Source organism: Pavona decussata, unplaced genomic scaffold (assembly GCF_977016875.1).
Source record: "Pavona decussata unplaced genomic scaffold, jaPavDecu1.1 SCAFFOLD_14, whole genome shotgun sequence".
NCBI classification, from domain to species: Eukaryota; Metazoa; Cnidaria; class Anthozoa; order Scleractinia; family Agariciidae; genus Pavona; species Pavona decussata.
Genome location: NW_028145437.1, coordinates 1587315 through 1659403, shown reverse-complemented (window position 1 = coordinate 1659403; position 72089 = coordinate 1587315). Strand labels below are relative to the sequence as shown.

Below are 72089 nucleotides of genomic sequence, written 5' to 3'. Positions count from 1 at the left end.
TTAAGCCGCACAGAATTCTTTGCGCACCTAGTTTTGACTTGTGTGTGATCGTTCCATGCACGCACACAGTCGACGGTCAGGCAAGAAAGGAGTCGTTTTCAGTTCGAAACTTTCTTACAAAGAGTTTTGGCTGTGAGAAAAAGAGTTGTTGTACTATTATTTTAGTTTTTTTAAAAACCATTCCTTAAACTATGGAGTTGTACTCCGGCGCTAGATTCTTTCCTAAAGAAGACTGTTGAATTTTGATTCAATTGATGAGTACATTCTGATGATTGAGTCCGCTTTGTTTGTCGATGGAAGTGTTCCTACGAGACTGAGACAAGCCATCTGCCCTGCTCTCCCTAAGGCTGGATCTTTTAACGCCAGATATCTTTCTTCTGGTTTGTATTCTTCTTGTAATTGAGCGCCCGGGTAAACATCCACCAGTCCTCCTTCGATTGCCTTCTTCAGCTGTGGGATGTTCATCAACTGCTCTTTAAGATCAGCTGGCTTTCTTCCATGCACCAGTTCAAGTTTGACTGTGTATGGCGGTGTTTCATCTGCTTGGAAGCTCTGCTCCGTCCATTTGCTATTCATCATCGCCCAGAATGCTATTGTCTTTGGCGACATGTACTTGCAGTGCCCAGTTTATCAACGGGCGGCATAATAATTTGCATATGTGGAACTACTCGGCTGTAATTGGTCAACAGGTCAAGTTTTGGGAATACGTAAGTCCCTTTGCACATTTCAGCTGCTGTCAATCAAACGGTTGGACGCGCTAAGTAAATCCCAAGGTGGGATGAAGTTAACAATAGCGCTCTAATTAAAAGTGCGCCGCACTCTTTAAAAAGAATTTTATCAAAAAGTTCGCGGGCAACGAAATTTTTATTTAACTCGATGGAATCTGATGGTCAAGCATCTGACTTCTCAAACCATAAGAACGCGTGGTTTTACAAACGGCGCTTTAATAAATCGACCTGCGGTCAGAGGAAATTTTCCGCGTCGTTTTTCGTCTCACTTTTCGTTGGTTTTCGCGCGAACCTCGTCGAGAGAATGAAAAGCAAAAAAAAAAAATTGACCTGATCGTAGTTTCATAACTAGTGTGACGTGCAAACCAGTTGTTTGAGTTGTTTAATCGGTGGAGGTCGGGCTAATGCTGGAAAATGTTAGTTTCTAAATTCGCCGCGGCAGTTATATTCACGCTTCCCCGCTGGCGCATCGCAGCATTTTCAGTAAAAATGTAAACACTTCAGTTTTCACTTTTGCCACCCAGATGTGCAACCAAAGTGGACTAAATAGACCCAATATTCTGAAGTAGTTTTATTCAGAGGAGGTAGTTTTAAAAGCCGGCAAAAAACGCCCGCCTCGAACATGCTTCCGCCTGAGGGAACATGACAATTATTCAAATTTGGATCCGTCTTGACTTGATCGGGGATTCAATGAGCTGTAAAAAGAGCTCCCGATCAACCTTCTGCATATCTTGTACGGACGACATCTTGACTTACGGTTTCTGATAGCGAACTGACTACCTCCTCGGCCGCATTCGAAATGTGAATAAAAGCACTATTGAAACAGTTTGCGTGTAGGTTGTCAATGGTTACACAATACCGCCTTTTTCGGTACACTTGTGAGTAAAAAATCTTTTTTTTTTTTAAACAGCCCGCAATTATCATTTAAGGTTATTTTAAATAATAAACGCAAAGCGCTGATTCTTTTTTTATCTTAACGTTAAGAGTGTAGAAACTGCCGGGGCCTAGGAATCGAAACTGTTGCTTCTTTAATCATTTTTATGTTAGCCTTTAAACTGCTGTTTTCTTGTTCAGTCTCAACGCTTAATAGTCCCAAAGGGGTTCTATTGTTTGCGGAGGCGGAGCTTCGACTACATTTAAATTCTAGCGGGATATTCAAAATAGGTTCGTTCTATTCCCCTGAGAGTTTCTAAAGAGAGAGAAAGCAAGAACTTTGGTGGAAAAAAATCTAAAGTTGGAGTTTGCGACCACTTTGAACTATCAGTTTCATTTGAAACTTGGCGTAAAGCCGTCTCAAGCAATATACGGTCAAAGCCATATGCAAACTTTCTGATCAAGTACTCGAGCGAAGAAAAATTTAGCTTCGCAGTTTACTCTCGTACCAAAAATTCCTTGAAATAGACCAGATTCAAATAAAATTTGCGACTAGTTCTAATTGCGATAAAATCTCAGAAAAGGTCTCGTATCTTCTACTGATGTGTCATCTTCAAAAGCCATATGCAAACTTTTACGAAACTTGGCTAATAAGCTTGTAATCGCGCAAAACACACATACTGTTTGCAGACGTCGGCCATTTTTTCTTATTGTCTGGACAGCTGGGATCATTATTCAGTTTGAATTTACGCGCGGACGCCACATAAAAGCCCCGGATGTGTCGCGGCATTGTGGGTGATGTCTCCGCAGTGGTGGAATTCTACTTGGAAGCGTGTACTCTTCTCTCCATCGTTGGAATCGACTTCACATCCATCACTATCAAGTCTTTGCTGATTCCTAAACCGTCAACATCTGTGAATCCAATCAGCAGTCTCCTACTCTCATCAGCTTCAACTTGTGTGAAAGCAGTTGCTTGCAGGATTTGGCAAGACTTTATAATAATAATAATAATAATAATAATAAAGAAGTTTAATTCCATCATCATCGCAGTTAATCTGAATTACAATGTGGTTACAATTGTACAACTATAAGAATTACATACTGTTAATCAATCAATGAGGGACTGGGTTACAATAAGTTTCATATCAAAATTACAAATAAATTCATACTTATGCAAGTTAAAAATTGGGTATAAAGTCTAAAAATCTAAAGATCATTGAAAGCTAAAATAGTGCTTGGGAAAAAACTATGGCGCAATCTTTCTGTCCTGCATTTAATTAATGTATATTTATTAGCGCTTCTCGTTTGATAGTGATGCATGTGCTCTCTCGTTACTGGAAGATGTTTAACAAGAGGTCCTCCTCTTGAGATCTTTTCAAGAGTTTTAACACAAAGTTCACTACGTCGTTCGTCTAATGTTCTTAAATTTAGGAAATGAAGAGCTTCTGAGTAGGAAAGCGCAGGAACTATGATTTTGAATGCACGTTTCTGTATGCGTTCTAACTCTTGTGAGAGGTAGGAGGGAAGAGCGTGGTGCCATACTACACAGCAATATTCTAGTAAGGATCGTATCAGGGCGGAATAGATAGAAATTAGATCATTAATCTCAATGCCCCCTCGACGGAGTACTCGGAGTATATGAAGGCGTTTAGAAGCCTTGGTGACAATAGATTCAATGTGATTGTTCCATTTTAAATTATTCTGAATGACCAGACCAAGTACTTTATGCGAGGTTACAAGCTCTAATTGTTGATCATCGATCTTCAAATGAGGGAGTTCTATGGGATCCTTTAGGAAGCAAATCCGCATTTCTTTGCATTTTTTAGCGTTAAGTTTCATCCAGTTACTGGAGCTCCAAAGAGGCGATGGTATCGAGACTAGCTTGGATAGTTGAGTTGCTATTTCTTACAAGCCCTTCAGACAACGATACGTCATCGACATACTTCCAAGTGCAAGATTCGGGATCTGGGATATTCAAATTGTTGATCATTACCAGAAACAATATTGGGCCGAGTTTTGTTCCTTGGGGAACGCCGGCAGTTATTGGGAGCCAGTCAGAGATCGAGCCAGCCAGCTTAACGCGTTGTCGGCGGTTAGTCAGAAAACTTATAATCCACGGTATTAAAGATGTGCGAACGCCTAAGACCAGAAGCTTTTCTATTAGTACATTGTGCCCAATGCGATCGAAAGCTTTAGAGAAGTCAAGAAAGCAAAGGCGGAGATGTCCGGGTGAGTCAAGATACGTAAGCCAGTTGTGAATCATGTCAAGTAGGCAAAACATTGTTGAAGTTCCTTTCAGACATCCAAACTGATTTGGGTCGATTTTGTCCTTGACATCGTCGATTAACCATTTGACCACGTAATCTTCAAGAACTTTGGCCAAACAAGGAGTCAACGAGATAGGTCTGAAGTCGCCCTCGTCCATAGGTGATTGTATTTTTGGGATGGGTATTACATTAGATTCTTTCCAGACTGCAGGTACAATGCCGGATCGGAGTGATGTATTGAAGATAGTGGTGATGGGTTCAGCCAGTTCATATGCGAACTCTTTAACTATGCGACACGTTACGTTATCTGGACCGTGGGCCTTTGAAGGTTTGATGGCGAGCAGCTTCTTGCAGACTTCGTGGGGCTGCACAGTTAAACTTCCTGCCACAGCAGGAAGAAAAGCAGGTAGTATGTTGCCGTCAAGTCGTGGGAGGTCCGCGTTAACTGAAACGTAGAACTGATTTAAACTATTAACAAGTTCTTGTTGGCACATAGTTTTTCCATCGTGTTCCAGTGAGAAACAAGAGGGCTTTGCAGATCTGCCAGACATTTGATTAATGATGTTCCACCACTTGCGGCAATCATCTTTCTTTAGGTGTTGTACTTTGTTCTTGTAGAACGACTTTGCACCTCAAAATCTCTTTGCTAACACGAGGATCTGACCACCCCGTTGCTTTTTCATGTAAATAACTAGAGACCAATAATATTGTATTTTCATCAAACTTTTACGGTTTGGTGTTTTCAATTGAGCCAGATATTAAACTGTTGTTTAGCGTTTTTTGGCTCTTTTCCCACTGCAGGGTGTTGTTATGAAGATGTCCTTTGGTACAAACTTATCTACAGGCACATTGACCCACCCTCGATGGTTACTAGGTGTGATGGATGGTGGTGGAGCATTGGGTTGTGATAATTGTGTGACAGACGTAGAAGAAGAAGAAAGGGTGGATGAGCTGCACTCTTTTGGGTTTTTTCCTCCTTTGGTGGGGTTTTGGCCATGGCCTTGGTGCTGGACACAATTAGCCTCTCAGATTTCCATACGAATTCCGTTCCCACCTGCAAACAAATATACATGTTACCCTTAGAATAACTATGTTACCCCTAATTTTCCCTCCTGGTTCTGATTAGAAAACTGCCGGTGTAATGTCAGCATAAAAGCCCTTTTCCCAGCTAATATTAAAGTACAATTTTATTCCCATGTGATTACAAAAGAATAATCAATCCTGCATAATGACTGTACACTCCAAATAGATCACTGCGTCAGGACAAAACATTGACTAGCTAGGCATCCATTGAAACCTCTTTGGACCAGGTCCAAATTGGAGCACTTATATGGACCTGGTCCATGGACCCATGCCATTGAATAAACTAAAATGAAATCAATTGAAATGGACAGATGTTATTCAAGTAACTAGACAAATTGCAGGATTTTGGGACAGCAGTACCCCTAGCACCAAAGATAAAGTTGTGGTCATATATAAAGGGGACTATTTATGTTTAAATGATAATTTGATCCACAACTTAATTGTTTCCCTTTGATTTGCTTCATTGAAGCAAAGTACAAACCCTTGAAAAAGATCAGGTAAGACCACAAGATCAAAATCTAAAACAAGCAACATTTAAGCTGAAACAAGAAATTTTTTTGAAAAAGGATCCATTAGCTTCCTAATATTACCAGATTTATGTCTTTCTATTTTTCTATGAGAGACAAAATGGGGTCCATGGCACAGGTCTAGGTCTAGGTCCATATCAGTGAAAAGTCCCCTTACCCTTTGGATTGGGTCCATGTTTTTTCCTACCCTGAATCAGCAGTCTTGCTATTAAAAACCTCCACCCAAGTCAGAAGGCTGACTTGTATAAGGAGTTGTTCCAGTAAAGTAAACTTCAGCTGATTGAGTGGGAGCATGAGATTGCTCCCACTAGTTACAACTCATTTATACTAGCATGCATTCAAAAATCAAACACTATTATTGACTAGACACTGACCTTCAGTTCATCAAATTTTGTTTTCCCATCTGTAGTAGTTTGGGGGAGACTGACCTCTCCAAGGCCGGTGTTCAAATATTTTGATTTTAGCAAAACTCTAGAAAACATTTCTAAAACCAAAAAATGAGAACAACTCTTGATTTACTTGTAAACCTGAGCTGGTTCTCTATGAACAGGAGCATTTGGTTACCTGAGTTTAACAGTTTGACGAATTATATGGATCAGTCAGATGAATTGCTCTGGATTTTCTCACCGATATACTATCTACAGAAATTCAGCGTAGACAGGAAAAGTGTTATTACTTACAATAGTGTTGTGGAAGATTGCTAGTCTATGCCTGTAAATTTGATTAAGGAACTCAAAGACTTAACACTGTTATTCCATAGGCACTTGCTCAACATGAGGTGATAAGTGAGTAATTGGTTAGATATTAAATTACTTCGCACAGTAAATCTAACAAAAATAAGTCACTGGAATTATTTTATTAATTCTCAACCTTGGGAAATGTGCTTCAAGACAAAACTTCTGAAAACCTTTGAAATCAATGTAGCAGGATTTGACACGGCATCCAATTTATTGATTAATTATGCTGATAACCTGACTACAGGGTGCATGAACCAGTGAGAAGGCTAGAAATTCAATGGACAAGATTGAGAATTTTAAAATAGTTGTCTATGGAATAAATAATAATAAATATTGATGTCTTTGGCGTCTATTTGAGGGAAGTGAAACAGGCACTCAAGGAGCTAGTTGGTGATAGGAGCAACTCAGTAGCATTCAAGATGCAAAAGTCTGTCTTAAGCAGCTCCCTCCGTATCGCAAAATCCATCAAGATCTTGAACTAGACAGCTATGTTAAAAAGCAAACAGCCACATATCATAGATTTTATTGCATGAATCCATTTGACGCCTTATTGTGTAGGATCATTTCAAGAAAACATTACAAGTTTGGATTTTCTGTAAGACGTTTCCAAAGCATTTTAGTCCAAAGGTAATTTTGGGGTTTTATAATTTGATTCATTTTAAGAGCTGAAGTGTATCTGATTTTTCTAAGTGAACATTAGGATTTAGGGATTAGATTAGAAGTTAGTGATTAGTTGTTACAGTATAGTCTTCCCGAGGTTGGCTACGGTGTGCCGCTCAACCATTGTTTACTAAGGTTCTGGGTATCCAGAAGTTTACACTGCCTATAATAATAATAATGATAATAATAATAATAATAATAATAATAATAATAATAATAATAATAATAATAATAATAATAATAGTAACAATGAAACGATGGAAAAATCAACGATCAACGATTTCAATTTCTTTTCTGACAAACATCTGACCTGTTTTAAAACAGCAAGGCCTGTAGATATCTTTATTGCATATGGTCTACGCGTATATGATATGGTTCAGTTTTATCCTTGGTTTAAGTTTTAGCTTACTTCTTTTTGAAAAAAATTTAAACAAGAATAAAATCGAACCACAACATGCATGCCCATAGATTTACGATTTTACCCTCTTTATTGGATCATCACTCAATTTGATTTGGAGGGGTATCATCTAATGGGCTGCTTAATGATACTTGGTTTAAACTACGTTTAACATTGATCTATTTGTGATAAGCCACTGTCCAGTGCTCTCTAATCGATAATTGACCATGCTATCTAGATCAATAAAGTAATATGCCACAATAGTTAAGTATGTATTGCCAGCAAACATCCTTGCTTTTGAGTAACTTAGAGAACAAGGTAGATCGGTAATATGGATAATAAATAAAAGTTAAAGGCCTATTGTTTAACTTTTATAATAATGACCATGTGCAATAACACCGTCTTGTCCTCTCCACTGTCTCCGCCTAAATTCCTCCAAATATACTTGCAGATCATCTACAGAAATTCCTCTACGTTGTCTGATGGGTCCCTTTAAATTTGCCCAAGCCTCTTGCTCTGCTTCCTGGGTGTGGACCCCTGTTACTGGATCTGTGAAGTTATTGCCATGAACAACAACTTGATGTCAATCAATAAATCAATCAAAAACTTTATTTCAACACGATAAGAGAAATCAGCAAAGCTGGTGGGGTCGTTCATAAAACAAATGAGAATTACTAAAAACGTATAAACAAAGTTAAAGTTTTAGTTCCATGCTATTGCACCTCGAAGTCATATGGAGTTTCTAATAAAGTTCGTTTATGGCCTTAGAAGAATGATGTCTCCATTTCATGTCTCCGACACAATAGCTTTCTTAATATATATGTACCTGGAGTTTTAAAAACTGAAAAACATGTGCCTGAGTGTTGCGAATTTTTAGAAGTTAGCTGACTGAGCTGAGGACGACCTTGTCACTGGACTGGCAAATACGAAAAACAAGCCATGACCTGCAGATAAAACTAAATGTATTTGCTGGCAAAACCCAGCCATTTTTCTGGGCATTTCAAAAGAGTTGTTGTTCCACAGGTCAGCCTGTGGAACAAAAGGTCAGGTATTTGTATTGTTATGCCCCACGCCAGGTGAGTTAATTAAAGAGGAGGACAACGTTTTACTTTATAATAAGCTTCCTTCTTTATCCAGTTTTATTTCATGAATGTTTGACGGCTTTTGAGCGACAGGCAAAATTAACAACAATTGACAGTAATGCAGTAGACATACATATATTTTTATGAACACAAATGTTCTTTGCAACACAACAATATACCAGTACATAATGAACCAATCAACTTATAACAATACAGCATACTATACAGGAGGCACAAACTATCAAAAACGTTTATTTTATCACTATCAAATTTAGCAAGAGAACGTTTAAATTCAGTTAAAGTTTTAGCCGGTGATTCCTTTCCCATTATACTGTTCCATGCTATTGCACCTCAAAATCGTAAGGAGTATCTATTAAAATTGGAAGAATGATGTCTCTATGTCGTGTCATTGAGACATTGGGTAAATGGCACTCTAATTGTTTTACATGCCCCAGTCATCGGTATGTACCTCACTTCCCGGGAGCAGACACTTGAGCAGAATAAAAGGAAGGTGGCATGATCCCTTCTTCTTACAACTTCGAAGTATCCTTTGGCTGGGCGGGTATTTAGTAAATAAACCCCTTCAGGCAGCTGGTATGTCTGCTGATAATGTCCGTGGTTGAGAGATTGTCCGAAAAATGAATATTTAACCGAGAAGCGAAGCTTCGAGGGCAAATGTGAAATGTTGAGGACAATCTCTCAGCCAAGGACATTATCAGCCGATATACCAGAAAGGGGTTTATTTATTTTATAACCCTCCCATTAATTTTCATATTGCGTAAAAACTGCTCACAAAAGAAGCTAGTGCTGGTGTGATGACGAATGCGCGCGATTGACGTAAACAAGTACATTTGATTGGTTTACAGTAACTTTATATTTTCACTGTGATTGGACCAAAACTTGACAAGCTGTCATGTGAAATAAACTCTCCCAACACCCCTTAGAACAAAACTTGAAAATTCGGCGCTGTTTACCTTTACTATTTCGTATTTTTCGGACGTACTGTTCAGAACTTGGCTAGAAAAAAGTATGTCGGTCTCAGGGAAAAATCAAATTATTTTAATTGTCACTGCGAGTGCTGAAATAGAAAGTGCAACCATGAAACACAGAATGTGCAAAGTCTGGAGCACCAGGAAGATTCACGTTGAAGGTTGACTGTTAGTGAACCTGCTGGCTTCGTTGTTGTAAATCCTAGTAGATTTCAATCATGTAGATTACAATGGTTTAGTTAAAGTACTGGGAATGGATTTTGTCCAAAAGAATAATAAGCAGTTGTTCAGTTCACTGTATGCGGTCGGTCAACAGAGTCACGGAAATGATATACACTTCTACTGATGAGGAAAGTGTCTTTAAACATATGGGGAAAATAATTCAAGAAACACACGGCAATGACACCTTGATCAAGATGTTCAACATGATGTCAGGAAAGAGTGACATCAAAGGGGTCACAGGGTATCTACAGGATAAAATGGCAGAGAAATGTGTTCATAGCAATGTTTCAAATGTCGGCTGGAAGAAACTGAAACACTTGGCAAATTGGTGGACATCTACTAGACATCTGCAAATGTTTAGGAAAGCCTTTACCATTCAAGAACTGGAAAGTTGGGGACGGCTTATCTAAAACTACAAACACAGTGGAATCAATCAATAGGCAGTCCTGCAAATCGAAGAACAATCTACGTGTCATATTGGAAAATATGTACATGGAGGACCATCTAAATGCCGTTAAGATGCTTGCATGTTCACATCACATAAATATAGATTACTGCAAGGCAAACACCAGAAGAAAAAAAAAAACGAAAAAGGGAATGATCCAGCCTGTTAGGCAACAATTCAGGTGAAACCAGTCCCCCAGACAAGTTATGCCACATCAAAGAAGGAAAAGGTATACGGGGGGGAAAAAGGCCGGGCAGTGATGGATTCTGCGATAAAGTTGAGTACCAGGAAATAGAAGGAGGAAAAACACTTTATTTTGGTTGGTTGCAAGGTACAATAAAAAGTTACAATTTTAGGAATGAATATATATATGGCATGGTGTTTAAAATTGCATATTGCCACCTTCGGTGCTCATGTACACCTCCCCATAAAATTCATGAATGTTGAATTTTTTTTTTTCCAGGGTACTATCTATTTACTTCGCAGTCTAACATTAGTGTACCAGAAAACGATTAATATGTGCACATCTGGCATCACACGAGGTATGAGCTTTCCGTTCGCTTCTGTTTGTCATATGAAAGGGATTTTGCTGAGGCAGAGTACTTTGCAAAAAGACATTGTTAGAGATCCTGACTTTAAGTTTCAAGAGGGAAGAATGATGGACTCTCTGAAGAAAATAGCTGGACTTAAAAAAAATTTCCTAGGGGCGATGCACCTAAACTGAACACTTTGTTCAATGTCACGGTTGGAGATGTTGAGGACATTCTCATCGCTTCATCGATAAATGTCACTTTAGTAAATGGGGTAATCATGGCTTTGTTAAATGCGCATTGCAATGTTTCCATGGTGCACAAGTCCTTGGATAGGTAAGAAGAAGCTCGTCTTTCCACTGTTCGCAGCTTCTACAGGACAGGGTACTTTGTCCTTGTGCCTCTTTGCATTGTAGTTCAAAAGTCTCAGGAAGTCTTTACAAAACGTTGCCACTTCACTTGCAGACAAGCTGTTCTCCAAGATTTCACGAAAATACTTTGGGTCAGCTTCTTTTTGCGGGATCATATGCACGGAAGTACCTAGGCAACAGCTTCCCTATTTTCTGCACTTTGATGGGGTTTTCGACGAATACACAATTTTTTACAGACCAGAAAACCATCGTATTTAATTTCATTAATTATAATTTTTTATTTTTTAATTTCCAGAGGCTGAAAGAATTCACAGTTTGTATCGGCAAGCTGGTCGATAACTTTCCTCATATCTAGTATCTGTCTAGACTTGAACCGCTCATTGGTGGCGAGACAGTTTATAAACGCTCTTGCCTCACATTTTTACGAATAGATATACCTTGATCTTGGATCCTTTTTATAAACTTTGCCTCAATAGCTTCCATATTCAAGCTTTTTCATGGCGATGGTTATGTCATTCACGAGGATCGTCAGCTTGGCAGACAGACGTTTCTCATCAGATGCAAAAGGTGACACACCTGCGTTGGCCACATTGAAACCAAATTTTTTATATGTAATTTTGCCTGAATCATCCTGCTGGTTAGAGCATTCTCCAAGGATGGTTGGAAATTTGGGTTTATTAATATTACGTACACTTTTTGGTTCAGCATTCTTCCAGCTCTTGTGAGTCTTGCATATATGGGTTTTTGTGGTCTTTAAAGAGGTTGTAAAGTTCCTTACTGGCAGTGCACTCTTGTCCATCTTGAAACTGAACCTGTAATAAAAATTATAAACCTGAATATCATATGTGCAAAAACACATTTGTAGTACGTAGTGTGTACTAAGAGACAAACGTTTCTTTGTCATGCAACTGCTTGAGTTTATGCTTTTTTTACTAAGCCTTTGATGTACTTTTTCTTGGGAGAAATGGGTTTTCAAACCACAGTTAAAATAGTGATCCTAAACTAGAAAACCTGATATGAATAAATTTGATGCCACGTGAAATGTTTGCAAAACCTCGTCCAGAATTGCGAGCGCCACTGTTTCCATGTTGACATCCATGTTTCACGACTTTGCCCGGGGTGACCAAACTCTCATCCATGTAACTGTACTTCTATTTGTGTTTTTATTTCCGGCCTGTTTGAGGGTTTCTTGAATTAGCTCGTTTGAACAGTAGGTTGTTCGTTTCCATAGTTATTTCTGTGAGGAGAGCTTGCTTGCTTGCTCGATTTATCATAATTTTTTTATATATTAAAATTCAACAACTAAATCGTTTTCTTTCATTTTAAAGCTTTCTAAGGCAATAGTATTAAAAAGGTTGTAAAAACCTGAAGAAAACATATCTGAATAAAAGTCATTGGAGCAGTTAATTTCATCCCGTTTTTTCTTCAAGCTGAACCTGGGCAACCTGCTCAGTAAAAATTTTCCTTAATTTTGATTGGCTAGCATTGGTGAGGTAGTTGAATTGCATTGGTTAGTAGCATTAAATGCTTAATTTTCGTTGGCTGTTTAACTGTCCAATTTGACCAAGGTGCCGATTTGTACAAGATGCTTGTAATGGGACAGGTCAAATCAGACAGTTTGGTGCTACACCAGTCAAATTAAGTGACAAATAAAGGGTGTTGACAACCAGTCAGATGCGAGCATTTTGTTGTTGACACAATTAATGCTCAAATAGGGCCTGGCAATAACCAATCAGATTCGAGAAGTTTGTTATAGTTATGATTAAGCCAAGTGTCCCTGGGTCCCAGAGGGTTTTTTTTATTTTTCTGCATGATCAGTAATCATTTGTCATGTCTCTGTTCGCCTTATCACGCTCCTTGCAAAAGAAAAATAAAACCTTGGACACCCAGGGTAAGCCAGGTAGTGGTACATATAGGCACGGTCGAAAAACCGCTGATTGGCTTAAACATCCATTAACTTAGAGCATGCTCTAACACTTTCCGCTGACGATGTGCGGGTGCACATGAGTTCGAACTGGAAGGATTACTGTGGATTTTTCCCCATCTGGGAACTTCTACTTTTCTGCAAGTCTTATCCTGGTTTTATTTCTTTTTGTGAGCGTCATTCTTTTGTCGGTTGGAGCCGTGGTTCTGCTGTATGTCCCACCATTTCTAAAAAAATTCCAATGTTCGTAATGGTTCCGAGTTACATCTCGTAATGATTTCGAAATTCGGAATGGTTCCGAATTACATCTCGTAATGATTTCGAAATTCATAATGGTTCTGAATTGACGTTTTCAACATTCTGAATATTTCCGAGACCGTTCAGAATGGTTCCAGGACTTTTCAAAATGATTGCGGATGTGATGGGAAAGAGGCAAAGAAGCGTCACCACGAGTTACCAGGAGGCAACTTTCACAGCGTGTGGAGACTGTCTTAGCCTTGTTTTAATATACTGTTTTAGCCTGTTTATCAAAGTTTGATTTGTGTAAAATTATTTGGTGAAAACGATCTACTGTGGAAACCCTCTCATTTTTTGTCGAGGATGAAGTTTTATCAGTTTGGAGTCATTTCCATTCTTGCAATCGTGTGCGTCGTTACAAGGTGAGATTTCTTTTTTAAAAGGCATTCTTACAGGATATACTTACTTTGTGAAGGAAGTAAACCAATACAGCAAAAAGACATTAAATTCGGCTTTATTGACCATCAAATGCAAAATCTTCGATATGCTAGGATGCATGCATTCTGTGCGCTTGTATGATCCACGCTGAAAGAGTTTCGAAATTTCACGCCAAGCGGCCGCCATGCGGCAGTGGACTCTAAATCCTACACGGGAGATAAATTTGGATATCAACAGTTCATTTGAACAGTAGACGTTTTACAAAAGTCAAGTTTACTACCTCTGTCTTTATACGCTGCTTTACGCCAAAGACGACAATTGGTACAGAAAATGAACACTGTGGGGATAGGCCATTGTCCCAAAGAGGGCTAGCCACAGGACACCTAAACAATCCACGGGCGACTGTACCTTGCGAAGCTAATACATACAATGTGGAAACAGCTATATATTTTTTCAAAAACATTGTTTATGCTTGAAGTTTTGTACCTGTTGTCATGTGTGTTAGGGGGGGGGGTGATGGTTGAGTTGCTTGTGTTTTAATTTGAGCTTGGCAACATAGTCGATTTTGCTGCAAAATTCCAACAATCCATAAACAACATGTGAGTTCATGCAGCTGTTTGTGCAATCTGTAGAGTGGGCGGCTGTACATAGGCTATGCAATTTATAAAGAAGTAGTAGAAGTTTTTTTCTTTACCTAACTTTGTAAGACCATATGAAAAGCTATGTCACAAAACTGTATGCTGATTTCAGCAAGTTTTTTGTAGCAGCAAGGCTGGGGTGTCTGCCATTTGTTAAACCTTGATATTAACATGTCGTCCAATTGGTTATTTAGCAGCCAATCTCATATGGTGTAAACAAAAGTGAGCTGTTGTATTCCATTTTCTAATCAGATTATCCAGATTCCATTTCTGTGCCTGATAAAAAATTGATCCAGTAAAGTGTTAGCATAACATACAGCTGTATGGGGAGGCCTTGCCAATAAATTATTGAACATAAGATTAAGCAGTGCATGAAGTTTTGAGGACAACTCAAGACAACATGTAAGCGTCAATCAAGCCAAGGAACAAATCTGTAGTCTTAAAAGTTAATGTTCCTCTTTGTCTTTTAGAATTACTGCTGATGAAGATTTGTCACAGTTTGTTAACTGTGTCTGTTCTCTGTTAAGGGAAGTGGAAGCTGAAATGAAAAATGTGTGAGCAACGTTCAAAGAGCAGAATTTTATGGAAATAGATTACTGTGTGCATTGACACATTTAGGAAACATTGTCATGCACATGCAACGTGCTGGTTGTTACCCTCCAATTGAAGTTCAGGAGATGGAAACCTTGCGTGAAAACATCAGAGCCATTTATATTCTGCTTGTGCAACTTCTGGTCATGTATGGGTATTCTTATCGACCACAAACTGAACAACCATCAGGACCTGGAAGACCAAGATATGTCATTTTGGCCGAGCAATTGTGTTGCTTGAGAGGCGAATTCAACAGTTGGACACAGATTGCCTCTGACTTAGGTGTTTCCAAACAAACAATTTACAACCATTGCAGAGAACTTGGATTTTCAATGAATTTTGAAGGTTTCACACCAATTCTAAATCCTGATCTTGACACAGCGGTTCTTGAGGAACTTAGAGCCTTTCCCCGTACAAGGGAGACAAACGTCATTGCAGGCCTTCGGCAACATGGCATATATATCCAGAGCTGGAGGGTGCGAGAGGCAATTGTAAGAGTGGACCCCATCAACCGTGCCAACAGATGGGGTCAGAGAATTGAACGTCGCCCTTACAGTGTACCCCATCCTAACTTCCTGAGGCACATTGACAGCAACTTGAAATAAAGGCACTGGAGAATGGTCATCCATGGATGCATTGATGGATTTTCCCGTTGCATTATTTACCTCAACAAACACAACAACAACAAAGCTACAACGGTTCTCTCTTGTTTTCAGCAGGCAGTAACTGAATGGGGGTATCCATCACGAGTGAGGGCTGTTGGATTTGGATTTGGATTTGGTTTAGGGGGGAGAACCGTGGTAGCTTTTTAACTGGTCCAAGTACACGCAACACGCATATTGAACGTCTGTGGAGAGATGTAGTTGAGAGTGTTGTCACCATCTTCACATCATTGTGTTTTATTTATGGCACGAAATCATCTACTGGATCCTGGAAGTGACCATGACATGTTTGCTTTACATTATGTATTTTTGCCAAGAGTACAGAGGCTCTTAGATTTGTGCAACGCTTCAATATGCATTCAGTGTCAACTGAACGTAATAGAACACCTCGACAACTATGGGCCTCTGGATGCCTCAGGAATTTCAACTCACCCAATGCTGGCATTCGTGATGTGTTTGACCCTTATACACCTAAGAACGTTGAACTGTATGGACGTGATCCAGATGCCCCTCTACCAGATCCAGAGGATGACCAAAGTGGTGTTGAAGTGGCTGCCATTAATTTAGAACTGTCTCAAGATTTTCAATCTGCCTTGAATCAAAACTTTAAAACATTACAAGAGGACAATAATTTTGGTATAGACGTTTACCTGCAGGTGCACGAATTTATAAGGCGTGTCACCCATGAGGATCCATTGGTGTGGAAAAGTACTTTCTTTTAAGAGCGAGTGCACAGAAATATCAAGCAAAATCATAAAATCGCGGCCACGGTCAAAAATTAAACCCACCTTCATTTTCAATTTGTGGCGAGGTATTTATGTGGTTTCAAAGGTTTCGGGGTTTATTTCTGATAATACGGCCGGATTTTCGAATTATTCGAGGAAATCGATTTCTCCCTCTCGCTGGCTAAAAATTTTTTTTTTTTTTTTTTTTTTTTAATTTTTATTTGCAAGAAAACACAGTTACATACAATAATAAACTAGACAGTACTTACGCACTTACACTTTGTACAATATTACAATTAGCTTACTCACTTGCTGGCCCGCTAACACACCATTCACAACACTCACTCACTCATCTCATGCTCTCATGCACTCACTCACAAAAAATTCAAAGTCACACCCGTACAAGTCATATATATTAAATAGGTCTAAATATTGTCCATTTCTTTTTAAATATGTCTAATGTATTATTTTTCGTACAAATAAATTTCTCTGTGTCATACTTTAACGATACTTTAAATTTGTAACCACCTATATTCGGAAGTTCGTTATTTCTTCTACACCCCCATAAATAAATTTTTCCTATAAGTAACAGGTAATTTAGTAAGGGGCATTCTGGTGTTAGAACACCAATTAAAATATCTCTCAACTCAAGATGTATTTGTTGTTTTGTCAGGGATAAGTAATATAATTCAAAGTCTTTCCAAAAAGTAATTGAGTAAGAACAATTATAAAAGAGATGCTGTATAGTTTCTGATTCCCGTTTGCAAAAAGAGCACAGATTGTCTGAAATATAGCCGATTTTATGTAATTTTGAATTAGTGTAAAGTATAGAGTTTAATACCTTAAACTGAAAGGCCTGAACGTATGGCTCAAAAGCAACTGAATGGGGAAGACAGAAAGCTTTTTTCAACGCCTCATCAGATAAATTAAATTCACACTTTAGTTTTTGCGCATGATTAGGGAAGCGTGCCTTTTTACGGACAAAAAGGGAATAGTAATCTTTAGATTTCTTTTTAGTTACATCGAAAAGACCACTGTCAGTTTTGAAGGATGGATTTAGGACTATGGGATCCGGTTTATAATTAGCATTTCTTAAATTGAGCGGTATGGAGTGGCGTAGACCAGTCCATTCCAGAAAATTCGTCTTCTCTATGTATTTTGCCTGTAATTCATAAGAGTCGATATTATTAAGATCAAAGCGTAAGTCGCCCACAGTTCGAATCCCATTATTGAAGTACCTTTTATAGAAAACTGGTTTATTGTTTATTCGTATTTCTTGATTATTCCAGATAAAGTAATGCCAGTTAGTATCATTTGCATTGTCTTTGGGAAACTCAGACCACCATTTCAATAACTCTGCATAGAATTGAGAATTAATATTTAAGTCTTTAATATTATAATTGCAATTAAAAAGAACCAGACCACCTGTTTCTTTTAGAAGATATTCTAAATAGCTTTTCCATACGCCTGAATTATCACCAAAGATTCTTTTCAGCCAGGAGAGGCGGAGAGATTTGATCATGCTTTCAATATCAACCATTTTGAGGCCACCTCCCTCATAATTATTTATTGCAGATACTCTAGTTACTTTGTCTTCACCTTTCCATAGGAAATTGTATATCAAATAGTTTAATTCTTTCACTATATGTTCAGGGGTAGGTAGCAAAGAAGATATGTAAACAACTTTCGGCAAGAGCAGAGTTTTGATAATAGTAACCTTCCCGTAAAGGGATAACCCCCTGGAGGACCAGATATTAATTAATTTTTTTATCTTGTCAAGCCTTTCTGAGAAGTTTTTTTGAAAGAGAAGTTTTTTATCATATGAAAAGAAGACTCCAAGGGCTTTTATTGGATCGCTCGGCCATTTGATTCCGAGCGGCTTCATTTCATTTCCTTTCAGCGATCCCAGCCACATTCCCTCTGTCTTTGAGCTATTGACCTTTAAACCTGATATATTTTTAAAATTCTCTAGCAACTGAAAGAGTATGTGGGCCGACTCTATGTCAGCGAGAACCGCAGTTGTATCATCAGCATATTGTAATAATTTGGTCTCTTGTTGTTCAATTACAATTCCCTTTATTTCAACATTTTCTCTGACGGAAATTGCCAAAGTCTCAACAGCTAAAAGAAAAAGATAAGGAGACAAAGGGTCACCCTGCCTGACTCCTCTTGAAAGGTTAAAGTATTCTGATGACAAGCCATTATTTATCACACAGCTTTGAATATTCTTATAAAAAGTTTTTATCCAACGCTTAAATTCAGGGCCAAAATTGAAGGCATCCAGACAGTTAAACAGAAAGTTCCACTCTAAAGTATCAAAAGCTTTTCGAAAATCAATAAATATCATCAGACCAGGTATATTTTCTTTTTCTGTAAAATCCATAATATCAAGAATTGACCTTACCGTTTCATCGATATAGCGATCTTTAACGTAACCGGATTGATTACAGTGTATAATATTAGGCAGGACATTTTTAAGTCTAGAAGCAATTACCTTCGAGATTATTTTGGCATCAACATTGACTAGAGAAATAGGTCTCCAATTTTCTATTAACGTGCGATCTTGTCCTTGTTTTTCTATTAAAGTGATGACAGCTTGCTTTTGGGAATTGGACAATTCTTCCTTTACAAAAGACTCATTTATGCAATTAATGAACGGCTCACAAATAAAATTCCAACATTTTTTGTAAAATTCAATTGGGATTCCGTCATTTCCGGGAGACTTATTGTTTTGAAAAGTTTCTAAAATGCTTTTACATTCGTCGATGGTAATTTGGCCTTCACACGATTGTTTCTGTTCTTCAGATAGTTGCGGAACATTTAAATTGTTCAAAAAAGACGTGATGGAATCCGTATCTGTCGCTGGCTAAAAATAGCCGGATTAATTAGCAAAACTTAGCATAGACGTAAATTCCCTCGTGTAAGAAATAAAAGCTATATCATCAGAAAATGGAAACTGAACGTAAAAGAAGAAGTATTTGGCCCTTTATATCATCCTGTTTTTCGGTTCTAGATCATACCTCTTACTACGAAAAAACACATTCTTTGATGAAGATTTGACCAGAGCCGTAACAAAGCGAGTTTCACCTTAAAATTATAAACTGACTTTTCGATATGTGGCCACTCTCCAATATGGTTCATTCTAGGGCTATAGAGTGATAACATGACCTTCTTCCACGGAATACAAGAATTGGTTTGGGTTATTTAGCGAGGGCTTGATAAAATGCCATCGAAATCTGAGTAGTTTGACTGAAATGTGAGCTTCTTAGCATATTGTTATGTCGTTAACATGCAAAACGACTAATCACTTATTAAAGCCAAAAACTCAGGTTTTGATTGAAATTATGGATCTAAACTCCTGCTTCATACTTAAAAAGGCTGACTTACTTCAGCCTGTGCTTACAATGGTCCATGTGACGCGTCGTTTTCAGAAACGAAAACTAACTTCGTTAAAAGCGAAAAAAATGTTCGGTCAACCGCCACAATGCGTGGCGCTCCTGATATGACATTGTCACACATACCGATAAGAGCCCAAATGAGCTCAAATACAGCATCAAATTAATTTTATCTGTCCTTATGATTTGGTAGCGAATTCAGTAGGTTGGTGTTTTTAGCGAAATATCGTAAAATACCGGTTACAATACAACTTAGTAATGTGTTTTGGGCACAGTCGAATAACTTGGGTAGCTTATATATCGGGTAGGAGAGGTGGGGAGCTTGGAGGGGGGGGGGGTGGGGGCTTATAAGTGGTGAATGTCTTAGGCATGGGCCAATAACTGGGGTAGCTTTAGCTAAGCGGGGGTGGGAAGCTCTGAAGTGGCACGAAAAAAAAACGAACAAAATGGGATTTATTTTAAACTTCTCGGACTGAACATTTTGACTTGTACTTTTACACAGTAAAGTTATTCGTTGGTTATTACGGTATCGTTTATTTGTTATTTCTATTTTGCAGTCCCAATCTCACCGCTGCATCGTGCTCAGAACACATTGGCCAAGATCCTCTTGGTGTAGAAACTTAACTTAATAGTGGAATTGATGTTTAGATATATTTACCGGAAGACGCACACACAGTATTCATACAGTACCAAAAGAAGATGAGTTCTCTTGTAGAGATCCGACGGATTTAAGTGTGCCATTATAACATATACGAAATCCGAGAATGCTTCACAGAATGTCCCATTACTTTGAGTTTCTTATGTTTGATCATGATAACAGCTACACTTCTTCAAAAAATCTTCAATTCGACTCAGGTAAGGGGCTTTCTTTCGTCCTGTTATATCGCAGGTAGGGATTTCAAAGTGGACACATATTCTGTTCAGCATTGAAATCGCGAATTTCGACAGCTTGGATTCTTTCATCAGCTCACATAGGTTGTAGTTGTCGAAGCTAATGGGATGGACAGGTTGAACTGTTTCAAGAACTACTCCCCTCAGGTCGCTAAAAGCCATTTCGCCTTCTGCGCTTTCGTCATCGGACTCAGTCTGGGTGGAGTTGCGGTCTTGGAGAGTACGCCTCGACGCCAAACGAGAAAAGTAGCTGGCGATCTGCTGACCCGTCAAAAATTCAGCGCTGGTAAACAAGTGGTCGCCATTTGTATCCCTTGCACTTATCATTGAGCAAGCAACTGTGCATGCGTTAACTTTTTGCCCTGTTTGTTCTCCGATAAGGAACTTGCTCAGCAGGTAGTTCTTCTGCTTTTCATTGAATTGTGCTCTTGAGACTTGGCTAGCCTTCAGGGCCCATCCCATTGGAAGTAAAGGCACATTTTCTGCTGTTCTGCTCTCACTGCACTGTTGCATCTGTGGGACTCTTTTGAACTGCTCTTCCAGTAACGATAACGTCAAATCTGGACTCAAAACGTTTGTTAATGTAATTTCCATTTTATTAATAGTGGATTCTGGTAGAAAATGGTTAACACTTACCAATGACATATCTCCCATTCGGAGAATAACTTCGATTTCAATTCCAGACGGTTGGGGCGCTATCTTCGTTTCATCTTCGCCAAGAAGCTTATGGCAATTAGAACACACGCCTGTAAATACGATGTGCAATTGCTTTATAACTGAAGATTTCATCCATTTGTCCGCATGAAAGCGCCCAAGAATATATTATTTTAATATTGTAAATCCTTTCAAACCTGTGTCAGTTAACGTATTTTTCTTGCTAACAGCAACACGAGAAATAAACACTGTTAGTAAGGTTCTGAATAAGAGCGCTTTCATTACAGACCATTACAGATTAGAAAATGATTAAACATATTTTTGCTAAGACATCAACAGCAAAACAACTTCTGCAAAGAGAGTCCAGTCACTGGCAATCATCCAACCCAGGCAACTACTTTTTAGTCAACAGTGAAACCGCGTTTGCGCTCACAACTTGTAGAATTGAATAAGCAATCCCTCAGAGTAAAGTTCTCCCTCCGCAGTTGTAAACAATTAAGGTGCTAACTGCACCAACTATGGGATGGTAACAAATGGTCTAAACGGCCGTTAAAAACTTGACTGACGCAACTCGCACTTGCCCTTCATCTGTGCTCGGCTAACTAGCATGGGCGCTACTGGCTGTTAATCAAACAATGTCTCTACAATACAGTTGCACACTGTATTGTTTGCACAGTCCAATACTTAGTAAATGTAATCTCCTTGCCTTTTTACCCGGTACAAAAAATACCTGACTTTACCTTAAGTGCATGAACGGAACTTTCGTAATAAAAACATAGACAAAAAACTCACCTGCGCCAACTGGAAGGAAAATTCCAGTCTCCTTCAAAACGAACTGTGATCCTGACTTGCTTAATCCTCTCTCTGCTTTGGGCTTTTTGCCTATAGCTATGCCGTGCTTTGACAGGCTCACTGGAATGGAGCACTCAGTAGAAGAACGCTTCCAGCTTACGCCTAGGGAAGCACGATGTTGGGGACATATAGTCCAGGTTTCTACATTTCGGGGCGGCGCGTAGATTGACGCTCTCGCCAGTAAAACTTTATTGGCAAGATTTCCGCACAGCCCCATACATTAATTATGCATACAGTCTTTGTTCAAAGGAAACAGTAGGGATAACAATAGCGCGGCGTTGGGATTACTTCACTTTGTTCCTCTTAGTTTTTATATTTTCTTTCTAAGTCCATATGGGCTTTGCCGATATTTTCGATTTTTTGCTCAAAAATACGTGTTTTCAACATAAAATTGACAAATTTTGTTGATTTTTACATGTTTGTTATTTGATCCGCTTGTTCAAAATGTGCAAAATTCGGTGCTTTAAGCGTCACGGCAGACGTGATAGCTAGAATTAAGTTTACGTGTTTTAAAAGATCACAATAGTGGAATATTGAAAATAAAATGTTTTTCCTACTTGTCTTGTTGTTCTGTTGCATTTTACTCCTTTCCTCTTTGGGATATAAAGACGACCACAGCTTGTATCCCTTGCATGGGGCGGGCGCAAGTTCAATTTTTGCAGTGCATTTTGTTTTTTCGCGGGAAGGATCACAAAGGGTGCATAGAGTGATACTTTTGGAACCCTTTATGGATCCTTTCGAACCTCATAAAGGTCGGGGATGTGCTTGATGATGTTTCCAAAGGGATCCTCTCCATATTGCTGACGCCACATAAACTCCTGCAGGTAGCCATCAAAGAGTTCTTTGGATGTTCCTGTACGAGACAAACTTCGCTTTACTTCCCACCATGTGTTTTCGATGCCCTGTGTGTGGGCACCGGTGTCTGGGTCGAATTTGTATGCCCAAGCGTAAGTAAGGGCTAATATTTTCTCAATGGAAAGCTTACTACCGGAAAACCATGAGTTCTGGCGTATTGATGCCATTCCATTGCAACCTCTCTTCGAGCATCGCCACTCAAACCCGTCTCGCGATGAAGCTCGTTTAGTCAGGCTGAGTGCATTGCACTCAGCCCTTGGACATTTCACAGACGACGCGAGTAGGTTGTGTTCCTTGCACCACTCTATGCACCCGTTGTGATCCGCAAAAATCTTGGACAGTTGGAAGAAATTCATCATTTGTTGGCTTGCCATCTAAAGCAAAACTTACTCAAATTTGAAAAAGGTTGGAAGAAAGAACACGTCGCAGGAAAGTTGCATTTTATTTCATAAGCGGACCAATGAGCAACAAGCTAAAAGGATTCTTTCGTGAAGAATTCGAAAAGCAAGCCATAAATCAGTATATATTGTTATGTAGATCTGCAATTGCCTGAGCGGAAATAAAATTATTTTTTTGCACACTGACTACCAACCGATTCAGTGTGGTCTAGTGGAAGAGTGTATGGACAGGTAAGCAAGCGGTAAATGTAGCGCCTTAATTCGAATCTCGGTCTACGCAACGGAAAAAATAAAAAAAATAAAAGGGTTTTACTAGAGGAGAAAACGAAATGCGAATTAAGAGTAGAAAGTAAAGGGAAAAAGAGAAAAAGGGCTGCACACAATGAGATCCTTTTTGTTGATGCAGTAAGTAGACATTAAGGATTAAAATATGCAATTCGCATGGGATCGACCTATTGTTAATGAAAACAATAGAGCGCATACATAATTAATAGTGCGGCATGCATAATAAATGTATGGGGCAGTGTGGAAATTTTTCCACTTCATTTTCTACTCCGTTGATGGCAAAGGATGACTTGTGTCTTGTAATGTCACGGTTACAGGTGAGCAAAGGAACTAGTTGTACTTGCCTACTCCTATCTTTCGCATCGAAACCTCAGTGGCCGCCAATGATGGCAAGAAGCGAAGACGCATCGGCCTCCATAATACGCCACCGTCAAAGTCTAAGACCGAGTGTGAATTCCTCAGGAAAAAAAACCCTTGATGTCAAGTTGTCCATTTCACAATGACAGGAGATCACATATTATACTGACAGCACGTTAGATCTTAAATTCGTTTCTTGCCTGATCTTTGCCATAGTTTTATTATTATTATTATTATTATTTTTAATACCGCTTATAAGCCACCCCCCCTCCCCAGAACCCCACGTCCCCACCTCACCTCCCCGATGTATAAGTTACCCAACTTACTCGACCGTGCCCAAAACACGTTATTAAGTTGTATTGTAACCGGTATACGATATTTCACTAAATACAAACCTACTGAATTCGCCACCAAATCATAAGGACAGATGAAATGAATTTGATCTCCCAAACTTCTCTTTATCGGTATGCGTGATAATGTCATACCCAAGCGTCATGCATTACTAACGATAACTGGAAACGATTGACCAAACATTTTTGCGCTTTTAACGAAGTTACCTTTCGTTTCTGAAAACAACGCGTCAAATGGACCATTGCTGGAGCACACGCTGGAGTGAGTCAGCCTTTTTAAGTATGGAGCAGGAGTTTAGATTCATAATTTCAATCAAAACCTGAGTTTTCGCCTTTAATAAGTGATTAGTCGCTTTGCATGTTAATGACATGACAATATGCTAATGAGCTCACATTTCAGTCAAACTACTCAGATTTCGACGGCGTTTTATGAAGCCCTCGCTAAATAACCCAAACCAATTTTTATATGCTATGTAAGAGGAGTTCTTTACAAACTTTATAACCGTAAAATTAACCCGATTGGAGAGTGGCCACATATCGAAAAGTCAGTTTGTAATTATAAGGTCAAACTTGCTTTACCAAAGCTGTTATTAGATCTATATCAAAGAATCTGTTTTTTCGCATTAAGAAATATGATCTACATCCGAAAAACAAACTGATATTTAGTGCCAAATAATTATTTCTTTAAGTTCAGTTCCAACTTTTCGATGATATAGCCTCAGCGATTATCACGAGAGCTTTTTTCTGAATTTAATGCTCCCAACCCATGAGAAATAAGAACACAACAATGATATGTGGGGTAAGGGGTTGGGAATGGAGTACTCCAATAGCAGGCCAGTAGAACTAAATGCCATCAATAACTGAATCACTTATCTGGCTTGGTAAGGGGGGTCAAAGCCCCCTCCTCTCCGGGGATGCAGGTCACAAACCCCTGGGAGAGGTTCCTAATCCTCTTGGGGGCTGCAGTCACAATACCCCAAAAGAGGTCCTTACTCCCTTTCAGGGCTGCAGGTCACAATACCCTGAAAAGGTCCCTACTCCCCCTTAGGGCTGCAGGTCACAATACCCCGAGAGAGGTTCCTAGTCCTAAGGGAGTTTAGACTCATGGTTACCATGGTAACCCATCAATTCTGTGCGTCTATGGGGCCAAGAGTGCCTGTAAGAGAGCACTTCATCCCCACAAATACACAAAGTGTATTCCCCATAGACGAAACAACCCCGACCCCTAAAATAAGTAATGAATTAACTAACTAAAGGTATCACCTAACGGCTGACGGGAAACCCCAGAAAGAAGGGAAGGTGGGCACTGAACATATCTTTCATAGCAGTCACAGGACCACCGCCCCAGTGTTTTTATTAGCCAAGGGGGAAGGCCCACAGAAGCCGAGGTTGTGGCAGCCTCAATTCTATAGCTATGTCCGGCATACTAAGAAGGCTGAAAACCTGACATAGAGAGAAGCTGCCTAGTTTCAGAGGCAAGTCCCGCTTTTGTGAGGGGAGCGCCAGACAAGTACTGAAAGAGTGGACCTAGTGTGGTCCCCCGGTAGGACAAATAATTTGTCGTAGCCAAAACAGGGCAGACCCTCTGGTCAGTCCTTCCAATAACAATAGTCTGACCAGAACGAAATGGGTCAGTTTTGGATATTTTTATTCTAACTGACATATGGTCAGGGTTCTGAATACTGGGGAAAAAGGTTACATCCCCTGGAGACAAGTGGAGTGTACATGAATAGGGTGAGTTGCAGGTCATTTCTCCCAAGCAGAGGAAACCAAAAAAGGCTAAGGTCATGGCTGCCCATACCATAATGGAGTCATAACGACTGGTGGTCGGGATTGCAAGAAGTTGGAAGAACAATTTCAGATGGTTTATTGTAATAGGGAGTCGAATGCGGGTAGAATCGCCCTGGGAACACTTGATGCCGCGGCAAATCAACTGCAGGCGCAAGAATTTCTTAAGGTCCAGGTCATAGCCTGAGCGGATATGCAGGTGTCTAACTGCAGCCAGGTAACCCTTGATGGATGAGTGTTTAATTGTTTTGGCTAAATAGGCAACCTACTGAATAAGAGTCTCTTCATTGGTTGGCAAATAAATTGACCTGTGTGGGCTATGGAGGGTGCAAAAGTCCAAAAATCTACGTTCACCAGAGGTATATGTTTGTTTAGTAGAGGCAGCAACAGAGAGACGTAAGTACTTCTGGATGTCGGCATTCAGATCACCAACATTGCCGGGGGTACAGGACATGGGGCTGGGTCTGTGTGAGGGGCCAGTCTGCGAAATCGCTGCATCTGAAATCGAGAGAGGGAATCCGCGATTTCATTTTTCTTGCCTTCAATGTGTTCCGTCCTTGGATAAAAGTTACCGTGTAGCACGAAAAATTTGCGGGAGTTTTATTTTGCGGATTCGCGATTTTTTGTGGTTTGCGGGAACAAATTTTTGCGGTTCGAGATGACTGAAATTTCTGCTGGGAACTAATTTTTGCGATGCTCTGGTTCAAGCAGCAGAATATTTAAGCGGAAGAAACCTGAATATTTTCAACTTTTATTGTACGGTCAATTGAGTCACAGTTCACTCTAGTTACATATTAGAGACATATCTCTGTAATACAGTACCTTACTGCGCAAAGGGACTGAACAACAACAAAACAAGAAGCCTACCCCTACCATGCACAGCCAAACATTGTTTCGTTAAAATGGTTTGCCACGACGCTATTACCGTATATTATTTTATCAGAAAGCAGTATGAGTGTTTGAATTACGGTAGCTGAAACCTTTCTATGCATACAGAGGAGCTTTCGAGTGAAAGATGTACTTTGAGACCTAACTGGGAGCGGCCTGCTAAAATGCAAAACTATGCCCTATTGTAACGCAATGAGACAGACTCAGTCGATAATAATAACACTCTTGTTTAGTTGAACTTCTGCACTTCTGTGCAGGCCACCGCAGAAGCGCCAATAGAACATGGTTGGTCTGCTGCACGATTCAAGTCTGTGCATTCCTTCAGATGGCCCATCCGTGCCAATCTAATGTACTGAATTGCTTTATTCTTGACAGCTCTAGTTGCTTTATCCAATGGAAAATCATGTTAATGTTCTTGTTTAATTCCAATGTATATCGCTCCAGTGGCATAAGTCTACTAAAGAGGAGTTTTAAATTTGACTGAAGGGAGTTAATTTTTGCGGCGTTGTATTTTGCGGGTGTTTTTTTCTGCGGGAACTAATTTTTGCGGATCGAGGTCAATCCGCAAAATCCGCAAAAATTAGAACCCGCAAAATTTTCATGCTACACGGTATGTCTTAAAGTTAAGAGGGTAAAATGGCGAACCAGATCCATAACCCTAGGAATGTGGGATCGTTTAGAGTTTACTATACTGACAACCGATTGGTTGTCACTATAGAAAATGATACGCTTATTAGCGAACTCATCCCCCCATAGGTGGCATGCTACCACCAGAGCAAATAACTCTTGCTAGGCAATGCTTATACCAGGAGCATTGAGCTGGTGGGGAGTCTCCCACCTACCCTGAAACCATTTCTGACCTTATATCCCACTGTACCCAAGTGTGCCTGAGGCATCAGTATGCAGTTCTAAGGAGTCGGAGTCTAGCCATGAAGTAGGGAGGAAAAACCCGGCCCCATTCCAGGTGTGGATAAACTGTTGCCACATAGTGAGATCCTTGAAGAAACCCTTGCTTAATTTAATGTGGTGGTGAGGTTTAGCGACTTTACGAGTTAGCTCAATCGTGCGCTGAAGAAAGGGTCTCCCAGGGGGGATAACTTTGCATGCAAAATTAAAAGTCCCAATGAGTGACTGTAACTCCTTTAGGTTGCATGTCCTTTTTGTTTGAAAGAGGGCAAGGGAGGCCTGTATCCGTTCTACCTTATCTGCTGGGACTCTGGCCTCCATCCGGACGGTGTCCAGGATAATTCCCATGAACTCAAGGGTAGTAGAAGGGCCCTCTGTTTTGTGGGGTGCAGTGGGGATACCCAGATTCCTAAAGGTCAAGAGCATGCTATTCAAGCTCTGCTGGCATAGCAAATTTAGAGGAGGAGAGGATAATGCTGGTTCGATGATCAAGAAATCATCGAGGATATGACAAACAAACGAAACCTGGCATTGATTGAGGAGGATCCACTCTATCGCATCGGACAGTAAATTGAACAGAAAAGGGGCACTCCTCAAGCCAAAGGGAAGAACTTTGTCATAGTAGTAGCTACCCTCCCAATACATGCCGTATAGCTTATAATCTGAAGGCCTAAGAGGGATGAGGCGAAACGCTGACTCGATGTCGGTCTTCGCAAGAAAGCACCCTTGGCCGAGGCTCGAAATCCCTTGGATTGCATTGTCGATTGTGATATACTGAAGGCTGAAATCCTCCTTGGGGATTAAAGAGTTGATACTCGTCTCTCCAGATTTTGGGAAAGATAAGTGAAAGATGGTCCTAAACTTAGTATAATGTTTTTTGGGCACCAATCCGATGGGTGACACCTGGAAATTGGGCAGTGGTGGGCTGGGGAAAGGACCTGCAACTCGCCCCAGGGCCACTTCCCCGGAAAGGTTTTCTGAAACAATATTTGGTTGGGAAAGGGCAGTGGGCAGATTCCTAGAGAATCTAGCAACACTTCTCCCAGTAAAACCCACATCGGCCCCATACCTAAGATTATTACACTATTTGGAGACAAATTCCTGATCAGGATGATTAATCAATGTTTCCTCAAGTCGTCGTACATTAATAGGGGTCAGGAGGGGGCAAGTATTGTTCTCACTTTCGATGAGAGGGACTTGACTTTGAGCTGCCACCATGGTCACTATCTCTATTCCTCCCCCCTTCACGCTCTGGTTGCCGCACAGGGTGGGCCTGGCAGTCAACCCTTGGGTGCAATCCACTACATCTGTTACACACATGTCTAAAATAGCAGGGGTCTCTATTACATGTGGCGCTCCTATTGTAAAAGTTGCATGTGCCTCTGTTCGCGTCCCCTGTTGTAGACACATTTCGCTGGGGTCCATTGGAAAAAAGCGGATACTCTTCTTTGAGTATCTCTGGTGACACAGTAAAAATGGTTAACCAAAGCTGAGTGTCAACCACTGACCAATTAATAGACTTATTTACGCTAGCTTTCTGGCGAAACTTAAAATCATAAATGGCCCATCCTAACCCTTTGTGCACATGGGCTGCGTATCCAATTAAACTCACATATTGCAAGAGTTCCTGTGATCGTGTTGGGAACTTGTCCATTAGTACACTCATATAGGACGTAAAAGCAGTGGTCCACTGTTCAATATCGGTAATAGAGGTGGAGGCCGTCTGCTTCGATTTCTTCGACACCTTAACGACGGAGTTCTCTAAGGAGAGGACAAGATTATCCTCCTCGTCATGCAGCGACAGGTTCTTTGGAAGGTGTTTGGAAAGATCAAAAAACTCACCACATTGGATGTCTTTGATATACTGCCCTGGGATGTCTTGGAAGGGCGATGCGAAGTTTACCGCCGCAGTGTTCGTGGGAACTGTCGTTTCAGGCGCTGTGCCACGCACAAGCGAAGCGGGCCTTTGGGCAAGGAGGCTCGACGAAGCACTCACAGCGGCCCTAGCCACCTTGGTCCCTATCTCCTTGGCAGATTGTTTCACAGTGTCCGCAATTAATTGTTGGATCATCTGTATCTGACCATCTGTAAACTCAGTGCGCTCTTGCCTGTTTGCCGCCGTTTCGTCGTTGTTTGGAGTTACTGGTTCATGTCCATTGATGTTTTGAACCTGAGTTGGTGGTGGATTGTTCAGCTCCCGGAGCCGGCTTTCGAGAGTCCTTCAGACTCCTATCGACGGAATCCCATGTTGAACGCAAAGAGAGCAAAGGTCGGTGATGGATAGGGCTCCAAGCACAGTCGGGTCGATATTCGGTTGTGCGCCTGGGCGGGAAGTCGACCGGCGTGCTCGTGGCGACATGATTTGCGGTCCTGAAACTTAAAATCCCCTCACAGGATAGGGAAATCGTCTCAGAAGCGAGTGAAGAAACAAATTGAACGGCTGCGAAAGTTATTAAAAGACACGTCGTAGAACAAGACACCTACAGTTTGCTAGCTCGCAGCGAAGGAATGAATGAACACAGAACTCGTGCTCGATGTCTGAGGATTGATTGACAGTGAAATACCAGCCGATTCTGATTGGCTCAGCGTACAGTTTGCGTTACTAATGCATGTGATCCCAATAAACTTTGGACTGTGAAACCCTACCCCCTAACTTAAAGCATGTCACACAACCAGCACGTAATCTCTCATGGTTGTTCCATTAACTTAAATTTATGAGGACATAAATTGGTCTGCTAATTTTTGCTAATTTATTCGGACATTCTTTGGCCAGCGAGAGCGCGACATCGATTTTCTCATATATTTCTAAAATTCGGCCGTATTTTTGAAAATAAACCTCGAAACCTTTCAAAACTCACTAATACCTCGCTAAAAACTCCAAATGAAGGTAGATTAATTAAGAGTGGCTTTGCTTTGATCGATATTTTTGTGCATTTGCTCTTAACCTTTTCAGCCCTGGCAGTGATCAGCATCAAATTTCTCTTTGCAATACACTGTATCAATACTTATTCCACCCCTGAGGTCATCAGAATGAATAATCATGCAAGGGAGTTATTTTGTAAGAAAAGTATAATATGATGTAAATATATGAAACATATATTTTGAACTGCATATGAAAGATCAAATAGAAAAAAGGTCCTCACAGTTACTATGCAACTTAACCAGTTACGGAAAAGAAAGCCTGAAAAAAAAAACTCAGGCTTGAACCGGATTCGAACCCATAACCCATACGATGTCGGTGCATGCAGTGCTCAGTTGGTAGAGCACTGCATGCACCGGCATCGCAGAGGTCATGGGTTCGAATCCTGTTCAAGCCTTAACTTTTTTTCAGGCTTTCTTTTTTGACTCTGCTTAAGTTGCGTAGTAACTGCGAGGATCTTTCGTCTATTTGATAAAAGTATAGTTACAAGCTGGGAGAATTTGTTCCTTTATATTTAGGGTTAAAGGGTTAATTTGATATTTGACGTCCCATTTAGCACATTTTCATTTCTACCTGTACAATTTGAAAGAATACAGTTATGCAGTTCGAGTAAGATTACTTTAAGAGGACTAGAAATTAAAGAAGGTCTTCTTGCCAAGAGTGAAATTCCTAATTCATTAGAAAGCATGCTGTTTTCTTTAAAACAGGTTTTATAGTTTATTTTATAACCATGGTTATTATTAATTAACAGATATCAAAAATCATCTTTTTCGCTAATTTTTATAACATGCAGTGTATAATGAGTAATATTAAGCAATTATTGGATGAGGTTGAGCATGATAGCGAGAATTATCAAGGCTGAGGTTTGTGTTATCTGCCAAAGCCGAAGGCTGAGGCGGATAACACAAACCGAGGCCTTGATAATTTCGCTATCATGTGAAAACCGAATCCAATAATTGTTTTATTATACAATTATAAATGTACAAGCGTTGAGACATTTCACAGAACAACAACAAAGTAAGCCACGCAATGACACGTTTTAGTGTAAACATCTTTATTAATGACAGCCGTGAATAACGTGTAAAGCGGAATTCAAAAGGTTTACAGAAAGGATTTACGCTTAAAACATCTGAAAACATTTCAGGAAAAACTGAATCGAACTGAAACTTTTGAACAAAATTCTAAAGTTAAGTTGTACGGTCTTATGAAAAATGTTCCCGATTTGCGTTTAATGAATGTTGACATTACAGTTGAAGAAATTAAAATTTTTCGTTATCTCTGAATGAGAGTTCTGTACAATAAATTCCTCTTGAGAAAGGCTAATAACAGGAGATAACTGGTGCGGATTAATAGCCACTTCCTCACCTCTCACCTCGCACTCTGTCGTCAGGGTTTCCGACATTTTTCTCTTGGTTGAAATGTCAGTCCTGCTATAGCTCCGAATGCTGGATTCATTTCTGTGCCCGCTCACCGCCATGATATGCCTTGCTTCGAACCCGGACTTGTCCAGGATTGTAACCGCCGTTGCCCTGATCGAGTGATTGGTGTAACACTTTGAAAGTTTGGCTTCTCGAGAGATCCTTTTCATTTTTTCACCGAGCAAACGCTCTCCGACAACCATGTTATCGTACCACACTTGATCAGATATGCCGGCGTTTTTCTTCGGCCGCTGAAACAAAAATTCGTTTGAGGGATTCAGGTGCTGTATGTACCGTTCAAATGAAGCCACAGGACAGTGTGGTCCTGGTTTCTCGAACATCACGCCTCCTTCAAATCCTTCATTATTTTCTCGTCAGTTCTTTGTGAGTTCATCTGTTGTTTTGCACACATATTTTGCACCTTTGCCATCCGTGCTGAATGAAAAATCAGCTTTTTTGAGTTCACGAAGATTTTGGCTTCCTCGGCGACAAAAGTACAACATAACCTCGAAAAAAACTTTGTTTTGAAGCGTTTCCGGGCTGTTTTGGTTAAAAACATCGCTCTCTTACACCTTTTTAAGATCTTCTTCGCAGATCGGTGGCGTGTGTTCGACTTTGGCAACCCTTGTCGTTTTAGTTCAACGCACTTGGCGCCAAAAACTTTGTTTGCCTCGGCAAATGCTGGATCGTTTATTATATCGAAGCCAAGAGTCGCCTTGAAGTGTCTGCCCAGTCCAAATCTCAGGCTGTTGAGAGTGCTTTTGGAATAAGAAGTTCCATCGACTTTTCTAGCCTCGGCATAAAATAGTTTGAGAACATTACTGATGCCATCTTCGGTTTGCTGTTCGGGAACTTTCTTCTCCTTCAAATACTGCTGTAAAACTCTAAGAGCTGTCTTGGTAGCTTGTTTGGTGTTCTTTGCGTCCTTGTCGTCAACAAGGCGTCCTAAATCCGCTTCTGAGACTGACGCGAATCTTGGAGCGGACTCCGCCATGACAATCTTGCTCAAACCGCCGGCTAGCTTGTCAGGTGACGAAAACCATTGTCTGCAAAAACGCGTCATACCTACATGCATAAACGCCAGTGTCTGTAGATGTGACGCGATGACACAGCGCCATCTAGAATTAGCGGGGTGCTTTTAGCCAATCAAAATTGAGATAGCATCAGCATTGTATAATAATATTAGCTATTGGCCAGTTTGAAGTTGCGCAGGGGACTGGTTTGAGTTACAAAATGTATCCAATTTATAAATAGAATTTATTGACACCACCATATGAAAAACCACTTTAAAGAATAGCAGTTTGACCAAGTTTGGTGTTGTTTAGTTGAATTACATGTACAACCAAGTTATTTACATTGACATATGATCCCAAATCTACTGAAATGTCTCTACTTTTGAGAGGGCGTCCCCCCAACAATATATATTAAACTCTCTCAATTTTTCTAATTTCCGTGTTATACTTAAAAATTGATAAACATTGTAATTTTCAACTCAGTTTCTATGAAGTGGTAGCTTTATGACAGTATTTTACGGAGGTAACAGAAATGAGCAAGTTGTTAAGAATTTGTTTGGTTTTGGGGATGTTGTCTCAAAATTAGAGACATTAGTATGGATTTGTAACCATACTTCAAGGTCCATAACTTGGTTGTTATCATACTAAACAACACCAAACTTGGTCAAATGACTTATCTTAGCATGATCTTCTACAGACTGAACATGGTAGTGTCAATTTATAAGTTAGATAAAATTTGCTCTTTGACCCATACCCCTACTCAACCTCAAAGTGGCGGGTAGGTTAATGTACAAAAATATAGTTAATGTTTTGTCAAATAAAACTATGAGTATTGTTCATACAAATTTTGTGCTTATTGATGTAACTTAACAAATTAGCAAATTTTGGGCTTGACCAAGTTAACATTGTTTTTTCTCAAAAATGATTTAAATAATACGAAATGACAGGGTAAATTTGTACTGTTATTTCTTCTACGAAAGTGAAAAGGGACACAGAAAGTCCAAGCGAAATAAAATGATTAGCTACATTGAATGAAAAATTGTATGCAGATGTGCAATATGGCGCTGTCCTGAAGGTCATCCACACTAGCAAACTCTTTTATTTTGATAACTTCCTTGTCTGGCCTGATGACTTCCTATTTCCATCCTTCCTTGATAACTTTACCTGCCTTTGTATTTAGCATCACCCTACAGTTAAAAAAGATTTTATAAACATTCACAAGCTTGCTATAGGTTTTTTCAAGTTACTGATAAATAAATTATATGTTTGCACAAAACAACTAAGAACACTACACTTCAAATTCAACAACACATCTATTTTAAATCAGCAATTTATTGCATGTGATGTAGAAAAGACACACTTGCAAGGGAACTAATACAAATTGTATTCGAAATTGTATGGGGCAATCAACAGATGAATGGATATTGGGACACGTATCTGTCACCCCCCTGCAGATATGCAGGGGTGAATGACATCATCACCAACTTGGCAGAGGCGAGAGCCTGGTATCAACATCATCGAACACACTCCCTAATCTTCGATCATCACTAGTTATTTAAACTGTTATATTCTGTATAAGACAAGCATAAAACTCTTGGGTCCATTTCCAAAAAAATAAGTGCTTAAAAAATCTTTAAAGGGGGGCTCTATTGCCCCTTAGACCAATTTGCAGAATAAGAGAATAAACACTGTTTTATGTATCACTTACATTCCTGATGTGAATGATGTGGGGAAATTCATTTTACTTGAAATGAAAATAAAGACATTGATAAATCCATTGCTCCTTTTTAAGCCACATGATGCTTTGAACAGTTTACTTGACACTGTTGGGCTCAGGACGTCTCTGTAGAGAAAATCCCCCTCTAGGTGCCGGTCAAAGAGTCCCCTGTCAACTATTTGAGGTGAAGGTATTTCCTAAGGAGATAAAGTACTGTTTACTTCATATGGGTATAATGTTGGTATTTGCTTACACGATGAAAACGTTGATCAGGTTAAAAATATATCAAATCATCAAGTGTTTGTCCCTAATATTAAAATACTTGTCTTCTGTATATTGCATAAATCATGGATCCTAGAAAGACTGGATAGGACACTAGCTGACGTGACAGTCGCAATCAGAGTGGAAATCTGTGACGTCACGCGATTACGCGAAAGTACACGCGTGTACGCGATGTAAACATCACTGCGTGACTGCGTATCAAAATTGTAACATTGTTACACACAAGAGCGGTCAAAAATGTAGTTAAATGTGGTTTAAATGTAGTTGAAATGGAAGTAGATGACTTGTTTGAAGATTGGGATGAAAACTTCATACTCGCAGAAGACAACGAAGACACGGATTCCGAACAAGAAGAAGAAGACAGCGACGATGACGACAAAAGTGGATTGAAATGTCCAAAATGCGCAAAAAAATACCACACTAAAGGCTGGTTAAACAAGCATATAGAAAGCTGCAACGGTCACGGTGCCAGCGTAAAATCGAAAAAGAAAGTGACATTGTCAGACCATCAAAGGAAAACCAGAGAGACTCTCACGAAACTCGGTTTCGAGGAGTATTTTATCTGCGAGTGCGTGCCATCAATTTTGAAGTCCCTTCGGGTCATCACTTCCACGTCAAGCGACACTGTCAAGTTGAGAGGATCCAGATTCGCTGCCAGTAAAGCTCAGGCTGATGTTCTTGTCGTTGAACTAGAGAAAAGTGAAGCAACAGCAGCCAAGACCTATTTTGAATATGTAGCTAAAGAAGTGTGGACATTAACTTTCGCGAGAGATAATCTTGCGAGTTCATCAAGGAGACGGACAACAGTATGTCGCCCAGCATATGAATGCATTTCGCCAACAACAAGAGCTATCTATCAAATGGGCTGAGCTTTGTAGTGCTGCTGGGTTCAACTCTTCAGATGCACTGCTACTCCAGATGACCATCACTACCATCTTCGGAGACATCTCGCTTCATCGATCTCAATCTGTAATGACCGCAATGAAGATAAGAGAAGATTTTGTCGGAGAAACAGTGAACAAACCATCCCTCCATCTGTTGAGAAAGACATTGTTGCCTATATCGCTGGGTATGTCTGCAGGAAAACGAGGGACCGTTTACAGCGATGCTGTAATGCAAGGTATGCAGTAATGTTTGACACCCAAATGCATTGATCACAAAAAAATTATTAATTTGTATTTGTATCCAAGTTATGCTTGTCACACCTTCATAGACATAATTGATAATATTTTACATAATTTTATAACTTCCTTCAGAGTGGTCTTCATCAAGAAACATTTCACCTTTTTCCTGTTATAACAAAATCTTTTTATGTTTATTGTATTCTCAGTTGATCTCTCTATCTCTTTCCTATGGTCGTTTTAATGTTGTTTATTTTGATGTAGCAAATTTGGAATTCGATGCAGACATAATGAAAGCCTCCAGTTCTGGAAATATTACAAATTAGTTATCATTTTAAGTAGGAGTTCCCGGGAAGTGGGGGGGGGGGGGGAATCCCATATGAAAGGGGCAGGGATGCTCGTCATCTCGTTTAGGGGTGTAAATTTCGGATTTTGGTTTCACTTAGGGTGTTCTGGGCAAAACGCCATTATATTTTTCCGTCAAGGTCACATTTAGGGTTGCACACGAAGAAATATTGTGAATTGTATTTGTCTATGTTTTAAAATTGTCTCTATTAGGGGTCAAAAGAAGCTTGGGCCACACCCAGATTGGTCTCCTTTAGGGGTATTTCCAACAAGCATCCCCGCCCCTTTTATAGGGAGTCCCCCCCGCGGATGGGCAGGAGTTATTCGATCAATAATAGTTATACGCTCTTTGATTATGTGGACGTTTTTTGTTCATAATTTAAAAGTAATTAATTTTTTAACATTTGCTTATGTAGGCGTACAAAAAAGAAATTAATTGTTTTTGAGGTCGAATTCTTTGTCCTTGTTGCAGGTCTGCAGCAATGCAAAAAATATTAACGACGATGATTCCAAGTGTTGGAAAGCAACCACCGGCCATGACTTTCCCTAACTTGATAACATTGTCTTTAACCAGAGGTGGCCTTTCACAAGTTGACCATGCAACTTTTAATTTTTTTTGTTATCTTGAAGTTTCAATTCGTCCTTTTCTAAATCTGGCAAGTTTCCGTTCCATCACTAGAAAGTCTGACAATGAACTATTAGATCAACTTGTATCCAACTCATCCCTATTGTTACAAACCTGGCCTTATTCTTCATCTCTCCCTGCTGCAGATAGTAATCTACTTCTTAAACTTTTTGTTAATTTATATTATCGTGTGAGGAAGTGGGCGTACCTGAAGACCTACGAGGAGCAAAGGAAAGTGAAAGAGAAGATGGCACTGTTGAAAACCAGCTCAGCATCTGGCAGTAATTTGCACGGAAAAGACAGCATCAGAAAAGCTCTGATGTCCACAGTTTAAATAATATTTAAACTGTGGACAACATAGCATTTCTGATGCTGTCTTTTATGTGAACATGTAATTACTGGTATGGCCATCCCCATAAGAATGTTTTGTTTCCCATCGCCAGACCCGTCCCAATTTTTCAGAAAAAGCAAAAAAAAAAAAAAATCCCTAACTCATTTGTCTACATGTGTTTCTATTTCTGTAAATATATCCCAAAGTTCCTCCGATGTATCAATCAACCTCGTAAAATGACTCCAATCCCCTTTTGAAGTTATTCCAGAGAGCACAAAAACCGAATCTAATAATTGATTTAATATACGGTACATTGTTTTATAAAAGAAATACAGAACACAGTTTATTTCCCGGCAAGAATAGAAAATTCATGCTCTTGGAAATCATGCATTGCGCATACACCCTACAGATAATTTAGTAATCTGCTAGCAGATAACTGAATAATCTGTAGGGTGAGTAGATTTCCAGAATTAACTGTAGGATCTTAGCCAATGAGAAGACAGATAGTGTTTACATGGTTCCAATTCAGGCCAGGCTGAGTCACTCATGTCAGTTCAGTACATGAGTATGTTTTTGCGTATATTTTTGGACATTTCAATCCACTTTTGTCGTCATTGTCGCTGTCTTCTTCTTCTTGTTCGGAATCCGATCTTCATCTACTGCATTGTCTTCTGCGAGTATGACATTTCAACTCCCAGTAAGACAGTGCCCATAGTGATAGACAACCAATAACGAGACAAGATATGCATTATTGTGGCTGCTAAATTGAAGCAATATATTAAATATGGGTTACTCTTAAGATATTTTGGTGATTATACGTTTTGACCAATATTTAATATTTTGATAATATCAATAATATTATTATTGTCGTTCAATTTTATTGTATTTTTTTATGGTGGTTTTTAAGGTGATCTTGTTGCACACCTAGTTCAAACCTCAAAAAATAAAGGATAATTTTCAAGAAATAACCATAATATCAAAAGAGAATTTATGTTAGTTTCACGGAAGGTCACACCTAGAATTCTAATAGCCCTTTTTTGATAGCGAGGCCTTGAGGATACAAACAATACAAATGAATATACATGTTTATTCAGTTTCCTTTGTTTTTGTCCTCAAGGCCTTGCTACCAAGCTGAATATTTTCAATATATCGAAAAGGGCTATTGAATGGTTACTTTCTATGAAGGCATGTAAACTTAGGAATGTAACAGTTTTCTCAAGCTTGGTTGCTGATATTTATAACAAGAATGAGGAATTTTTGCAATAACAAGAAACATATTTTTGATGACAATAAACAACTTTTATTGAACTTTAGTAGTTGTTGATTTGTTTTAATACAAATTACATGTACTGTGGAACTCCCAATTAATGTATAGGTATCATATGGCAGGGTCCACTGTACTGCTGGCAGATACAATATTAATGAATACTTGTTTATCTACACAGTAGCAGATCCAAGGGGACTGGACCTCAATATCATCCCTGGTGGGATATTTTTATGATTCATCATTTGAAAGTGAATGGATGGCATACATGTATAAAAATATAATTATAAAAACTGTTTAATTGATCATTGTAAATATTGCACTTTGCTTCTCAAATTTTAAGTAAAATCTGTTTCATCTGTATCAAGTCAAACACCTTTTGCCTGTTTGCCCTGTGAGTCTTTTAAATTAGAAACATCACATCCATATAGTTGTAAGGGTGCCATCTGGATCTGGATCTACCCCTGCTACACTATAGGCTAAAGATTAGACTATCTATCTTGTGCACTTTGCTAGAGGTAAATTTACATCTAAACTTTCTAAAGCACCTCCACTTCATTTAATACGACGAACAGTCTTGATTGCATGGGACTCACTGAAAACTGAACAACTGTAACTCTGGTTAAATTCCTTGCAGGTAAATGCACCATATGCCCCCCTCTTTTGTCGTACCTTCCCAAAACATTTCTCAAGGGAATCCTGATTAAATTTTGTTGCCACAACATAACTCACTCCTGGAATATTAAGAGAAAACTTTACAACTTCTACAAAAGAATTAACGCAAATTTGCAAACCCTCCCATGTCTGATCACTAATAAAATATTGCTTACGTTCCACCAATGGAACATCTACCTGACTCATCGCCCACTCTTTCCAGTCTTGAAAATACTTTAAAAAATCATTTTGCAGCCATTCAAGTCTTCTATCTGAAGGTGAGCGATACACACTCTTAAACTCAAATTGAGTATAGATTCTATTAGCATTTAAGCAATCAAAAAAGTCATTCATATTCTTGACAAATTTTTCAGTCTCCTCTGTACCCGCCTTACCTTGCACTGAAAGGGCAAGAGCAACCCTGTTGCTGAATACTTGAGCAGCTAAGTACACCCTCATCCTTAAATAAGGGTTAAGAAAAAGATGGTCAGATGTTAACTTATGAAGTAACCTTAAGCCTGATGCATTTGATGCATTAACATCATTTTCAAATGCATCAATTAATTGCAGCCATGTTATCCACATGTTATTATTTCTCAATTTCTTTGTCTTGTTTCTCCAACAGCTATTTTCCCAGTTGTTTCTTGTAGTTTTCAAAAGATGAACTGGATCACATATAAAATACAATGGTCGATCCTCCATAGCAAAATGATTCTTAGTCTTATAAATTACTGTACCTCTTGGTGCATCTGGGGGGCAATGGAATTTGTAAAACAATCGATGGGGGGATGCACCATCACATGTGCTAGTTAATACTTTAAAGTCTCTTTGCTCTAGATCTTCTACACACTTCCAAAACAAATTAAACAAGGCAAATGACTTTATCGTAGTAGTGGGGAAAAAAGCCACTGGCATCTTCCAACCTGAAAATAAACTAACAACCATGAAAACAAACATATGGGTGGCTTCCTCTGGAGTAATGGAGGACATTTCTTGAGAGGACAAACTTTGCTCTAGGTCATCAATGTTGTTTTGTACTGATCCTAAATTGACAAAACCAATCAACTTTCCCGAATCGTCAAAAACTAGGTCTTTTCTGAGAGAAACTTCGTCATGGATAATTCCCACCCAGACATCATAATCTTTGGGATCAGATCGTGTACTAAAATCTTTTTTCACCAAATCTAAAAAATCTGGATCTAAACCTGAATCAATCTTAAAACAATTACTGTAGTCCCTTAAAGTTCTTTGGTCAGGCAGAATTAAAACCCCACTATCCTTAAGAAACTTATATGCATTTGGTGACTTGGAATGAAGTTCAAAACACCATCTGATGATTAATGGATGCCATCTTCAAGCATGTTTGTCTTGACAACATAACGCCTTCTGCTGTTGCTTAATAAACAGATTTGAAGTCTTCAGGTTTGTCAGAATTATGGCTTGACTCTAATTCACTGAACAGTGTACCAACAACATCGCTATCTTCATCCGATAACGTGATCAAATCCTACAAAAATGATGAAAATATGTTATTAGGAAACATGAGTGAAAATGTTTATTCCTGATTCTGTTGAAATCATACTTAGATAAAAGGTCTCTAATCACAAATATCTGAGAATTTAAGCTCACATGATGGCTATCAAATGAAAGCTTGTGAGCTTGAAAATCTCAGATTCTGATTAGAAACCTGTAATCTAAACATGAAGATCATCCGGTAAGAAAACATTATTTTTACAAATGAGTGGAGTAAACTGAAGTAAAATGAAAAGAAACATTTACATCAGAAACCCATTATGGGTGTCTGGCATATTTTGTCATGCCAGGCACTGGAATACATGCCACTTAAAAAAATGACTGGCAGTAATATCTGAGGTTAGACATTTAGTTGAATCCAATCTTACAATATTTTCTTGTACTTACCTTTTTAAATCTTTCTTCTAACATGTGGATTTTCTTTGAAGAAATTTTCCTCTGCTTTGTGCAGTTTTTTATCCTTTCCTCCTTTTCCTTTTCACTTAAGTACCCCCACTTACAATGACTACTGGCACTTGTTTTGTCTGATGGTGACCTTGACTTTTGATTTGAAAGCATTGTCAACAGAGTTTTCTTATACAACTTGCAGTGTTCGCAGATAATATTGGAATGCCACAAACCACTACAGTTAACTGGTTTGATGGAGTCATTTAATAACCTGGCCTTGGTATTGCCTCGTTGATCTGTAAATAAACCATTTCTTCCACCAGAAATTGCAAGTGCTCTCAACCTTGCATCACAAATGCCAGGGCAAACTGTGCTTCTATCCACAAAGTCCAGCAAGTGTAGAAAACTTTCTAAAGTTGTCAATTCTTCTGGTATGTCTGCCATAGACTCATTCACATTGATGTTGGATGCTATAACTCTCCATGTAAAATCAATGTTCACAATCACAGTTTTCTCTGGAGCAGTAGTGTTGGAAGTAAAGGTGCATAGCATAAGGAATAGTTCTGAATGTTTGATTTGGTTCCAGTTGTTTTGAAGGACATTATCACCTGATAGAATCTTGAAGACATGAGAGAAGTTGTTGATTGACGGCTGATGTAGGATGGCCGATGGGACATTACGGAGGGAAAACTGATACGCATAGGGGAGACCACAGGGAGGTACTGTTGAAATTTCTTGCTCTTGTGGAGAGTGGGATGGATGGTATTTTCTGTGCGAGTACTTTCTAACCCTTCCAAGTCTGCACTTACCCATCTCAGCCTAAGAGATTAAAATTAAACACAACATTTTATCGCTGTTCCTGTCAGGAACTTAATGAGCTGCATTTCATTATGTCTAATTTACATATTTCACTCGTGTCACTATGCTCCATATCACCATTTGATGCCAAACGATTTTATACTTATACTTAATTAAAAACTGATTTCAAGAGCCAAGTAAATAAAATTGATGAATACGTCCCGCGGAGTAACTAGGGAATACCCCGCCACTCCATTATTGTGTAGTCCCCGGGGATCTCACACAAAGAACGAGGTATAGTCATACAGTGATGTGTGATGATTAGTTTTGGAGTGGCGGGGTATTCCCTAGTTAAGCCGTATTTAAGCATGTTCGCTTTGAATTTAAAGTTTCAAACTGAAATATTTTACTCGGGTTACTGTGCTCAAGCCACAATTTGATCCTTAAACGATACAGTAAAAGTGGAATTTTAGCCCTCCTTGACAACAAAATGAGAAATAAATGCGTCCCAAAACAAGCAGCATATATGCAAAATTTAGCTTCAAAAAGACACTTTTTTGGGCCGCGATTTTCTTAAAAACAAGAGAAAATGTTACAAAGGAACATCGACATGTGCTTACCTCGAAATCTCACGTGTGGTTTAGCCAGGTTGACATCGACATAAAACAAAAGAGAAACGAGAAAAATTATAAAAAACTCAGAAAAACATATATACACGGACAAAAAGCAAAAAAAAAGGAAAACAAACCCATAGCTTGCGCTATCATTCGCCATTCTTCACGTCATAAATTTCCACTGTGATTGAACCAGCGCCGCCATTTTGAAATACAGTATTAGCCAATCGCTATAGCTAAAATGCCCTACGTGACAAGAAGTGTCCTATCCAGTCTTTCTAGGATCCATGCATAAATAAAGTAAGTTCAACAAAAAAAATATTGTTTACCTTGTTTTTCTTTGTTTGCATAAGGAAGGTCAACATCGAATCCAAATGATTCTTTTGATAACTATTGAGGTGCCCTTGCACTGACGTGGGCTCTTGTCAGACAACTCGCCCCCCAGACAACTAGCCCCAGACTACTCGCCCCCTGATATATAGACAACTAGCCCCCAATAATGAATATGTAGACGATTAGCCCCCAATGAAAACTTATATTTTTTTGAGCTGAGAAAGTAATAATTTCGTGAAAGAAGAATGCTCTGGTGTAAGAGCAGAAGAGACCAAAGCGTATCGATCGCATCGTTCGCGTAACACATGAACGTGGACATTTTTTAACCCAAAAATCGAGCTCAAAAATTTAAATCACCTGCAATGAAACAGGTCTTACCGTTTTTGTTTTATAATTAGAAGCACTCTGCGATAGAACGAGATCCAAAACAAACACAAATATGTAAAACTAACTGCCATCTTGTTTTAAGCGCGTTCAAGAATTTGCCAGGTCGCTAAGCATATTATGATGTAAACAATGACTTTCCCTTTTTGACGCCGAAATCCAGTAAATTACTGTGCGGTAGGAATTTTTTATGTAATAGTAGATGTGTTGGTCATTGACTTTTGTAGGGTTGGTGGCTCCTAAAGGAGCCGGTTTTTTTTTTTTTTTGGTTCCTAAAAGAACCGTTGGTTTGTTGTGTGTCATCACTGCATCACTAAGTGGGAGCAGGCATCCAGCAGCTGTTTGGAGTTCTTGCGGCCTTCCTCGAAGTCATTCCATAGACCAAACAGCTTCTTCTGCATGTTTCGGTAAGTTGTTCGCTGGTGTCTCTGAAGCCTCCTGTCTGACACGAGTCGGATTTGAAGAGACACTAGTGACGCTTCCTTCTGGAGTAGTTGGATAAGCACGTACAGGGGCAGTTGAGATCTACCTTTGGCGCGTCTGTTTAAGCCGTTGTGCTATCCTTCTAGGTCGTTGTTGGTCCTCACTGCCTGCATGAACACACTCCAGGATGCTGGGGGGAAGGTCTGACTGGTAATCCAGTTGTCTTCGATGTACCGGGTAAATTTTTGTAATGCGTCGCTCGTCGTTGAAGCCGATAGAAACGTTTCTCAATCTTGTCAGCGGGCAGGAACGGCAAAGCCATCAATTTTCTCACAAAGTCGTGTGTTCCACGGTCTTGACTGTACGCTTCCTGAAGGCCAAGATCTTGTACCTAGAAGAAATGGAAACATTATGTTAGATAATGCTTAATTTATAATTGCAGTTTGGTTTTTGCTCATTATATAGATTTGCAATCTCAAATCAAAGTCCTTGGTTAAATGTCAAATTGGTCTTTTACTGTGATATTTCCCAAATCGGATTTCAAACAATTTGTAATAAGCCCCAACGCCAAAGTTTCCTTAACAATTAACTTAATCGATCATACTAACCTTCCTCCATAGGGCTTGTGTCCAATGGAAGGAACACCCCATCAGCTCAGCATTAGGGAGCACTTGACGGATCGCACCCCACATGGCCTTTTCGAAGTCCAGGGTCACTTTTTTCACTCTCGTTTGGTTCGGCAGGATCGACAAGACTGCTTGGAGGACCACTTTGTAATCACGTTTCTTCCTCCCAGACATGATGACGAACACGAGGGGAACTTGCTTTACATGGTCATCGTTTTTTACGAATGCGTTTACCGTCAGCAGCTGCGAGAAGGGGTGGCGGCACAGTTTAAAGATGGCATCCAGGTACCATGTTTTCGATTTGGCGAGGACTTCCAACTGCCTGTCGGATGCGAAGATTAAATGACGGCGTCCACATATCTGAAACGAAAGGATAACAGGAAACATCATGAATTGGAAATTTTTGGCACTAGGAAAAGGATTTTAGGGAAAAAATGTCGTCGAAAACCATGTTAAGGCCTATTAAGCACTAACAAAGGTCTCGCATTTAGAATTGGAGTCAAAATTAGAACGTGCTCTTAAAGGGCCTTTCTTTTTGTTTATATGCGAAAGTTTAGCTATTACATTTAATTCGGAGCACTTACAGTTAAGCAATAAGATTTCGCTTCACCTTGCAATATCAATAATTTCGATGGCATCGAAAATGAAAAAGAACCATACTTATTTTACTTTAGCCAGTAATGCTTACCTTCACATCTTCACGAAAGAAGCCATCAGGAATATGCTCGGTCTGTAACTCGAATTCCAAGTCTTTCGGATCTTGTGGCCGCAACTGTTGACGCACGCGGTTAGCAGTTCGGTGGGCACTGTCGAGACGGGGTAGGCTGGGGCAAGGAGCGTCTGGTAACTCGTGGAGCAGAACATCATTGACAACCTCTGATGCCGGTTTGAAGACGTCTTTCGAGGCTTCCTGTTTGACAAGGGACTTGATTTTAGTAGCTATGAGCGCTCCGACTGGTGCGGCGTGGTTGTGGTTGTGGTCGTTCTTCCCCACTTCGAAATGGTTTGATGATCGCTGTATTACGGTAGACTTGCAGCGGTTGCCCTGAAAAAGAGTAAGAGTAAATCAGTAAATCAACCTAACTTAAACTAATCAATAAAACCTAATAGATAACTATTCGTCAGAGCGAACCTGATTGAGGTTAGTTAACCATAGTTTAAATTGTTTCCTTCATAAAAGCCGCTTTCGGAATTTACAGAAATAACAGCATAAGTTAAAGTTTACTTGGATCCTATGTCAAAGTCAGTGGATATTCTGGTTGGTGTGGATGGAGATTTAGTTGTATTTAAAATTAATCAATTTCTTACCATAGGTCGAACGGTGCATTGCCAGTCTGTTGCGTTCACACGTTGTCTCTTAACGTTGTAGCTGTAACCCCAGCTGTCGATCAGTTTTCGTTTTCCTCTCTCGCTGGCACCCTCCACGATTTGAAATGTACGGGGCAGATTGACTGGCTCCACTGGTTGAGGCGTGGGCTCTTCGATCGTGGACTCCTCAATGGACGGCTGAGCTGGGAGATCATATACTGTAGACTCGAACGAGTCGGCGGCTGATGAGGACACAGGAGGGTTGAATTCTTCAGACTCAAGGATGTCTGCTGATGTCTCTGAGTAAGCGGCTGATGGGGACACAGGAGGGTTAAACTCTTCAGACTCGAGGATGTCTGTTGTGGTCTCTGTTACCCTGGTGCTCTCTGCGATGGGGTGCTCTAGATGACAGGACTGGCAAAACCACACGATATCTTTACCCGCCCGGACAGCAGCGCGATATTCTGGTTGAGAAATACCTGTGTGGAAAAAAAAAAAAACAAATGTAAGAACACAGACTGATTTTATCTAAAGAAAATATGTGACATTCTCACGGCTTGTGTTTGTTGGAATTTTGTTGTTTAAGTGAATGCGATGTTCAGCTATAATAAAAACAGGTTTTGATGTCACTTACCAGTGTTACAAGTTCTATGGTTCCATTTCAGACAACCATCGCACTGAACCCCTTGTTGTCTCTCTCTCACAGGTTCTTTACACAGGATACAATTGTCACTTATAGAAGCCATTCTGGTTGTTCGCGTATTGAAAACGTATTCGTTTGGTTATGAGATGTTTCTCGTATGGTGATCGATGATCGGATGAGCGTTCTAGTAGCTTTTCTGTTCTTATACACACGATGGGTTGTTTAATTAATTCGTTAGGATCACATTAAATTCATCTTAACTGTGATTTGTTGTTTTCATTCATTCATTTAATCATTTGTCGTTAAAAGGTTAACAATAGCATACGTGCGTGTTTTCTGAGAGGTAAGGTAAGTTTTGCTTTGTCTAATTAAATAATAATGACTCGTTCACTTTGGAACACTTTTTTAACATCATTATTATCAATATTGTCATAAACAAACGTTTTTTTATGTAAGTTAAAGTTAAGCTAGTTAATAAAGTACTGTATTTAGCGTTCCCATGTCAGCGGCGTTCCCGCAATTGATAACCCGCGAGCTATCAAACACGTAGTAGGCCTGGGTTTAAATATTGCAATTCAATGTTGTGTTTACGGTCAAAGTCATGTTCAAGCATAATGGATCAGTCGTTTGCTGGGCAGACTAACTCGCTAAAATCTCACGCTAAAATCAACAGTAAAATCAACGAACGCTAGAATCACGCTAAAATCAACGAACTTGAAATTTTAGGTTACGAAATGTTCATGTGTTATGCGATTGATACGCTCGATCATGTGTGCTTGAAATTTTAGTTTGCAAAATGTTCATGTGTTACCCCGATTGATACACTTGATCATGTGTGCTTGAAATTTTAGTTTACAAAATGTTCATGTGTTACGCCGATTGATAAGCTCGATCATGTGTGCTTGAAATTTTAGTTTACAAAATGTTCATGTGTTATGCGATTGATACGCGCGATTATGTGTGCTTGAAATTTTAGTTTACAAAATGCTCATGTGTTACGTGATTGATGCGTTCGAGCATGTGTGCTTGAAATTTTAGGTTACAAAATGTTCATGTGTTACGCAATTGATACGCTCAATCATGTGTTCGTAAGTTTTGGTTTCATATTTACTTATATTTAGCTTTCTTCTTTAACGAAATTTATTTCTTACTATTATCGTCTTTATACTGGGGGCTAGTTGTCTAAAGATCGGGGGGCTAGTAGTCTGGGGCTAGTTGTCTGGGGGGCGAGTAGTCCGGATACCATTAAGTACCACACCACATTGGAAAGGGCAAAGAAAGGGTTCTGCTTTGCACAAGGCAAAATGGGCAATGACTTGGTCCCTGAAACCAATTCAAAACTACAAATTTAAAATTGTAATGTCAATTAATGGCAGTTGTCATGCTTCTTCAAAGCACGTAAAATTCAGTATTGAACAATGAATAACTGTTTTTCTTTTTTAATTTGACATATTGTGAAAGACCCTTTAATGTCACATGTCTCTGATAGTGCTCTGTCATAACATGGTGTTCCTTAAGCCAACTTCATTGAAAATATTACAATGTCACTTCATGTTAGTTGGTCCCACTTCTTCAAAGAAGGTTGAATAAGATAAACACAATTTGGTTGATGTTTGGGTTTGTAAATTATGTGCATGTCGCTTTAATGTCATTCATGTCTCTGATTCTACTACATCATAAATTATGTATTGGTCAGTTGTACGACTTCGCCACATTTGTTTGGGCATTCAACAGCACTCTTTGGGCAATTCTTTTTGTGCTCAGTCATCTCTATGACCTTTACTTTTCCTTGGCAATTGTCACAAGCTATGGTCTGGTGATGACATTTCTTCTGATGTGTATCCATCTCGTATTGATACACCATCACACTACAGTCGATGTTGGTACATGTCAGCATTTCCTTTGGGCATTTGTGTTGGTGTTGTTGGAGATTCTCAAGTGCTCCAGCTGCAGTAAGCATAAATTGTCTACAATGATATAGCAAATGTTGCGAACCTTGCTTGTTTCGTCTCGTTAACAGTTTGATTCAAAACATTATTTACGTTTTATTGTGTATTTTATCTATATATATATTATTTAAGATTGGATTGCCGTTATAGGCAACAGTAAGCATGAACTTGGCACAATAAACATGTTGTACTTCCCGAAAAAAAGGTGTCATATTACACTCCTACCTCCCCATAACGGCCACCTCTCCACAACGGCCACTTTCTTCTGTCCCTAAGGTGGCCGTTGTGGAGAGGTTCAACGGTACATGTATATCTGGATGGTTAATGACATGCATTGCACACTATATGAATTTGTGATTCACACCGTATAACACAGCCAGCTTGAGCTACAAACGTTATAAGTAACAGCAATACAATTTCACAATGAACTTCTCGGGAAAGAAACGTTCAGAACATTGCTTTGTCTAGAATTGTGTTAAGGTTTAAGGGGAAGTGCTAATAAGAAAGATGATTAGATTGATAAAAAAGATTGCAACTTTGCCATTTTCAACTGTGATATCAAGCAATGACCAATACTGCATTGGGCACGTTAAAAAAAATTTATTTAGTAATAATTGTTCCTGAGTTGTAGCAACAGAACTCGTGATTCATAACAAAATTGAATCAGTTACTAATAAATCATAGCTTGGTAAAGTGCATTTGATCTCCAGTGAAATTATATTTTTTATTGTACTGATTATCCAGAAAATCGACCCGCAGGACTTCACTGAGCCAGCGGGATTCAAAGCTCTTGCATGAAATCAAGGCAAGTGGTCAGCCAGTCCAAGATGGCAACTAAACCCAAATCACACAGCATCTACAGCTGTACATGTAGAAAGATTTAGAAGCGACGTGAAAAGTATACGTTCTCCTAACGTCAAATGCAATAACAGAGTATGACAGTCATAAATGACTTAGCTTATATTTATCAAGATTTGGTGACTTGACTCTGAAGCTGCAGTCTTGAGTATTAGCCTTCACAATCTGTGGTAAAACAGAAAATTGTGCACTTTAAGTGAGTTTTTCTTGTTGATCAGGGCTGTCAGTATGATTTTTGACACATATTGCAGTGAGCTTTTCCCCCGTAACAATGATGAGTAAATTAAAAATATGAGGGTATACAGAATTTAACTCATGGTGCTACAAAAGTATAGTGTATTATTGTGCATGTAAAAAATAATAAACTTATACAATACATGTACTCCATGAAGTTAATCTATTATCATGCAACTTGAATCAAAATCAAGATTAGACGAACGAGTCTTCAGCTTATACCAAGACATGATATTAACCTGGCTACAAAGTATTCCTTAAAAACGTTTGTGAAGGCTATAAATATTATGGAAAATCCAGTTCAGATTTGGCTTTGCAGTGTATGGAATGTCATAGATTCTAAAGCATGTGGCATGATCAGAGGTTGGAGGAAAGTATAGTTTGTCATTGTAATGTGAATCTCAACTGTTATTGAAGCCAGTTATGGTTTATTCTTTTCAGTGGACCAATATATATTAAAAATAAATAAGGAATGTCTACCTCAACAATCTAGAATTTGGAACCATAAAATTTCAAGAAGCACATCTACTCATTCCAAGCAAACTATATTTATTTATAAAATCACACATTTTCATGCAGTTTCTCATCAAAATTATTAACTAAATCAAAGCTTACCTCTTTCTTAAAGTAGTCATCCACATTATGCTGCTTGAAGACATCATTTTTAGCTTAACAGAAGTAAAAAACCAGGGGAAAGATGCCTGTAAACTTGAATCCTGCTTAAAATGTAAAATGAAACGGTTTTTCTGCGAGCCTGCAGTGGCATGGCTGCTGACCAAAATAGCTTTGTTCATGCCCAGTCTTCCCAGTCTGACTGAAATCCAAGATGGCTGCCATTGTTGCTGTGCAGTGACTCCACCGTTCTTTTGCCCGTTGTAAAAAGCTAGCTAGCATTGTACTTGAACGATTTACGATTCAAAACTTGCTGATCTTTTTGGAATTATATGACCTCGAGATTAATTGAAGGTAATAGTGGTTTTCACAAATGCATTTCAGTGTCTTAATTATTTGCCCATTTATGTATGCATGGTTCAGAAAACTTACAAGAAGAAGCTGTGAATTATGAATTCCAGTGTATATTGGAAGTTCTGCTTTGTGTGAGTACAAAACAGCTGCCTCAAAATCACATTTTTACTTACATTGTAAGCCAAGTTTGAATTGCTGAATAAAATAGGAATAAAATATGATAGGTTAACCATACATAGGAAAAAAACAGTATTAAAATAGACTATTTTATACATATTTTGCAATGGAATAGTATCTACCTCCAAAAATAGGAATAAAATAGTATTTTAAATCTATTTTGCCATTTGTTTTCGATTCAATTCGTTTATTTTGCCATTAACCAAAAAAGATACAACATAAATACATTATAGACGATACACAATATTCTTACTATTACAATGTTCATACTAGCCTGTGAACATCCGCCCCTTCCCCTCAAAAAAATCGGGAAGAGAGACGTCTGTGTAGCGGCGTCGCTAATCGTGTTCCGGACATAATTTTGCATAAATTAAAATTCTGGCAATTTCCGCTGACCAATACGCACACGGGTTAGCTTGCGTGCAAAATTCCATTATGGCGTCGTTTTCTAGTGCGAAGTTCCAGCGAGCAATCGACAGAGTATGCGAGAAGTTTAAAGTTTCGTCGCTCTATTCGGAACAAGTAGAATGCATAAAAGCTATTTTACAGGGAAACGATGTTATGCAAGTCTGCTTACAGGATATGGGAAGTCTCTCATATTTTATGCTGCTCCCCTAGTGGCCGATGAGGTCTTCGAGCGACCACGTGGAAGCAGTAAAATCATCATAATTTCACCGCTTCAAACGCTGATGGAAGACCAAGTCTCCTACTTGAAATCCCTAGGTTTGTCCGCTATTGCTCTGCACGACGAACAGTCAGAATCAGTTTTGAAAGATGTCGAGAAAGGCTGCTTCACGTACGTGTTCGCTTCACCAGAGAAAATGTTGAATGCCAACAGATGGCGCAAACTGTTGTCGGGTGAAGAATATCGTAAATTTTTAGTGGCGATTACCATTGATGAGGCGCACTGTATCAGTCAGTGGGGTTTATCTAAGTCTTCAAACCTTACAGCCGTACCATTCAGAACATGGTATGGGAATCTTGGGGAACTGAGGTCACTAACATGCGAGGTTCCCTCCATTGTTTTAACCGCCACTGCCTGTACTGCTACCAGGAGAGATATTTTTAAAACTTTGAATTTAAAAGAATCTTCTTGCCACATCGTCAAACGTAGTCCAGACCGGCCAAATGTGTATTTTCATGTCCAATACTTGGACAAAGACATGGCAATTGCTTCAACCTCCTAAAGTTTGATAGAGGAATTGAGAACAAAGAAAATTGCGTGTGAAAGAACAATGGTGTTTTGTCAGACAAGAAAACAGTGTGCTTTGCTATATTCGTTGTTTCAAGAAAGCCTTGGAAACGACTTTTACCTAAATGGGCAGCCCAATCCAAAGGAAAGACTTATGGACATGTTCCATGCAGGAACACCTGTTTCTGTAAAGAAACATATTCAGAGTAATATTGCCGAAATTGGAGGCCACATCAGAGTGATCGCCTGCACTGTAGCCTTTGGGATGGGTGTCAACTGCAAGGAGGTGCATCGGGTTATTCATTTTGGCCCATCTAGAAACATTGAAAATTATGTCCAAAAGTGTGGCCGGGCTGGAAGGGATGGACAACCAAGTACAGCTGTACATGCACACTTTTTCACAATGGACTCCTGGGAGCTCATTGTTCCAATGAAATTGAAACATATGTATCAAACAAAACAGTTTGCAGGAGAAAACTTATTTTTCAGCATTTTCCAGGGAATTTCTCCGCCTCAGTATCAGGCCACAAGTGCTGTGACATTTGTGCATGTAAATGCAACTGCCAGGAAGACACTTGCCCTAAAGAAAACTTGCAAACTGTTACTTGCCAAGATTAAATTTTGCCTGACATTGTTAGGTCTGTAAATGATGAGCAAAAGGAATTCCTTAAGAAGGAGCTTTTTTCATACATGTCTGAGTTGTTGGTCAAGAACACTTCTGGTGGTGTTGCCACTGTAAATCTTATGCACGAGTTTACCTCATTTCACATTAGATAGGTACTTGACAATTTTGACAAGATAAAAACATTACGACATGTTGAGAAATTTGTGGAAATTTGGAGAAAGGAACATGGCAGAGCTATTCTTGCAGCTGTAAACAAAGTTTGCGGCGATGTTGACACTAATGAACTGAAAGTTCCAGAAAGCATGGAAGGCAAGTCAGTTACCTTAGTTGACGAATGGGAAGACATCAGAGATGATTCGGAGTTGTGCCAGATGCTGTTAGATACCGGTAGTGATTTTCAAGATATTGATATGTTGGATATTGATCAGTCTGGTACTGAACAAAGAAGCATAGGCAGTTTTGTTGAAAGTCTTTTTAGGTAATGTAGTTGACTTTCATTTGTAATTTTTGCATCGAATATGCATTTGGAGAATAATCAATACACAACACACTGTGGAGTTGCCACATGGAAGGGGCTCAGTCACCATGAATAAACCAGACATGTTGTGTAGTTCCATAACATTTCTATACCCCCCCCCCCCCCCCCTATGGATGGGATTTTCCCTTTCCTCTGGAAATTCCAATTAAACCTTATACATTTCTTTATCTTTTTTGGTTTTTGGGACCCCCACCCCACCCAGGAAGTTTTAATCCCTATAAGTATGGATATTTTCTGGAACTACACATTGCCTACCGAGATAGAAAAAAATGCCAGAGAAGCAATACACTGTGAAGGAGGGCTCCAGGAGGACTTTGAATGTAAAACATAAGGACTGCAAAATCTGAAAATTTTAGGTCTAACTTTTCAACTGTTATCTGTGACAGAGCTCCTGCAAATATATTCAGGCCCAAGTGGGTCTATTATCAATGCTGTTTATGATGCTTTGATGTACAAACAATTTCCAGTAATTATTTCAGCTTTCATGAGATGTGATTATCTTGGGCCTCATTGAAACAAGTGAATTTAAAGTATTCACTATTGCAAATTGAGTGAATTGTATTATGCTTTTTTTTTTCTTAAGGTTATTTGCAGGATCACCCTAATTTGGTTTTACTGGGGGGATAAAAATAATGACAAACATAATTATGTATCTTAAGAAATTCTTCAAAATAATTTCTTTTCATAATAAAATAAATACAGCCAAGTACTTAAACAAGTCTGGAAACAAAGCAATATAGAGATAAAATTACACATTGATTATTTCAGTGGGCAGTAATCCTCGTTTTTATTTTATTGTAGGTTACAACAACTTCAAAAATGAAATAATCATTTCATTTTCAAATAAATAATGTGCATGAAAATAGTTCTGTTTGTTCAAGTTCATTATGAAAACAGTTGAAGTGAGACCAATGTGCCCAGTGTTTGGGCAGAATTTTCATTGCTAGTGATAAATCAACAGCCTCTTTTATAAGTGAATATTAAATAATGTGAAATTTGCACAAATAAAATGCTGTGGCTTGTGCCTTATTTAATTGCTTATGTTCATGATTGAACTTAGATAGTTTTATCACTACTTCTTGTAAAACTGTTTTATTGTATATTTTCATGTTACTTCAAATCTGACATAATAGTTATTTTTGAGATTATTTTTAGATTGCCTTATATGAATAGAAGGCATCTGAATAGCCTTCAATAACTCTTTAACTGTAAACAGTAACAATAACTATAACTGTAACCATAACTGGATATTTAATAAAGTATATGTCACTTAAATTTCAAGTTAATAGTTGTTTAAAAAGGGTCAAGTGGGGTTGGGGGTTAGTTGCAGTGTGGGCCCTTTTCTTTCCTCTCTAAGGGAAACAACATCAGCTTTTTGTGATCAAAAATATGTCAGTGTATTGCTGGAGTGGAAGGGGGTGAATATGTTAAAATTTCACCCCAGGATGTTTATGTACTGAACCCCCACTGCCCCTCCCCCTCCCATTAAGATATAATTTAGCAGTTCAATGGTGACTCTGGGGTCATGTGTTATTGGTTTGTTTTTGCTTTAAGGCAAAACAAATACCTACAAAGCCTAGTGTGTATTTACATATCTCTACATTAACATCTAGCGTGCTCGTCGGGCTCTGATTATCTCCTGTTTGTGCTCATTAATCCACCCGAACATCTCGCTAAGGTTGAAACCATCGAGAAGACTTGAATCAATATGTTCAAAGTGCCCATATGTTCTCCCCGCTGTCCAATTGAACGCTTTGTATGCACATAATTCTGTAACAACTCTGTGTAAATCTGACATAACTGATATTTCATAATGGTGTCCTGATCGTCGAGCAACAGTGCACTCCCGATCAAAATTGTCAAGAGCAGCCTTGGTTATGTCAACAGCATGGCAGTATCGGTCAACGGCCTTGTGGTTGGTTGCATTGGGGCCAAGTTTTCGCACTACCTCTTTCAGCAACCTGTTGAAAAATTCAAGTAGCAAGTCCAGAGGAATGTTGTGTCCAGACAGAAGTGCAGATCTATTCCAGATAAGTTCATGGGCAGCCTTGGGTGAAAGCAATCCATAAACTTGAAACATCAACCCTAGAGCTTCTAGGGCATACTTGGTACCTAAGTCCTTCTTGAGGTATGGCTGAAATTTCCAACACCTCAGAATGCGTTCACCATCTCCTTCCTTTATGGCATCAAAGAAATTTAGAATGATCATCCCGTACTCAAGGAAAGAACACTGATAATTGAACATATCATCTCTTTCTTTGGTTTTGCCTGGTGACGTTGTTGTTTCCAAAGTCTGGCTGTCAGATGCACTGACTATGACAGGTGCATTGTGGGTGGCTTCATGATCTCTGAGGAGCTTTCCATTGTGTGCAAATGTCTTTTCACACCCGGGAAACTTGCATATGAACCGGCCATCTTCAGTTTGCTCCCTCCTGTTTTCGGCTTCCTCTCTTTCTGCTGACAGAAGCCGTTCTAGAAGGGCTTCAACTTTTTCTCTTCTGAGTACGAAATTATCAATAACAGAAGATGCAATTTTTCTAAGGTAATCTTTCTCTTCAACATTTCCAGCATCACGAAGGTTGGGGCAAAAGAATTCACCTCTTGGTGTATCTTCCAAGTTCTCCATTCCAAGTACTTGCATTGCTGCTGCCATGAGCCTAGCTTTCACTTCAAGCTCGAAGAACTTCCTGCATGGATTAACTGCAGCATCCACATCTGCCTTTACATTTCTTCGGTTGATCAAGTTGCGGTCACTAAACAGTGTGCACTTGTCTGCTGCTGAACTTGTGGAGTAGAAGTTTTTGAAAACAACCTGATGAGAACAATCAAGGAAGAATATAATTTTTAATAAATTTCTCATAACTGACTAAAGTGTGACAGCAAAGAACTAATTTCTGTTGAGTCCCTAGGATTCACCTTTGTATATTTTCCAATCATTACTTTCATATCTCAAAAAAAGGGCAACTTTACTATAAATGTTCTAAATTTTTCAAGTGATACTGCATTAGACTGTTGGTTACTGGTTGCCTTTAAAAACTTGTTCCCTGCATGCCAATCTGCGACTTCTAAATGAAGCCCTTCCAGTCGTTCTTCAGGGGTAAAACCATTAGCAAGCTCAAAGAGGGCATTAACACCATGCTCAACAGACACCTGATCACCTACTAGACCCTGAGATGAGTACACTCGGTCTGGACCATCACCATAGTAGGAGACGTACTGATGAATATTTGTCAGGACTTGTTGTATACCATCAGAATCATTTTCACTATGATAAATCATGCCAAGGAATGCCTGTGCAAAAACAACAAAATATGTCCATACTATTTGGCTCCTTACATGCCAGTAAACATCACTTTACCAAGGAGCTCCAAGGTTTAAAATAATAATTGTTGCATTCTGTAGTGGAAAAATATATTTTTTAAAAGGAGCTTATACCTTATGGAAACTTTTATTAAAATTATTGACCTTGACTGCAAATTATTATTGAGCAGTAGTGCAAACAACTGTGCCATTCTGCACAATAAATATGCTCTTCAACATGCATTACTTATCTCACAGAAAAAATAAATGAAATAAGAATGGTATGAACTATTAGAATTTTTCTCACAGAAGGGATTTTTTTTTTCTGTCACCCCTCCCCCTCTGTAAATTCCCAAAATATTAAGCTTCAAATAGGTATTAAAATTTCTCTTGACTTTGATAATACCCAAGCTCTCCCCCCCCAACCCCCCCACACACACACACTCTAAGGAATGTCCAATCTCCTTTGAAGGGCATTATGCATACTTTGGGAATTACTGAACAAAAAAGATCAAAATCTTACAATTTCTGACTTTTCCCTTGCCTCCTTTCTGTACTTGTGAGGGATATGCTTACAAACAACTTGCTTTAGAAATTCCAAGCAAGGCAATTCAACGATGACTCTTTCAGCAAGAGTTATGTAATTTTCCTTCTGCAAGATATGTTCGCGGGGGTCAGCGGTAGTTGAAGGCGATGGACGTGTATTTTTCTGCTCTGTGACTTATGTTAGAAACTATGCGATTCTAAGAGGTTTTTTCAGCTTTACATCTGCTGCAATTATGAATGAAGACCTGGATAACATGGATTCAAATGAAAGAAGGCCTACGCGTAAAAGACAACGTGATAATGGCTCTCAAACTGACGAGGAATCTATCGTGGACAGCGGCCATTGTTGCGACGCCTCGATGAACATGCAGAGAATGGAGGCCAAAATCGATCAACTTTTGGCCTTACTGCCCGAATTTGAAGCTCTGAAAACCCGTTTAACAGAGGTAGAACGTGAAAACAAGGAATTGAGAAATACGTTGGATTTTAATGGAAGAGAGCTAGCTGAATTGAAAGCTACTGTGGCCTACACGTGCTCCCAGATAGCAGTAAACCGAGAGGATCAAAAGAAGCTGAAGGCTGAAGTCCATCAGCAAAAATGCCGGAATATCAAATTGGAGGCGTACACACGTAGAGAGAATATAAAGATCTTCAACCTTCCGGAAATTAGAGGTGAGACACCCAGTCATACAGAAGAATTAGTAAGATCAATGTTTGAAGAAAAAATGAATATCTCGAAAGAAGATGTAGATGACATCCAATTTGAGCGTGTCCACCGTTTGCCGACTCGCAAAAACTCCGTTAATCCTGCCAAGCCTCGACCAATAATTGCTAAATTCAGCTTTTACCAAGACAAACAGTTTGTTTGGTCTTCAGTCAAAAATTTGAAAAATACTGGAATTGGACTTTCTAATGATTATCCCAAAGAAATAGATGACATTCATGGAAAGTTATACCCGGTTCTGAAAAATGCTAAGCGAGAGAAACAACAAGCCTTCTTCAAGGTTGACAAATTAATAATAAATGGTCAAGTTTACAGAGGAAAGGAAACAGAAAATCTTCCCTACTACGGTGAAATAATGAGCAGTGCTCACGCAGATGGAGAGCTGTAGTGACTAAATGCGCGCCAGATGTTTGATTTCTGTATCTGTGTCTCCTTTTTTTGTATTTTACTCAGCTCGTTTAATTAGTGTCGTACCATTCTCGCTTTTGTTAGTTGTACTTATTTTTAGGTGGAGTCTGTTCTATCAAGTGTTCGGGTTTAGTTGCATCTGTGAGGCATTTTTTTTCGTATCTGATTTGTTTTTGATCTTTCAACGTCCCCTGTTCTATGTTTTTGGATTTGCATTTACATTTACCACTTCGAATACTTCATTAGCACTTTTCCCTTTTTTTCCTTCTTCTGCGGTCTCATTAGTAACACCTTTGGGATTATAAAATGACTGAGGCGCTCAAATTACTATCGCTAAATGTAAGGGGCATAAGTAACTTTAAAAAAAGAAGAACAATTTTTACTTGGTGCCGGAAACGCGCAGACATTTCTTTTCTGCAAGAAACCCATTCTACAGCAACAGCAGAAAATCAGTGGAAAAACGAATGGGGTGCAGAGCTCATTACTTGTCATGGCAGTTCAAATTCCTGTGGTGTTGCAATTCTAATTAAGAAAGATGTTGATTGTACTATACACCAAAAAATTTTTGACCCTTTGGGACGCTATATTGTTCTAAAAGCTGAAATCAAAGATAAGATGTATGTGCTCATAAACGTATACGCGCCAAACAAGGATAAAGATATTGTTGCCTTCCTCAACAAACTACTTATTACAGCACAAAATGAGGATCTAGATTGTGAAAGTAACATCATTATTGGAGGCGATTTTAACTGCCCCCTAAATCCTGCTATTGATAAGAAAGGTGGCATTCTCATTGAACGAAAATCCGTGACATCCTGTATCGATTGCTTGAAAAGTGAACTTGATTTAGTAGATATTTGGAGAATTAAAAACCCAGATACTAAGAGCTTCACATGGAGTAAAAAATCTCCTCGAATCTTTTGTCGTCTTGACTATTGGTTAATTTCGAATAACTTAACCGATTCGGTACAACTGACCGATATAATTCCAGCAATTAGAACAGATCATGATGCGATCTTTTTAGAGATTGGCGGAAATCTTGATCATGTGGGTAGAGGACCAAGTTACTGGAAGTTGAATTGCTCTTTACTAGACGATGAAGAATATATTAACAGTACAACCGAAATGATTCCAGTGTGGATTGCAGAAGGACGGGAAGAATTTTCCGACGATCGGTGTGTGTGGGACTGGGTTAAATATAATATACGAGCTCATGCTATCCGTCACTCCAGTAGAAAGGCAAAGCAAAGAAAGGAAACGGAAACAAAACTCCAAAATGAACTAAACGCAACAAAGCAAGCTTTCGAAAGCAACCCTAGTGATTCTAATGCTACTTTGTTTGATGTTGCTCAGAAAGAACTAGAATATTTTTATGAAGAAAAAACCAAAGGAATCATTGTACGCGCACGTGCTAGATGGCACGAATACGGCGAGAAGAGTACAAAGTACTTCTTAAATTTAGAAAAGAGAAATCACGTCAAGAAGCACATACGTAAATTGTATGTAAACGACGAAATTAAAACAAATCCACTCTGCATACTAAATGAGGTAGAACAATTTTACTGCGACTTGTACAAGAGTAAAAACAATCGTCCGGATATTGAAAATGAAATCGATTCCTTTTTAAACAATTTAAATATACCCAAACTCTCTGAAGAACAGAAAATCTCCTGTGAAGGTAAAATCACTTCAGAGGAATGTTTTCGTCTTCTTGATACCTTTCAAACTAACAAATCTCCAGGAAACGATGGAATTCCAATTGAATTTTATAAAAAATTCTGGCCTTTAATCAATGATTGCTTCATAAGGTGTGCAAATGAATGTTTTGAGAAAGGGGAGTTGTCCCATTCTCAAAAGCATGCGATTATCACGCTTATTGAGAAAAAAGGAAAAGATCGTTCTCTTATTGAAAACTGGCGCCCCATTTCTCTTGTGAACGTTGATGCAAAAATATTGTCTAAGGTAATTGCATCGAGATTAAAAAATGTTTTGCCTTATATCATTCATCATAATCAAACAGGGTATATTAAAGATCGTTTCATAGGTGAAACCATCCGTTCCATCTTTGACATTATGGATTGGACTGCCAACGAAGACATTCCCGGCTTAATGATCTTCATTGATTTCCAAAAGGCATTTGATAGCATTGAATGGGATTTCCTTTTTAAATGTATTGAAGCCTTCAATTTTGGTTCTGATTTTCTTCGCTGGGTAAAACTGTTCTACAACAACGTGCAAAGCTGTATTATGAACAACGGCATAACTTCAAAATCCTTTCAACTTGAGCGAGGTGTCAGACAGGGTGATCCTCTTTCTCCCTATCTTTTCATTGTAGCGGTGGAAACGTTAGCTATTGCCATTCGTCAAAATCCAGCTATAAAGGGTATTACCATTGGGAAAGAAGAGACAAAATTGTTACAATACGCAGATGACACAACAGCAGTACTCGCTGACACCAACTCAGCCACGGTACTTTTTCAACTACTGGATTTATTCAAAAATATCTCAGGACTCAAGATCAATAGCACAAAAACCGAGGGTTTGTGGATTGGCTCTTCTAAAGGAAATAAAGCAAAACCGTTAGGCATTAAATGGCTTAATGAGCCGATAAAAGCCCTGGGGGTGTATTTCACGTATGATCCAAAATTACTGAAAGAAAAGAATTTTATTGAGCGATTAGATAGCATTAAAAAACTTATTAATATTTGGTCCTCAAGAGGTTTATCTGTCTATGGTAAGGTGACAATAATCAAATCCTTCCTTATTCCAAAGTTTGTTTATGTGTGCTCGGTACTACCTACACCTAACGAATTAGTGAAACAATTGAATCAACTGCTATTTAAATTCCTTTGGAATGGCACGGATAAGGTAACACGTGTTTCGGTAATAAATGAATACGAGGAAGGTGGATTAAAAATGATCAATTTAGATTGCATGATAAAGTCCTTAAGGCTGGCATGGTTAAAGCGTATTTTTGAAGGTCAGAATGGAACGTGGAGAACCTACCTACAGCACTTGCTAGAACCGATGGGAGGTTTTTTCTTCTTAAATTGTAACTATGATATTAAGGATTACAAAATCTCTTCTAAGTTTTATTGTGAACTACTTTCTTGGTGGTCAGATTTTCGTGACTCTTTTGCCTCTCAGAGAGACTGGCAAAATGTTATTTGGAATAATAATGAAATTCGCATTGACAAGAGACCAGTTTTCTACAAAAATTATTTCATGGCAGGATTGATCTTTACTCAAGATCTACTTTTCAGTTTAAATATAGAAGACTCTTTTTGCTACTGGTCGCATAAGATTTCCAAAACTAACTTTTTGCAATGGGCTGGCCTTCGACATTCAATACCTTCTTCTTTAAAAATTACTTCTCCCTGTCCTTCTACAGCCTCTCCATTATTTTCAATTGATGACAACATCTTTGATGTCACAAAAAAGAAATCAAAGGACTATTACTCATTACTTGCACGCGAAAAAGCACAGCCTCCTAATATCGTTCGTAAATTGCAGAATGATTTTAATTTTTCGTTTGATCAGCTGAGAGAAATCTTCACTCTGCCACATTCTGTTGTGCTTGAATCATACGTAAAAGGTTTTCAGTTCAAAGTGATCAACTCTATTTTATACACAAATTCTAAATTATATAAAATAGGCTTCAAAACGGATGATCTGTGCTCGTTTTGCAAGGCAGAATCTGAAACCTTACACCACCTTTTGTATCAGTGTCCCTTTGTTAGACAGTTTTGGAATGATTTTCAAGATTACTGGCACCAACTCTCAAATCAGCAAATTCGTCTTACTCTTCAAGATGTTTTATTTGGAATTATAACTAAACCATGCCCTTTACTTAACCTACTGAATTATTTTATAATAATTGGGAAACTGTTTCTATGGGACTGCAGAAGAACCCAGATTCGACCCAAAATCCAAGGATTTCAAAGTAAAATAGTCATAAAATATGAAACCGAAAGAAAGATCAATAACACAAAATTCTTTAAGAAAAAGTGGGTACTATCCCCAGTTTAATGTGAAGAATTACATTACACATAAACGTTTGTGTGGTATTTTCATTCATAAGTGCAACTGTAACCTATTGTAAGTCTCTTTTTTTTTCTTACTTCGTTAGTAACAACTTTTAATTTAATTTTAATATTGCAACTATTGTGTAACTGTATATTGTAAGTGTTAGTAGAAGTATTTAAGTATTGTTTCTATTATGATAGTATTAGTAGTAAATTTGAGTGAATTGTAATTCGTTGTAAGTCTAAAAAATAGTCATACCTTGTCAGTAGAAGAATTTAATTTAATATTGTAACTATTATTATTATTATTATAATTATTATTATTATTATTATTATTACTTTTTTGTAATTTAAGTTAGTATCTTAAGTTGGTATGGTTAGTATTGTAAGTAAAGTTTAGTATTCTATAGTTAATAAAAAAAATTAAAAAAAAAAAAAAAAATGTTCGCGATGATTTGGCAAACACAGGCCATTTTCCAACTGGGCCAAGTCATTGATGTCTGGCTTCTCGCTAGACAAATGACAACCAGAGACACGGTTCTCCACTGCTGCATGACTTACCCAGTGAACATCAACATTTTGGTGGTCTTTTGTCATATTGTGGACATGCTGCTTAAAATCAAAATTATCAAAGACCAATTTCCTGCCTCTATCAGGAGCCATAACAACAGGTGCAACAGGTGGAGGAGGCTGGTCATTTTTAGTTGATGCAACATTCACCCCATGGATTTTTTCTAGTCGTTCAGACTCCTTCTTCACTTTGCTTACAACAGGGGCTGCAAAGTCTGTCCCATACTCATCCATCTTCTTGTAATAGTATGGATGTGATACAGTAAGTCTCAAGGAACTAAGGCGTGCAAGAGTGCCCTATCATGGAAACAAATAACGAAAATTTTACACTATACAAGCTTTCCATAGAATTTGCCAACAACTTATGCATAGACTTTCCCAAAATAAACTGTTTTTAACCAAATAAACAACCATCCCATAAACCAAACACACATACAGAGTATTTGTAGTCAATGCCATTAAAGGAGCTCTAAGTCTTCAGCTTTCATACAAAAAAAGCAGCTCAAATCGGAAACGATTGCACCTTCATAAAGGGGCAAAACCGACGCCTCTTACAGATATTGCAATTTTGTAATTAATTTCCTCATTCATTCAGGGATATGTACAAGTGGAATTATATTCAGTACCCAGTGAACATCAGCTCCCAAAAATATTGCATCATAAATAGATATATGGATATCATTAAAAAATATATATATATGTAATTTATCAATATCTTCTCAATTGTAAGTTCAAATAAAAGGTTAAACCTATATACAAATGAAATAAAGGAATGACTGACAAAAGCAAGAAAGATATTTTATGTCGAGCAAAAAGTGCTTTTTACTTACAATTATTCCTGTGTGATACAAGATGATTGTATCCAGCAACTGAATAGCTGTCATACTAGGACACCTATTTTTTAGCAGAACTGCAGCAGACATGCAGACCGAAGGCTGCCAGAATTGGTCATCTCTTTTGCTTTTTCGGAGGCTCGCCGTCCAAAGAACTGCACTAAACAAAGGCGCTTTCGTTTCCAGTTCAGCATTTAGTTTTTTAAAGGAAAACGATTGGAGATCTTTTTTGCTTGGTGACCTAAGGCAACTCGGATGTTTGACGGAACACATTGCACTACATTCGCGATCAACTTCTTTCAGGAACAGTTGCTGGACGTGCTTCTTTAAAATGGGGTTTTTCCACACAGCACCGGCGATTTGCTTGTAAGTCCCGCGACATAACATTTTTCCAAGCGACTCCAAGCCTTCAGGCAAATTGTTTACCTTATGTTTGCTCGGCCATTCAACTCGTACTTGCATGGTTGTCCTCTTGTTTACATTTTGATCCGCTTCGCCTATCTCTTGACGAATATCTTCACGTGCATTGACTGGCGTATCAGCTTTTGGGATCGGGGAAATGACAACTGCAGACTCCTTTTTACGATGATTTTTACTCGGCGTCGAAGACATAAGCGGGATTATTCCGAAGGCTTGAGGCTCTGAAGATAGTCCACCCCGCAGTGCAACACGCTTTGTAGGCTGCACATCACATCGCATATCGCTCTCATCGCTTTCAAAGAGAGTGCGAGCGGTACTCTTAGTGGTCGCGTTTGTAAACAATTGAGGATTGCTACCAAAGGCAGAATAACTCTGTCTCAACGACGAATTCACATCTCGCAAGTTCAAAATGAGAGCTCTTCTTTTCTTTAGTTTAGAAAGGCAAACCTTGCAAATGTACACGGATCGTGAAACATCAACGCTGAATTCTAGTGTCGAGATTTCGGCTTTGACATTAAATTCTGAGCGTCCAACGATCAGATTTTTGTCGCCATTCTTGATAATAGCGCTGTTGCACAGCACACATAAACTCATCAGAAAGTCGACTGCATTCATTGATATCACATCACATTTACAAAACCTCCGAGAGAAAAATGCAATCACAGATTACAGATTACAGCGACGTACAGCGAAATGTACAAGGTGATTTTCCCGCTAAGTTTCCTGGTTGCCGGGGAATTTGGCAGAATTAACCAATTAGATCATGGAAAATGACTTACGTAATGCAAATTAGGATGCCAGCCAATCAGCACACTTTCCCTACATTCCGGGAAAGCCACCTGGAGCGCAGAACACGATTAGCGACGCCGCTACACAGACGTCTCTCTTCCCGATTTTTTTGAGGGGAGGGGGCGGATGTTCACAGGCTATGTTCATACTGAACTATTTACAATATTAACTGTGTTAAAGGCTAGGAAGCCTATATAGAAGCCAGGGGCTTATTAACTATAGGCCTCTTAGAACTATAGAATAAACCATAGAAGTTAAGGGTACTGATTAAAAATTCCAATTAATTTTTTTTAAAAGAAGAAAAAAAGAAAGAAAGGTTGTCATGGATAAAATAGGTTTATGATAGCCTATTTTTTTCATATTTTCCAAAGGAACTGGCCATAGTCAATCCTATGTGCAGAAAAATAGAAATAAAACAGTCTAATTTATTACTACTTTACTAAGCAACAGTGATGTTTCAAATTAAAATAGGATTAAAATAGCCTGTTGAACAAGCTATTTTTCAGCTTGTTATGAAAAAATAGAAATAAAATACACCACCTGGTTCAATCTTGCTTTAAAATAGGTTTAAAATAGAACTAAAACTCAAATAACATAGATGGTCTATTTTCCTCATCAGGTAAAATAGAAGTAAAATATAATTAAGTGTGAATAAAACAGTATAAAAATAGGTGTGATAGGATTAAAATGCGTTTTTGTTCATGCTGAGCAATGCCTGGTTATTCAATACTTAACTATTGTCACTGTCTCAAGTGTAATTTCCATTTGACTAACAGTTCTCACCTTTGAAAGCAAATCATCAATGTGGTCATGGTTTACCTTGCCAAGGACAGCACCTTGCAGTCCACTCTGATGCATATGTGAATCAAAAAAATGAAATCATTGTTTGATTTCAAGTAAAACATTGTACGTGAGGCAACAATATTGACTACAGCAGAGTTGTTGTCTAGTTTTGTCACAAAGTTAGAAAGTCTAGCACTTGAAAGGGAAGTCTGAAAATCACATTGGTGCTCTTGGTGCTCGTTTTCTGCTATACAAGGGTTGCTGCATCTCTCACTCCGAACATTGTTGGTTTATGTTATACTGCTTCATCAATTTGGTTACCATTGACCATAGACTGGACCAGAAGTATGAACCACGTACTAGGTAAGTTGCCTGTGTGTGGAAGGCTTAATGTTGAAGCATTTGCTGCATAGGTGGCACCTGTTACAATGGCAATAACAGTGCAAGCATTGCTACCTACTTGGCGGCTTAATATGGTTGACTGTGAAAGGTTCGGAGGAAACATCCAGAATGTTACGTTTCCATGATGCTGTGATGGGATGGCAGGTAGAGTTACTCTGTGCACTGGAACATTTTGCTGATGGTGATTTGGGAAAGTATCAGGAGCATGTGGGGTTTGCTGATGCTGATTTTTCTGTTGTTCTCTCTTTTTTTGGCCTCTGCACTGGCATACCTCATGGTCGTTGGCTGTGTAAATGATTCAATCTTGTTCTTTAGATCATCTGATAAAAGAATCGAGGCGGTAATAACCCCTTACTTTTATTACTGCATTCTGGACATCCTCAGTCCTTGAATCTGTGTTGGTTGGTTTTTCTGCTAGTTCTGTTGAAGAGATGGATTCCTGGGGCTGGAGGATACACCGTTAGTCACTTCTCTCTTTAAGTGAGGCCAACTGAGGTGACATGGTAATATCTTTTCATCTTTCTCCGAATATGCAGCACGAAAACTGTGGCTACATGCAATAGTCGGAAAGCTAGGCCCAGAAAAAAATCGTTCCGTTAAACCCACTCCACAGTAGAGGTTTGACAAAGAATTCTGATAAATTGAACTCTCCTGATTAACGTTAGGAACGTTGTAGAGTCTGATTTTGGTATCAGTTTTGGGTTATGAGGGTGTTTTTAAAGGTGACCAGAAGTACGGCATGAAAACGGGGCTGAACGCAAATTTTGAAATAGCCATTGTTTTGGAACTCAAAACCCTTACAACTTCACAAAATATACTACATTACTTAAATTATATTTAATAGGGTACAACTCGTGTTAATAAAATGTCACGTGATTGGTCAAGTAATTGTTCCAGTACCATCACTCTGAGGTATTGTCACTTGCTCTAGACGAGCCGTTACTGTCATCAGAGGATTGAATCTCGGCAATTTAAATTGTTTTTAAAACAGTATATACATTAATACATTTCTTAGACTATCCTTCATGTTTCTTGTAATTCTTTTTCATAGTGACAGCTCGAAACTTATACTTAAAACGTATTAAATTAATACTTATTGACAAAACATATTTGTTTTAACTTACTCAATTATATATATCTATGAACAAGTTTGAAAGATTGAATGGAAAAATATGTGATACTTTTATCGCGTCTAGTAATCTAATAATCAACTGGCAGTTGATCATAGTCGTCTGAATCGTAATCACACGTCTAAATGCTGCTGGTGCACTTTGCTGTTGACAATAGTCTTCCATGCCTTCTTCTTTCCTACTCTAGACAGAGGGCTTGTCGAATCACACCCGGTTAAGGCGTGAAAGACAGGTTGGACTTTGCACATCAGTGGTCTAACACCAGCTGCAATCTTGTGGGCTGGGATTCAACGTACGCGATCCTTCACCCCAGTGCGAAACCACAGCCCCTCACATTCAATCTCGTCATAGTGGGTGACACAGAGCAGTAGCACATCAGTATCAGGGGATTGAATGACAACCCTCTGTGCATCTCGAGTGACATGTTTGGCGTGCAGTAGCATTCTGGTGCATGTCAACTTCTTCGTAATCACAATGCAATGCTGTAACTTCGGTGCACTCCCCGTTCTTGATCGATAATGCTAGCTGCCCATCCGTAGCTCCTCCTCCGATTAAGAGTTCTTTGTCTGCCGGCAGACGTTGTTTCACCATTTCAACCCAAGCCTCTGTGAGGAAAGCAGATATGGTGACTTCGTTCGCAGCATTACTGATGTACTTTGGAAACTGCTTGGGGACTGGCGTGGATGCCCCATGGATCCGCTTCACCGCTTCTAACGCTTTTGCCTCGCCTCGTTTCTGCCGTTCAGCGGCCTTGATGGACAGCTGCCAGTAGCAATCAAATGCTATATCCAATTGATGGCACCTCTGTTGATAGTGAGCTATGAAGACTTCAAAGTACTTGGTTGCCATTTCTCTGAAGGTGGTTGCTCCAGCAAATCTTAGGCTTTGCACTAGTGCCATAGCATCTAAGATTTGAACTGTTGGCATATCTGGATGGGAGGCCAGCCGTTGTTCTAAGGTCACATAATTTTCCAGAACCTGGAGTAAAGGTTTTTGGTGGTCTTCCTGAGAGTACCGCCGGCATGCTCCAGAGAATATGGTACTGTTGAAAGCTCATAACAAAGTATCTCTCTCACGTTGACCTGCCGGACATTTGCAATGATCAGCAATCTTCCAAATAGATCCCTGCCTTCAGTCAACGTCACAAGCTTCTCTTTGGTTGATTTGATTGTTGTCTTTGTCATGGATGATAATGTGTTGATCTTAAGGTTTGGAATAGCATCCCAGAGACTGACAGTGTTAGTATTCAACCGTTGTTCTATGAAACTATTCATCTGTGCCTTGCCCTTCTCTTCACTTGCCAACAGCCGTTTAGCTTCATCGCCAGGCAAAACAACACCAGTTGCAATGTTACTCAGAGAGCCGCTCTCTTCAACAAACGGGTCTTTCATCAATCCTGACTTGAAACAGGTAACTATCTTCTGAACATCGTTCTCGTCACGCTCCACTCTCTTAAGAGCTGCTTCCTTGTGGGTGCTAATTCGGTCCGGATTGTCGCTTCTACACATCCGCCTAACTGCCGAGATGATTGCCGCTCTCTTGTGGCAGTCAGAAACCCCCTCTGCATTCAAGCTGATCCCAACAATACCTACTTTAGATTTCAAATCTAAATTGATTGACTGTTCTAGTACCATGTTGGTCCATACACTAGAGAAAGGTTGGCTAGAGCAGCTTATCATATTGTCGCCTTCCATGAACCTCTGGTAGACTGCTTCTGCTGCAGTTGTTCCATGTCTACTAAGTAAACGGGAAGCCAACGAGAATAGTTATGCCGGTCATGTGCGAAGAAATACGGAGTCATTGAAGAGGCTGCTGCGAGATGAAGGCACCAGTTTCCTGTTCGTTCTGCCTTTACCATACATATGTACTCATCCCAGAACGAAAACATTGGCGATCGAGATCTTATTTTGTTCTCGGAAGGTTTCAAATAGCTCCATCACGGTCTTCAACTCAACTGTAATACTCGTGAATCTCTGAGGGACATCCTCTTTGCTCTTTATTGCAAACTGCTTACAAGGTCCTTCTGCTCCAGATTCGCCTTATATGGGTGTTGACTCTCAGCGTTTAGCCAACGAATGAATGTCTACCACATTAAACGAAATAGCGCCTCCATGGTGAGCTTGTGTGCCCTGACTCCTTGATTATATGACTTCCCCTTCATCAGGGAGGTCAAAGTTCCTGGTCCATAGGCACCGGACTCAACCAAGGCATCAATACCCAAGCTCTGGTATCGTTTACTTAAGACCGCTAGGAAATTCAGAGCAATGTGAAAACCGCCTGGTCGAATGAGGGTGTCGGGAAATTCGTCTGGATATTTCCATATGATCTGTTTCGCTTTGGAGTAGATCGCCAGATCAAAGGAGACAACCACGTCTTTCTGATCAAAACTAGTGCATATGTCCTGTGCTTTTTTCATGACTGTTTTGATAGTGCTGAACTCAGTGGATGATGCATGTGTCATTGGGCAGTACCCGATAACAGTCGGCCGTCAGATCCATTGCGCATGATGACTTGTATTCATCTGTTGTGGTGAAGACTGCCCCTCCTGGTTTTAATTTTCCGATGAAATCTTTTACGGCAGGTCGTTTGCTATGAGCTGAACACTCCAAGATTTCGTCATAGGCACTTATCCAAGTAAGAGATCTCTCTTTCCTAAGGTCAGCATGCACTTTTGGCGGCGGCATCGCCCCAAACGGTTTCTTTTGATACTCAACAAGAGTTGTTGCGTGAGTCGTACTCTTTCCATCTAGAGTTTCCTCATTGAGATCATTGTTGTCTGCTGCAAACTGGATAAACACCACTGGTGATATGTTGGATGGTATAACAGTACCACAATCCTGTGATTTGGCTAAGATCTCCTTTGCTAGGCCGGTATCCACGGTGATTGTACTGATCAAATAATCATATATGTGAACTGTGGATGAAGGGTCATAAGAAGTTTCTGAGGAAAATGTTTTAAATTTCGCGGGTTGTCAGCGTTGTTATAAATATAATTCATATTAATGGACATTGTGTTGATACTTAGTTCAAACTGTCTGTGTTTTATGTCTCCCTACTTCTTGCATAAAGTTTGTACAAACATTATTTTAGCACTTACCTGTCAAAGCGTTCGAGAAATAGTGAGCCAACACACAGCCTATCCTTAACCATTTTGAATCTTGGCTCGGTATGGAAACGAGGCTGACTGGTGTCGTCTTGGAAATCGCGCCTCAAAGCAGAAACAAATCTGGCAATATTCCCAAAATAGGTGTAGAAAGTTGCGATAAGGAGTAATAAGACTCCGAAATCGAAAAAAAAATCAATATAGTCTTTTAGAAATACTTTTAAAAATATTACAAGTAGGTGGTATTTTTTCATTAACAATTTAGGCAGTAATCTCTAAATGTCTTTCATGAAAATAAAGAACTTAAATAAATAATTAAAAATCCACACTAATTTCTAATGATTATCCTGTGCTTTCTTTTGATATTTTAGCAATTCTCTCTTGTTTGGATTCAGATTAGACCTACATTTTTAATATTTGCGTTCCGCCTCGTTTTCATGCTGCACTTCAGGTCACCTTTAAAAACACCCTCTTAACTCGAAACTGATACCACAATCCGACTCTACAACGTACCTAGCGTTGATCAGGAGGGTTCAATCTATCAGAATCCGTTGTCAAACCTCTACTGTGGAGTGGGTTGAACCAACTCCTTAACTAGAGGCTTTTTGGAACCCCAGCTCCCCGACTACAAGCAATTTAACTGAACTGCTTTCAGTGAGACTGCAGGTGGCAAGATCACATTCAAGTGCTTCATCTGGTATTGAGTTCCTGCCCCATCTGAATGCCATGGCATGCATTTACGATCAACTTCTGTGCCAAATTGTATGAAACGTCCGACTCTGTATGTCTTTATAGTCTTACCACCGTATGTTAAAAATTAAAATACAATGTCTTTACTAGTCTTACAGTCCTAACATATTTCCGAGGAGACCTGTCGGTATAAGCCCGGGGGTTTCTTGAGGTCTCCTCGCCACTTCTTACTTCTTCTTAAATTACTATTATTATTCACTGTAAACTTATGTTACATCCTAGTCTATTATTCATTGTAATTTTTTACGAATGTATGTCGTGGTGAATAAAAATAATAAAAATAAAAAGCTTGAACCTTACATTTCTGCAGTTTCCACTGATGTGGTTATCTGTCTTGTTATGTGCAATTTTTTCAAATGAATCCACTCTGGACAAGGATTCGTCGGTTCCTTTGATGCGGCATGATCCGAATGATCTGAAATCACAAATCCGTTTTTGGATTGTCCGAAAAAACGCACCCTTACATTAGCGTTAATCGGCTTTCGAATAATACTGTACATGTACATGTACATGTACAACCTGTTTTAAAACATTGCATGTATTTAGGACCCTCTACTTGTTTAGATAAGAGTGATCTTTTCCAAATTATTTATCATATTCAGTTTTCTGTTATGACTAGGCTTTTGAATACTGTTATGTTGAAAAGGCTAGTCCAAGTTTGCCTGGTTTTATTCATTTTCTTATTCATGCTTGTGAGGGCAAAGGCATTTAGTGCATAGCCGGCATTAGGCCTGGATGGCCATAGCCCTTTCTCACTTGTCTGTCTTCTTTAAAAGTTTTGGTGTTTTTTGGTCCAATAGTTAACTTAATTCCCTTACCAATGTGTAGACTACTCAACTTATGCCAATATTTCGAACTTTCAGACCCCTTTTAGTTTCCAAAACCTGTGCAAAAAGGAATAAAAGGAAAACAGGTAGACAAAAGAAACTTTTTTAATTTCCAAGTAAAGGTATCGTTTATACAATGTAGTTTTAGATTTGATTTACCCACACTGTCAAACCAGCTTATTTCATAATAAGCATTTCACTTAAAGTCCTTATTTCTTATCGGCCAGGCTTGATAATATTGAATTTTACTGGCTATAACTTGCCGGGTTTTTTTTTTTCGGTGCGGTGTAGTCACTGTGACTACTGAAAAATTCAACAGCTTTCTCACGGCAGAGGGTACAATACTTTACACCTGGCCTATAGCCTACAACACTCTGGCCAATTTTGTCAAACAGGTAGTAAAAACGAACTGGTAGACGCACTGGCGCTTTTTTTCAGTGGAGTTCAATAACCACA

The 72089-nt window shown here is 39.1% G+C and overlaps 4 protein-coding genes, 1 long non-coding RNA gene and 2 pseudogenes across 7 annotated transcripts; 2 read left to right on the top strand and 5 right to left on the bottom strand.

Annotated features, from left to right (window-relative positions):
- The first annotated feature begins 10820 nt into the window (after positions 1–10820).
- Positions 10821–16123, top strand: LOC146487684 (uncharacterized; annotated as a pseudogene).
- Positions 16124–32992: 16869 nt separating this feature from the next.
- On the bottom strand, positions 32993–43188 carry LOC146487681 (uncharacterized). Its single transcript, XR_014868331.1, has 3 exons — positions 43097–43188; positions 34805–35010; positions 32993–34283 (listed from the first exon to the last, which is right to left on the bottom strand). It is a non-coding gene; the product is annotated as an uncharacterized LOC146487681 (long non-coding RNA).
- On the top strand, positions 35183–38519 carry LOC146487683 (uncharacterized). Of its 2 annotated transcripts, none has more exons than XM_085130027.1 (2): positions 35183–36164; positions 37034–38519. In XM_085130027.1, the coding sequence occupies exon 1, from the start codon at positions 35365–35367 to the stop codon at positions 35962–35964; it is 600 nt and encodes a 199-aa protein (XP_084986153.1). In that variant the 5' UTR covers positions 35183–35364; the 3' UTR covers positions 35965–36164; positions 37034–38519. The 2 variants fall into 2 exon arrangements, with proteins under 2 accessions (XP_084986153.1, XP_084986148.1); XM_085130022.1 differs by having other exon boundaries at positions 35183–36215.
- On the bottom strand, positions 40831–43062 carry LOC146487682 (uncharacterized). Its single transcript, XM_085130014.1, has 3 exons — positions 42774–43062; positions 41356–42174; positions 40831–40942 (listed from the first exon to the last, which is right to left on the bottom strand). The coding sequence occupies exons 2-3, from the start codon at positions 42166–42168 to the stop codon at positions 40832–40834; spliced, it is 924 nt and encodes a 307-aa protein (XP_084986140.1). The 5' UTR covers positions 42169–42174; positions 42774–43062; the 3' UTR covers position 40831.
- Positions 43189–43196: 8 nt separating the features above from the next.
- Positions 43197–46587, bottom strand: LOC146487680 (uncharacterized; annotated as a pseudogene). Its single transcript, XR_014868418.1, has 5 exons — positions 46476–46587; positions 45842–46320; positions 45222–45578; positions 44516–44893; positions 43197–44298 (listed from the first exon to the last, which is right to left on the bottom strand). The product of XR_014868418.1 is annotated as an uncharacterized LOC146487680 (transcript).
- A 1108-nt stretch (positions 46588–47695) lies between these two features.
- LOC146487679 (uncharacterized) lies at positions 47696–48444 on the bottom strand. Its single transcript, XM_085129360.1, has 3 exons — positions 48187–48444; positions 47961–47977; positions 47696–47807 (listed from the first exon to the last, which is right to left on the bottom strand). The coding sequence occupies exons 1-3, from the start codon at positions 48442–48444 to the stop codon at positions 47696–47698; spliced, it is 387 nt and encodes a 128-aa protein (XP_084985486.1).
- Positions 48445–54632: 6188 nt separating this feature from the next.
- LOC146487678 (uncharacterized) lies at positions 54633–62623 on the bottom strand. The gene is made up of 4 exons (XM_085128805.1): positions 62470–62623; positions 56847–56986; positions 56051–56314; positions 54633–55835 (listed from the first exon to the last, which is right to left on the bottom strand). The coding sequence occupies exons 1-4, from the start codon at positions 62621–62623 to the stop codon at positions 54633–54635; spliced, it is 1761 nt and encodes a 586-aa protein (XP_084984931.1).
- Positions 62624–72089: the final 9466 nt, after the last annotated feature.

What these genes read in the sequence shown, in the direction of transcription:
- LOC146487678 (XM_085128805.1), bottom strand. Translation starts at nt 62,623, where the DNA reads ATGACAAAAGACCACCAAAATGTTGATGTTCACTGGGTAAGTCATGCA. An exon ending in CAAGGGAAAAGTCAGAAATT is followed by an intron (nt 56,315 to 56,846) that starts GTAAGATTTTGA and finishes GTTTTTGCACAG; the next exon opens with GCATTCCTTGGCATGATTTA. An exon ending in CAGGGAACAAGTTTTTAAAG is followed by an intron (nt 55,836 to 56,050) that starts GCAACCAGTAAC and finishes TGTTCTCATCAG; the next exon opens with GTTGTTTTCAAAAACTTCTA.
- LOC146487682 (XM_085130014.1), bottom strand. Translation starts at nt 42,168, where the DNA reads ATGGGTAAGTGCAGACTTGGAAGGGTTAGAAAGTACTCGCACAGAAAA. An exon ending in TAGAAGAAAGATTTAAAAAG is followed by an intron (nt 40,943 to 41,355) that starts GTAAGTACAAGA and finishes TCATTTTTGTAG; the next exon opens with GATTTGATCACGTTATCGGA.
- LOC146487679 (XM_085129360.1), bottom strand. Translation starts at nt 48,444, where the DNA reads ATGCTTACTGCAGCTGGAGCACTTGAGAATCTCCAACAACACCAACAC.
- LOC146487683 (XM_085130027.1), top strand. Translation starts at nt 35,365, where the DNA reads ATGGAAGTAGATGACTTGTTTGAAGATTGGGATGAAAACTTCATACTC.